General features: G+C 37.0%; 2 protein-coding genes and 2 long non-coding RNA genes across 4 annotated transcripts; all 4 read left to right on the forward strand.

The window, feature by feature from the left end:
• The first annotated feature begins 3,979 nt into the window (after positions 1 to 3,979).
• LOC103944818 (ABC transporter G family member 35-like) lies at positions 3,980 to 14,444 on the forward strand. The gene is made up of 22 exons (XM_048587216.1): positions 3,980 to 4,243; positions 4,343 to 4,744; positions 5,903 to 6,112; positions 6,264 to 6,348; positions 6,794 to 6,953; positions 7,204 to 7,280; positions 7,422 to 7,475; positions 7,892 to 7,982; positions 8,618 to 8,919; positions 9,378 to 9,976; positions 10,395 to 10,555; positions 10,664 to 10,773; positions 10,881 to 11,034; positions 11,130 to 11,285; positions 11,367 to 11,542; positions 11,643 to 11,975; positions 12,063 to 12,437; positions 12,538 to 12,671; positions 12,773 to 13,000; positions 13,130 to 13,301; positions 13,457 to 13,711; positions 13,994 to 14,444. The coding sequence occupies exons 2-22, from the start codon at positions 4,356 to 4,358 to the stop codon at positions 14,264 to 14,266; spliced, it is 4,494 nt and encodes a 1,497-aa protein (XP_048443173.1). The 5' UTR covers positions 3,980 to 4,243; positions 4,343 to 4,355; the 3' UTR covers positions 14,267 to 14,444.
• Positions 14,445 to 29,181: 14,737 nt separating this feature from the next.
• LOC125478736 lies at positions 29,182 to 29,884 on the forward strand. The gene is made up of 2 exons (XR_007259486.1): positions 29,182 to 29,461; positions 29,543 to 29,884. It is a non-coding gene; the product is annotated as an uncharacterized LOC125478736 (long non-coding RNA).
• An 8,027-nt stretch (positions 29,885 to 37,911) lies between these two features.
• On the forward strand, positions 37,912 to 39,273 carry LOC125478748. Its single transcript, XR_007259492.1, has 4 exons — positions 37,912 to 38,166; positions 38,265 to 38,481; positions 38,567 to 38,745; positions 38,870 to 39,273. It is a non-coding gene; the product is annotated as an uncharacterized LOC125478748 (long non-coding RNA).
• Positions 39,274 to 43,022: 3,749 nt separating this feature from the next.
• On the forward strand, positions 43,023 to 52,582 carry LOC103944819 (ABC transporter G family member 29-like). Its single transcript, XM_048587079.1, has 22 exons — positions 43,023 to 43,174; positions 43,478 to 43,863; positions 45,644 to 45,853; positions 46,021 to 46,105; positions 46,192 to 46,351; positions 46,718 to 46,794; positions 46,882 to 46,935; positions 47,037 to 47,127; positions 47,316 to 47,617; positions 47,781 to 48,379; positions 48,460 to 48,620; positions 48,885 to 48,994; positions 49,087 to 49,240; positions 49,351 to 49,506; positions 49,592 to 49,767; positions 49,863 to 50,195; positions 50,291 to 50,662; positions 50,759 to 50,892; positions 50,970 to 51,197; positions 51,293 to 51,464; positions 51,567 to 51,821; positions 52,115 to 52,582. Exons 2-22 carry the CDS (start codon positions 43,502 to 43,504, stop codon positions 52,385 to 52,387), a joined length of 4,464 nt encoding a protein of 1,487 aa, XP_048443036.1. The 5' UTR covers positions 43,023 to 43,174; positions 43,478 to 43,501; the 3' UTR covers positions 52,388 to 52,582.
• The last annotated feature ends 8,366 nt before the right edge of the window (positions 52,583 to 60,948 follow it).

Genomic DNA, 60,948 nt, shown 5'->3' on the forward strand with positions numbered 1-60,948 from the left:
GTTTATCATTATGAGCGTTTGTGTGTGTGTGTGTGTGTGTGTGTATTTTTTTACATTTTTCACACTCATACATCTATTATTATGATTTTTTTTTTTAATTTTGCACTCAAACAAAAACACTTTTCATGAGAGTTTGGAGGGGTTTAAGAATCTAAACAATGATATAACCATCATCCAAACGTAGAGGATATAATCATAAGCGTTTATATATTTTGTACACATTTTTCACACTTGCACATTAATTATTATGAATTTTTATTTATTTTGAACTCCATCTAAAAATATTAGAGGTTTTAAAAATTCAAACGACGATGTACTCATCGTCAAAGTGTAGATGATGCGGTCACAAGTGTTTGCATTTTTTTTTTTTTCACATTTTCATGCTTTTATATTTATTATGATTTTTTTTTAATCTGCTTTGATATTTTGTAGGAAATCAAATTATATTAAAAATTTCATCATGAGGGGTCAAAGTTGAGTACCAATGAGCGTTGACCATTGCAGACTAGCTTTGACCATTGTAGTAAGGATTTTTTTAGCACAGTTTAAAATGGCTTGTTATATTAACACCCCACATATACTTTTTTCAATTAAAATTTATCTTATTGCACCCCATGTACTTTCCCATAATACCCTAACATCCAACACTCCCAACATACACCTTACATCTTCTACATACACTCCACATTTTTTACATACACCCCACATTTTCTACATACACTCCACTCTCTTCATAATGGTTTCTTTCTTCTTATGCTGTTTGATACAAAATCATTCATGTCATGAAGGATTTGCTCAACTTTTTTCCCCTAAATTATTTTTTGGCAACAAGGATTTGTTGAACTTTTTTCTAACCAGTGAACATGATCAGTGAAGGTGTGTCCAAAAAATGACAATACATTTTAACCTTCATCCACTTGTGACGGTACATTTTGAACACGGTTTGAGCCATAACTTCAGGTAACCTCCAGGTGAATCCTAGAAATGACAATACATTTCAACCTTCATCCACCTATGACTGTACATTTTGAACACAGTCTGGGCCAGAAGTTCAAGCAGCCCCTCGGAATTGGGATTAACTTCTCAATATTTGAGGATACAGAGTTACTGAAAGTAGCTGACTTGGATATCTGTCTTATAGTTGTGAACGCCAAGGCATCCCATCCCGCCCATGACTGGGATATCTATCCTATATTCACAAAACAAATCTACTTGAATCAACCTGCGTGTAATTTATTGTGATTTTCGCTCGACTGATTTTTCATTTGACTTCTTTTCTTGTTGCAATGCATGTGTGTGACAAGCTTTAGAGATTCAAAACAAACCGCTGCCCTATTTGCCGACAACCAATTAAGAGACGTTTGACGATAAAGGTCAACAATGGCCCTGATGAATCAGGCATCAATGGATGTGCTCTACAAAGGAAGGTGAAAGCGTTTATGAGAAAAAGACTTGAAGACTTGAAGAGGATAAATAATTTTGAGATATACACGTTAAAACTAATTTGAGGTGTATTTAGAATATTTTTTTTTAATTTTTCCAAATCCTATAAGGTCGAACTTGTCATTACATATTAGATGTACAAGTCATTTAATAAAAAAAAGCCTTTAAATTTACCAAACTACTTTTTTTCTTCACCTTCTGTAGATAAACTTATTAAGAACTTGTTATTAATGGGTCCTTAATGTGTGATCTGATAACGACACGATTAGTTAATGTGTTCACCCAAAACCTACTTATTTCTGTATTGTATCCGGTTAACAGATCATGCAAAACATTGTCAGGTCTACTGAATATTTTAATATTTTTTTAGTATATTGGGACGCTTTCACTAATTATGTATTGTTTAAATTGATTAAACTAATATTATTTGTTTAAATATAATTTTTGGAATAATTTTTTTAAGAAGAAATACATTAAAAGTATCAACCTTTGGAGACGACATCACTAAAATATAATATTTGTTTCATTTACAAAACTAGCTTTTTATGATTTTTTACGAGAAATATTATTAATATTTCAAAAATCTCATTTTACATTCCTCACAAGTATATTTTTTTTTACAAATAAAAAAAGTTTGAAGTGTATAATGAGATTTTTGAAGTATCAATAATAATTCTCTTTTTTAATAATAAATTCTAACTACTAGTTGACCTAAGCTATCATTTGAATTGTCCTATGAACAAGTTAATCTTACGGGAGTCAAAAGCTGAAGTGTGTGATAATTGGTGGGCTGCGCCACACCTGATAACAACAACCATGCCGCTCCTTCATTCTTTTGCACAAGAGGTTTTTCAGTGTACCGGAAACGCGACCCATTACATATTGTGTCATAAAGCAAGTGATTGAATTTTTTTTTTTTCAAATATCCAACCATTTGTATTATGACATGTAGCGAATCGGGCATATTCTCAAAGCACTAAATAATTTCTCCCTTTGTACATGATAGGCACTTGAACACTATTAGCCCGACTTTTATAGAGGCTACAAAATGAAAAGCTCTTTAGCCCTTTGGCCTCTAAATCTCTTTTTGGAGATTCTTTTTGTCCCTCTATTGTACCCATGCCGCTCAATTGGATACTACATTGAAGATGGCCTAACATTTTATGCTTCTGTCATTTATAATTACGGTCTACTGATATTTCTTTTCAGTGAGATATCTTACGTTCGATCTCACAGATGACGCATAACTAATTTATTTATGAAATTCTATCGCCGGATTTCGCTATTTAAATTTCATATTTCATAGTTGTTACGACTCGTCTTAATTTTTGGCATAAATTTTTTTTTTCAAAATTTGCAAAAGAATGAAAATGCTCCAATTGGGCTAGCTCAGTTCTACGTGGAATTTTAAACTCCAAAATATCGAGTATTATGAATGTTTTAATTGTTAAATTTTTAAACTATTGAAATCTGTGGTTTAATCTGAAGTCACATCAATCATTTGAAACACTTACATAGATTAGTCTAGACAGAGCATATTTTCCTTTTTCCTAACACCGTATAGGTTCAGATGGCATTGAATCAGTCTTCAATTAACCGATGACAGACCCAGATTTTCTCGTTTAAAACGAAAAACACCAAAACTTCTTCTTACCTTCCAAAACTGCAAACATACAAGTAGAAGGAAATAAAAATAAAAAATAAAAAATAAAAAATAAAAAAAAAGGGGAACGTTCCGGATTTTTGCACATTCTTTGGTTATACAAGTCTCATCGTGACTTTGTAGATAGCTTCTTTGTTACCTTCCAAAACTGCAAATACATAAGAGATCACAAAATGCTGCCATCACCTTTGTGGAACATTCCTACAGATGATCTCAAAGTCACCTTGTAAATGAACAATGTTATGCATATGCTACGTTAGTAGTACGAATAAACTAGTATTCGAACTAGGTTCAATACTTGAATTGTCTCACCATATCAATAATGCTTTTATCTGTTTTAAAAGGTGAACTTGAGGTGTCATTCACCATTAATTTGTTCTGTTAATTTGCTCGCACTTTAAAAAAATTATTGTGCACTCAATTTAAACGGTATTTTATTTCAATTATTTATTTATTTCAATTACAAAAAATATTTTACACTAATTTACACTTATTGTACATATATGATTACTATTTTCAGAGCCTAATAACACTACTCATATTATTTTTTTAAGGAATTATATAATAATTTACAGTTGAAAATCACCATTTTACAGTGGTAATAACAATAGAAATAATATTGCGTCATTTTAATTTTTGTTTTTAATTTCTCAGGCATATAACGTTGATGGCAGGGTGTCATAAATTTGCAAACCTCATTTGACTATAGTTTGGATGAAGAGTACAGTGGAGCCCACATAATTCTTCAAAAGAAATTGGAGAAAGTGGGTATGGCCGCCTCTATTATATGAATAGACATAAAATATTCTGCCCTTGGCATCTAAAAATATATTATTCTGACTTTAATGGTTGTTTGAGAAATTGAGAATTTTCTTCCCTTTGTGCACGTATAAATACCCTCGAAACTTCTCAAGGAAATGAATCTCTCAGTTTTTGCAAAGGTTAGAGAGAGAGAGAGAGAAGATAGAGGAGATTTTGATTTGGAGTGGGAACTTTGGAAATTTAGAGAAAAGCAATCAAAAATTTCTCCACCCAACACATTTCCATATTTCCACAAAGTATAGATTTTTGTTTTGAAAGAAAAGGATATAGATTTAACATCCATTACCCTTGTCATTCAACAAACTCAACAAATAAGTAAGTCCTTTTAGTTCTCCATACCTCGTTTGGCTGCCAAGAAAATTTCACAAAACATCGAAGCGTTGATACAATATTCTAAATTCAGTTTATTTTCAGGAGGTAAACCGAAATGGAGGGAACAGAGAAACCGAAAGGTTCAGAACCACATCATCAAAAGCGCCATAGCCGCAGCAGAAGCATAAGCAGGAGCCTGAGCAGGGCAAGTTGGCGCATGGAAGAAGTATTTGGGACTGCCACGCACTCGAGAAGAAGCAGCCAAGCGGACGAAGACGAAGAAGCTCTGACATGGGCTGCCATTGAGAAACTGCCCACGTATGATAGGCTAAGAACAAGCATCATCAAGTCCCTTGGGGAAACTGAGCATCAAGGAGTACATAAGCAAGTAGACGTTCTACAGCTCGACATGGACGACCGTCAGAATTTCATTCAAAGGGTTTTCAAGGTTGCAGAGGAAGATAATGAGACGTTCCTGAAAAAGTTCAGAAGTAGACTTGATAAGTAAGTCCTTGTTTTTTATCTTTCATGGTTCGGTTAAATTTCTTTTAATTAAGGAAAACAATATTCACACCTTCTATATTTCTCAAGTTTATTTCTTACATTTAGATTGAATAAATCAAAGAACATTCACATATATAAATTATTTTAGAAAATTAAAAGTATGTGTAAGGTGAAAAATTAAAAGTATGTGTAAGGTGACAAAGTAAGGTGAAAAAGTATGTGTTTATTTTTTATTTTTTATTTTTTATTTTTATTTTTTTGCAATAATCAAGAATAGAACGTGACTTTGACATTAGTAGATGTGGGTACTAATAATGTTTTGGAGTCATTCATTGATTTCCTCCAATAGAATTAAGTTAAAAATGCAATAAATAATGCAAAGAGTAAATTAGTACATATAACATTATTAATGCTAGAGAAAAAATTTAAAATAAATTTTGTATATTTATGATGTAGTTGTTAATAATTAAATTATTATTTAAATTAACTAACGTGCTTATTTCTTTTTTATAACACATTATTTAATTTGAAAATATAGTATACCTAGAATTTACTCTTAGTTGAATCAAACTTGTTTTAATTAGTTACAAGGTTGCTTTCGTGCATAATTTACCATTGATCGCTGTCGTTGTCATTTTTTTCCATCCTGGCTAGTGGACAAATGAAACGTTAAGATGTAGCTTGAGTCGCTTTCTTGGTTAGCATAGGAGCAGGCCTGTGATGCAAGCAGGGTACTAGTTAATTGTGTTGTGAGGTCTATATCCCAATAGTATATGGTTTGGTAACTTTATTATTTGTTTTTTATTCGGTGATATATATTTCATTATGCACATGCGAAGAACCTTGTGGTTTAGTCTTTATTTTCGATGCAATTTATAAAATATGGTCTTTCTAACATATCCTTTGTTAAATCATTTTACCATACTTTCTTTTAATATGGTATTGAAATGTCATTTAAGATTGTGTATCTTTCCTTAATTTCTTAAGTGACGAACGAATTAGGTCAATAAAACAACTTCCCGGCAGCTCCTTTATTGTTAAGGGAATCTAATTGGTGAACATAGTAAAACATTGCATGAAAAGGAGCATGTTAATTAATAAATCCAATGAAGCTCTAACTAATTAATTAAAATTTTCATGTGTTGTCATTGATTGCAGGGTTGGGATCAAACTTCCCACAGTGGAAGTAAGGTACGAGCATTTGACAATTGAAGCTGATTGCCATGTTGGAACAAGAGCTCTTCCCACCCTCCCAAATGTTGCTCGGAACATCGCAGAATCAGCTCTTGGCTTAATTGGGATTAAGTTGACTAAGCAAACAAAACTAACAATTCTCAAAGATGTCTCTGGCATTATTAAACCTTCAAGGTAACTAAGCATTAGATTTATGATTTATTTAAGTTACCATTCTATGTGATCTGATACGTTAATTGATATTTTTATTCGATAGATTAAAAAATATTTTTGCTGTTGATTAATTCTAAGTTTTTGATGTAGCCTTTTTGTTGTTTTTCTGTAGGATGGCCCTTTTATTAGGTCCTCCATCCTCGGGGAAGACTTCCCTTTTGCTGGCTTTAGCTGGGAAGTTGGATTCAAGCTTGAAGGTCAGTGACATGTGGCTTTGACTTGATCAACAATTACTTGACCCAAGGGGTTTTAATTCCGATAAGATACGGGATGTCATAGATTACGTCCAGAAAAATTAGAAAAAGACAAAAAAAAAAAAACTAACTTCAGTCTCCTTTTTTGACAAAGCATTAATTTACTTTTTCTCATAGGTAGCCATTTGACTTGTCGTTCAAACATTGTTTTTGTAAAACTTATTTTGACTTTTCAACTAGAATAAAATCTTAAAAAAATATGAAGAATAAATTATATCGAACTCATGAGATTTAAATTAAAATTTTTAACTTACAAGCAAAGGGCAATAACATTGAAAATTTAAATATTTAAATGAAGAAAATGTTGCTTGTAGTATTTTAATCTCAATTTTCTTTTATAATTATAATTATTACTATAATGCTTTTCTGGTTAAATTATGTGGAACAGGTTAAAGGAGAGATAACTTACAATGGTCACCGGCTGAATGAGTTTGTGCCACGGAAGACATCTGCATACATTAGCCAAAATGATCTTCATGTTGGAAATATGACGGTCAAAGAAACACTAGATTTTTCGGCAAGGTGCCAAGGGGTTGGGACACGATATGGTATTTTATTAATCCATCTCATCAAAATTGAGACTCCCGTATTCATATTCAATCCTTATTTTAATTAAGGAAAACTAATAAAAATAGCTTGAAAACTTTGAGTTTTAACGATAAGAACAAAGTAAAAGGGAAAGTGAACAGTACTATGATTGACTTTTGAATGTAAAAATATGATTTTTCGTTAAAGTGAATAATACCGAGAGATTTTTTATTAAAGTTTCCTCTTAATTATTCGATGGTTCATATGTAGAACTTCTTACTGAGCTTGCTAGAAGAGAAAAGGCCGCTGGAATATATCCAGAGCCCGAAGTAGACCTTTTCATGAAGGTAATATTTTATATTTACATATGTAATATAATATAATATATATATATATATATATATATATATATATATATATATCACACACAAACCCCTCGTATATATTTAATTATATCTACATTTATGGGTTTTTTTTTTTATTTTCAGGCTACTGCAATGGGAGGACTTGAAAACAGTCTCATTACTGATTATACTCTCAAAGTATGTAAATTTTGTTTTAAAAAAAAAGCTTGACCCTAAACTAAAATGGTCCATCTTATCTTAATATGCAAATTTAAGTATCAATCAGTTATGGTTCATGTAGTTGCGTACATCTAAACTACTTATTAATAAAATTCTCTTTGTCAATTAAAAGAATGTGAAAAGATAATTTAATCTTCATCTATATATCATCACATCATATTCTCATTTTAAAATTAAAAATATAGAAATTTAAACTTCTCTCCAGCTTCACTTTCACATATTTTCGTAAAAACAATGAGTATACGTATAAGAGCTCGATCGAGAAGAAGGCAGGCATTCATCGACAATGAGTATAAAAACAATGAGTACACATATTTTTCTAAATTTTTTTAATGAAATAATGATGAAGCATGATTTTTTATTGAATGGTACAGATTTTGGGGCTTGATATATGTAAGGACACAATTGTTGGAGATGAGATGCAGAGAGGGATATCTGGTGGCCAGAAAAAACGAGTAACCACAGGTCAATTCCAACCTTTTCTTGTCTTTCTGATTTTGTTTAGAATTTGGAGCATATTTTATTCATCACTCTCAAGTTGTGGTATTACTCATCACTTTATTTATTATCATTTGATGAGTTTAAATTTTAAGATTTATCCACTACATATATTTCGAGATTTGAACTCATCTAATGGTGATAAATAAAGTGGAGCACATCACCACGTGAAGGTGGTGAGGAAATGTATTCTCAATAGGGTCGTGATCATATGGTCTCATGTTGTAGACCAAAGATACTTGTGGGTGGTGTCACACTTCGAATTTTCTTTGCAAAGTCATCAATGCCGTAAGAACTGGAATTTTAATGCACCTTGAAAAGAAATGTCTTTACAGTATTCAACGGGATTTTTCAATACTGTTTGATAAGCAACAACTAAATTTTAGATGAATAATATTATAACAAATACCTTTTAAATAATTTTATACGAGTCATTCTAAATCGTAAGCTAATTGCTATATTCTTGTATTTTTTTTATATAAAAAAAAAAGCAAAAAATGTTATACTGTATATGAGCGTCAAATGTGTAAATGTTAAATTGTATACATTGCCTTGTACATGTATAATGTGTTGAGAAAGTAAATTATTACGGTCAATTACAGGTGAGATGATTGTTGGACCTACTAAAACATTGTTCATGGATGAGATTTCAACGGGTCTCGATAGCTCCACGACGTTCCAAATCGTGAAGTGCCTACAACAAATTGTACACATCACTGAGGCTACGATCTTGATGTCTTTACTCCAACCTGCTCCTGAGACATTTGATCTTTTTGATGATATCATCCTTTTATCAGAAGGCCAGATCGTTTACCAGGGATCACGTGAGCACATATTAGAGTTCTTTGAGACATGTGGATTTCGATGCCCTGAGAGAAAGGGAACTGCCGATTTCTTGCAAGAGGTAAAATCACGATAAAGTCTCACATTAATTTAATAGGTGGTGACACATCTTATTAAAAATTAGGAGCAAGTGACATATTGCTTAAGACTCTCTTACGAGAAAATCTTCCCTACCACCAGTTGCACACATTTACCTCTTTGTCTCTATTTATCTTTTATCACGTGACCAGTCATGATATATAATTGTATATAACTAGTTTGACTGTACCTTAAGTTTTCTCCCAACTTCTAGCCCAAACCAAGGGGTTGTAGCGTTTAAAAGCATTTGTCACTGCACCTGAAGTCTGGAGTTCAGACTTCCAGCCACACCCTAGAATTGCTTATATAAAAACTTATAGTCCAAGAAATTGTAATAAGCCTTTTTTTTTTTTTGGTGAACAATTGTAATAAGCCTTTGCTAATCCAATTTCATATTGTTATAAGCCTTTACATCCCATAACTACCGTCTAACCTTTTCAGGTTACCTCAAGAAAAGACCAGGAGCAGTATTGGGCAGACAGAAGGACTCCATACAGATACGTATCGGTCACAGAATTTGCAAACCGGTTCAAGCGTTTCCATGTGGGCATGAGTATAGCGGATGAGCTCTCAATCCCATTCGACAAGGCTCAAAGCCACAAAGCAGCTCTTGTATTCAAAACATATTCAATGCCCAAAATGCAGCTTCTCAAAGCATGTTTTGACAAAGAATGGCTGCTCATGCAGAGGAACTCATTTATTTACATTTTCAAGACTGTCCAAATTATAATAGGGGCAATCATAACGGCGACAGTGTTTTTGAGGACCGAAATGGACACTAGAAATGAAAATGATGGAGCACTCTATGTTGGTGCACTTATATATTGCCTAATCATTAACATGTTTAATGGGTTTGCTGAGCTCTCATTGACCATTGCAAGACTTCCTGTGTTTTACAAGCATAGAGACCTTCTTTTCCACCCTGCTTGGACTTTCACTCTCCCATCTGTCCTGCTTGGGATTCCTATATCCATCATAGAATCTACTGTTTTCATAGGCATAACATACTACACCATTGGATTTGCACCTGAAGCTAGCAGGTACCACATTTGTCTCTGCTTAATTTCATTTCTATATATTTTGTTCGTAAATTAGTTTTCCATCATTGAATAACATAGTTTTTTCATCAACCAAATGTTTTATTGAATTTTATGTTGGTCCTTTCGTCGTTGGGTAAACTATTTAGTTTTCCATCATTGAATAACATAGTTTTTTAATCAACCAAATGTTTTATTGAGTTTTTATGTTGGTCCTTTCATCGTTAGTAAACTATTTAATGTAGTTTTGAATAGATACGTAGGCACAAAATCTTGTTACTTTGATTAGGTACAATATTATAAACACACGTGTAGGTAAGTTAATAAAATTGCAAATAACTCTTTGATTAGGTACAAAATCTTATTACTTTGAAAAGTTTCTTGTCCTTGAGATACTAAGCAGCTGTCAAAATATTTGCAGGTTTTTCAAGCAACTATTGTTGATATTTCTGATGCAACAAATGGCATCTGCGCTATTTAGGCTTATTGCTGGAGTTAGCAGGACCATGATCATATCCAACACTGGCGGGACTCTCACTCTTCTAATTCTTTTCTTGCTTGGAGGTTTCATAATTCCAAGAGGTTAGTTTGAGTTGCAAATTTAGTTTTAAAAAAATAGTCAAAAACTAGCAAAAAGGGACCAAATTAGTATTTCACGGAATATTCAAGGAGTTGCTTCATTTGTGACAGGTGAAATTCCAAACTGGTGGACGTGGGCATACTGGATTTCACCTTTGACATATGGCTTCAATGCTATCTCTGTAAATGAAATGTATGCTCCGAGGTGGATGAACAAACTGGTATAATAAACTTAAGCTCTTCCTTGCACACGTCATTCATGAGCTACATTTGTTTAATAACTTAACAAAAAGGCTAAGCTTCTGCACCGAACTTCCTTGTGCTGCAGGCTTTAGATAATGTTACCAGGGTGGGTGAGACAGTGCTTAATAACTTTGATGTTTACCACAACAAAAACTGGTTTTGGATTGGTTCTGGCGCTCTTCTGGGGTTTGTTGTTCTCTTCAACTCCCTTTATACGGTCTCCCTTATGTACCTAAGTCGTAAGAGTCAATATTCCTTTTTATGTCTACAAGGAACTTCTTTAATTTGTACTTTTAAAGTTACAGTCTTTCATGGTTTTGTTTTAATAAATTAGCTCCTGGAAAGCCACAAGCCATCATATCTGAAGAGGCGGCAAACGAAATGGAGCTAGACCAAGAAGAATCAAAGGACGAGCCAAGACTGAGAAGACCCCCATCCAAGAATGTTTCATTGCCTCGATCATTATCTTCTACTGATGGAAACAATACAAGTAAGAAACAGAAAAATATCGTCAAGTGTAATGTGAGCATATTGTTATCCGAGTTTCTTTCTGAATTAAACTTTTCTGTAGGAGAAATGGAAGTCCGACGAATGAGCAGTCGATCCAGCTCTAGTGGACTAGATAGAAATGCTGATTCATCTCTCGAAGTCTCCGGTGGTGTTGCCCCCAAGAGAGGAATGGTTCTACCTTTCACTCCTCTTGCAATGTCCTTCGACAGTGTTAATTATTTCGTGGACATGCCCACTGTAATATTTCTGTTTCTGTATTCCACTCTTTGTTTATCTGAAACATTATCTTGTAGTCCAACTTCACTACTTAATTAGCTAACTTAGTTCACTATAACAGGAAATGAAGGAGGAAGGAGTAGCAGAGGACAGGCTGCAACTACTTCGTGAAGTAACTGGTGCATTTAGGCCTGGGGTCTTGACTGCCCTAATGGGGGTAAGTGGGGCTGGGAAGACAACTTTGATGGATGTCTTAGCAGGAAGAAAGACCGGAGGTTACATTGAAGGTGACATTAGAATTTCCGGGTACCCTAAGAAGCAAGAAACCTTTGCAAGAATTTCTGGTTACTGTGAACAAACTGATATCCACTCACCCCAAGTCACTATCAAAGAATCGTTGGTTTACTCAGCTTTCCTTAGACTCCCTAAAGAAGTCAGCAACGAGGAAAAGATGGTAAAACCATGACTTGCACTGCTTCTCTGAACAAAGCATAGTACAATTATTTAAATGCTGAACTGCATATACTATATATGTTTGCAGATTTTTGTAGATCAAGTGATGGAACTGGTTGAGCTGGACAATCTTAAAGATGCCTTAGTAGGGCTTCCCGGAGTTTCAGGGCTGTCAACAGAACAAAGAAAGAGGTTAACGATTGCAGTTGAGCTTGTTGCCAATCCCTCAATCATTTTCATGGATGAACCAACATCAGGTCTTGATGCAAGGGCAGCTGCCATCGTTATGAGGACTGTTAGAAATACAGTGGACACTGGGAGAACAGTTGTTTGCACAATTCATCAGCCTAGCATAGATATCTTTGAGGCATTCGATGAGCTGCTACTGATGAAGAGAGGAGGACAAGTTATCTACTTAGGACCACTGGGCCGCAATTCTCACAAGATTGTTGAATATTTTGAGGTATTTTATCTGCGTGCAACTTTTTTCGTATTTTAATTTTGCACAGAGAAATAATCAAAGGCATTGTCATCCAAGTGTATACTTACCAACTTAATTCCAGGCGGTTCCTGGCGTGCCAAAAATCAAAGAGAAGTACAATCCAGCTACATGGATGCTTGAGGCGAGCTCAACGTCAATTGAGGTCCGGCTTGGAATGGACTTTGCTCAATACTACAAATCATCTGCCTTGTATCAGTAAGTAGAAAAAAATTGTAAATAATACTATTTTGTTGCAGTGTTCGGAATTGGCTGGTTTTTGGAAAATATAAAACTTATATTCCAATATTTATGACCAGGAGAAACAAAGCTTTAGTAAATGAGTTGAGCACACCACCAGGAGGAGCAAACGACCTCTATTTTCCCACTCAGTTTTCTCAGTCGTCATGGAAGCAATTCCAGTCTTGCCTCTGGAAGCAGTGGTGGACATATTGGAGAAGTCCTGATTATAACCTTGTCAGATTCTTTTTTACCTTGGCAGCAGCCCTTCTCGTTGGATCTATTTTCTGGGATGTTGGCTCAAAAATGTGTGTGCTTATCTCAAAGCTTAACTATTTCAAACTTCAACTAGTACTCATTATTTTGACTATAAAAGTTTTCGTTCAAGAGTTTCCATACACCAATTTCTTGCTAATTACATATTTCTCCTTATCCAGGGAAAGCAGTTCTAATTTGACCATGGTTATCGGGGCTATGTACGCTGCTGTATTTTTCGTCGGATTTGATAACTGCACAACGGTGCAACCCATTGTCGCCATTGAAAGAACAGTTTTTTATCGAGAAAGAGCTGCTGGGATGTACTCTGCATTACCTTATGCACTGGCACAGGTGAAGGGAGAATAAATACTTATGTTAACTCACATTTTGCCCATATATAGTATTGATCCTAGTTTCATATACAACACTATTATAAATCGATATTTGTTGCTATAGAAAAAATTGTCATCTGACTGACTCAAATAAACCTTTTGTATGACATGCAGGTCATTATTGAAATACCATATGTGTTTATTCAGACCACGTATTATACACTGATAGTGTATGCTATGGTGAGCTTCCAATGGGAAGTAGGAAAATTCTTCTGGTTCTTCTTTATCAACTTCTTCTCCTTCCTTTACTTCACATACTATGGCATGATGACCGTTTCCATCACACCGAACCACCAAGTAGCAGCCATATTCGCCGCAGCTTTCTATTCAGTCTTCAATCTCTTCTCTGGTTTCTTCATTCCAAGACCAGTAAGTACTAGTATTCTTCTTCCCACAAGCATATACTTCAATTTAAATTGGATTATAATGATACTGTGATTGATTGGTCTAAATTGATCAACAAAATCACCGCAATCATTTTCCAACTGATTAAAATCTAACGGTTGAGTGTTCTGAATAAAGTTTGCATCTCAACTATCGGATTTTGATTTAAAAGTTGGTGATTCGATTTTCGTCCCCAGTGCTGATGAAGTGACTAAAACTCGTTATAAAAGTATGTTAACACGAATTCTTTATCTTTTGAATTTTCAGAAAATACCCAAATGGTGGATTTGGTACTACTGGATATGTCCCGTGGCATGGACGGTGTATGGATTGATTGTGACACAGTATGGTGACATTGAGAAGACCATTAAAGCACCTGGGTATACATCTGACCCAACTGTGAAATGGTACCTAGAAGACCGTTACGGATTTAAATCAGATTTCAAGGGACCAGTGGCTGGAGTTCTAGTTGGATTCGGAGTCTTCTTCGCCTTCATGTTTGCCTTCTGCATTCGGAAACTCAACTTCCAAGTTCGATAGAGGTGTTCTTTGTATACCTTATATCTGTTATTATATGTATGTGTGTGTTTGTGTTATAGAAAGTGAGATACGTAAATATATGTAATATTGTAACAAGAAGAATAAAGGAAGCCTTTCCTTAAACATTAATTGCTCCCTTGAGAAAGTAATTGTGATCGTTAGGGTTATTTTTGTTGCAGATGATGAGTTTAGTTGACGTCTCTTACAGATTGCATCTGAAAGGAAAATCATGGATTTTCATATTTTTGTTGCAGATGATGAGTTGAGTTTAGTTGACGCTGCTAGAATATATATTTATACTGGTAACTTGGTAAGTCAGAATTGGGACTTAACCCTGGATTTTCATGTTCTCGCTCTCTCACACAGAGTAGCTTTCATGTTCTTCTTACTCTGTGGCTTGTTATGACCCAAATCTAACCCTTACTCAACCTGCAAGTATCACAGTAACAATGGAGGAAGAGGAAGGAAGGAGAGAAGAGAGCTGAGCTCCACTTGTTTTTGTAATACTACATTTAATTCAAAATGACCATTGGCAAAAATCACACCCAATGTGTATGCATATACAGTCTATACATCACTTGCCAGTTGGAAGCCAAAACTACTAAACTAATTAGTCCCCATTAACTAATTAGTCCCTGATTGTGATTGAGCTAATCATAGATCATAACATTACCCCTCGCTCAAGCAAAACCTTGTTCACTAGGTTTTAGAATTTGATATCAGGATATGGAGAAACAAAAACGTCATAATGTTCCCAAGTTGCTTCTTCTTTAGTATGGCCTTCCCACTGTAGTAGCACTTGGACTCCACTAGTATTCCCTCTCTCGTACATTCTTCTACTCAACACTGCAAAGGGGGCTTCCATCACCATGCCATCATCACTTACTTCTGGAAGAGTTGTTGCAGTAGTCACTTGTGTTCCCAAATGCTTTTTTAAACAGCTCACATGGAAGACATGATGTATTTTTGTATTGGCTGGCAACTTGAGTTTGTAGGCTACCTCACTAATCCTTTGTTTTTTACTTAGGAGTTATTGGTGATACTAATTCAATTTATATATATGGGTGTGTGAAAAATCATGGAATGTAAACCTTCTATTTACGCATATTGTGATACTAACTCAATTGATTTGGTACTCTACTTTTGTTTGCTTTTTGTTTTGTTTTCTTTATTTATTTATTTATTTTTCATGATAACTGAGTGTACAATGTAAACCTTCTGTGATCACTTACCTCTGTTGGATTCATGCTAATTGGTGTCGGTGTTCCTAAATAGGATACTAATTCAATTTATACATTTCTTTTGTAGGCCTCTTTTGGTGACAACGAGTTGATGAGACTTTGTGATTGAACATGCTAAATCATTTGTGTTCGAAAGTGTTTAGTTTCGGAATATTTTGGAGCTTTGAATCATCTAGTATTCAAGATAATGACTACATTTTGTTTTTAGAAGCTTTACTTTGTAATCATATGGATTATAATTAAAGACTTGCTTGGGTGTAGCAGAAAAATATCATTTGTAAACTATTATTTCAATTATTGGAATTGTATGAGGACTTAAATGAATAAAATAAGGAAATACATGCTAAAATGTACCTATAACGGTATTTAATTGTCAGAAAACGAAAAATTATGACAAATTTTTCTTTTGTAATTTTCAAGTTGTTATAAAAAAAACATGTAAACGGGTGAAAAAAGAGGTAAATGGGTAAAAAATAAAAAGATAAACGGGTTCAAAAACGGGTAAATGATTATGGTTAAATGGGTAAACGGTTAGGGTACAGTTAACCATTTATAAACGGTTATGGGTATGGGTATAACCGTTTATGCAATTACCCAATGAGTAAACGGTTATGCGGACATGAACCTAAATGGTTATGCATAACTAACCGCGGTTACCCGTCCACCATAACCGTTGCCCATCCCTACATGGAAGACATGATGTATTTTTGTATTGGTTGGCAACTTGAGTTTGTAGGCTAACTCACTAATCCTTTGCAAAACCTCATGGCCCACAAAATCTTGGATGTAACTTGTGATGGGAATGTGAGTTTAGTGATTGCAGCTAGTAAGGTACCAACTTCAAATGCACCAAATCCCCCATAGCAAACTACCTTCCAATTTTGTGCTTGTCTACCTCAACCTTCATTCTGTTTTGTGCCAGAAACAAGTTGGATATAAGAATGGACAACATTTTATCCTTATCCAGCAAGCTTTGCCCAACCACATCCATTTTAGCTGATCTCGATTCATAAGTAGCAATGTAGGGAGGTGGGTAACTATAAACTAGTTCAAAGAGAATGAACTTAGTTGTGGGGTGTTGTAGTTCCACTAAGCCCAGGCTAACCATTGGACCCATATTTTAGGTTGTGCTCTAACAAAACATCTAAGATAAGTCTTTAGACTCCTGTTCATCACCTCAGTTTTACCATCAGATTAAGGGTGATACCCATAAAAGTAGAACCTTGTAACTTGGAAAAATTCTCTCCAAAAGTTGTTGAGGAAAATAGGGTCATTGTCACTCACTGCACACCCTACCTGACATAACCTTTTACAAGCGCATCAAACTGTTAGCGCTCAATAAGGCAACTGTTGGGTTTTGTAAAAATCTTCTAGGGAGGGTGGAGGAGGTGGCGTACTATAATCGGGGAAACCACATTTCTTTAAGTTTGATACAAAAGGACAGAACGAAAGATTGTACTCTGTTGTGAGGGACAATGAGACTTAATTTAGTCATTTACTTCCACACTGCCGAGCCCCTTATCTCTACTCAAGTTGTAATTAGTCCAAGGAATGCCCAAAGACTTCCGTGCCTTTCTTCGTTGCACCATATTTCCAACAAGTCTTTTTGTTATAGTAAGAAGCGGTATTAAAAGTGAATCTCCCATGTAATTTGAACACATGCTCCAGAAAAAGCTGAGCTACAATGCAGTGGTGCATGGATGGGACAATGCAATGAAGTATGCATACTTTGTTAACCTATCCACCACTACTAAAATCATAGACTTCCCTTTGCAGCTTGACAAGCCATCAATAAAATCCACACTAACTTCTACCATATTCAGGGGAATGGGAAGAGGTTGCAGCAAGCCTGAGGTGTTATGGCTTCTTGTTTATGTAATTGGTAAACTTGACAGTCAGCCACAAATTGCTTGACTTCTATTTTCATCCCAGTCCAATAAAAACACTTTTGATTCTTTGGTATGCCTTCAAAATTCCTTGATGACCAATTCAGGGAGTTGAGTGGTGCTCTTCCTTGATTTTTGCTCACGAATGGGATGTAGGGCTTATCACAATCCTAGTTTTATATTTGAGAAATCCATAGTCAACTTCAAACTTGGATAAACTGGAGCTAGGTATTGGTATATTAGAAAAGGTTGCCCCTTGTACTTCCTTATTCTTGTGAATAACCACTCATCTTAATCCACTTCCCTTCTCAATTCATCTAGCCCACCCAAAGTATGGATAAGGGACTGCCATACATTTAGTCATCCCACTAATACTTTTGCCCCTTCGTGAAGGTTATGAAAACCATAGCCCTTTGAAAGGACATCAACAACTATGCTATCTTTCCCATGCTTATATTGTATTCATAATTGTTGGAACCAAATCTGTGCACCTCTGTAATCGATGATTGAGTAAAAATCCAAGCAAAACTGAGCAACCTGCAAAACAGTAAAACAAGTGTAAGCAAACCTTAAGCTAGAAGGGGGGAGGGTGTGTCAACCAAAGACTCTTCGACGGTCAAGCGAATAATTTGAGACTCAAGTAGTGAGCAAGAGTATTCAAGTGTATAGATTGCACTACCATAGATGAACCCTAGATGGGGGTATTTACACTTGGGAGATAGACCATGTTAGGAGATTTTAGGAGAAAATCCTCATTCTAGCCGGGAGAATCCTAGAGGATATCTAGTAAGTAGATATTGTATCCTCTTAGGAATTGTGATTACTTGCGGCGCATGCCTATCCCTAGGTTGTAGGGACTTGAAGACTTATAGGATTTGATTATGTCCATATCCAGATCAGACCGCGTGTCTTGCAGAGCAAGCATGGTCATCCAGTTGAGTCGCTAGAACTCTGTCTAATGTCTTAGAGTAGAATGATGGTGGCACCCTACTCCGTCTGATACAGCTCCGCCCGGAACTAATGAGTCCATGATCGAACTTCTTAAGTAATTGTAATCAAGTCAGCCTTACTCCGGCCATGAAAAATCATGGTTCCGTAATTACCCTTAACTATCTGTCTGAGAGGCAACTTGTTCCCATTGAGAATGGATTGTTACCAAAGACCATGCCTTTTAGAGTAAGCTGGAATACATACCGTTTAGTCTTCAAATTCTTTGCACATAGGTCTGGCTCATCATTAAAGCGGGGTAGTTGAGTCGCTTTGATTTTCATCGCATAAATCTTAGAATCATGAAAAAAGATCAACTGTCATGATGATGAATGCCTCTGCTTTATGCGGTTGCTTTTCCATGCGTTTTATTAATTAACTTCAATCGTCGTATGCATTGCTTTTCCCAAACTAGATTGCATGTTCGTTCCTAGTGAATCTGAAACGAAAGTCTTTAGGAGCATGATCGTCAGCATGGGGGTCAGAAACACTTTTTGAATCCTTTTGTTGGACCCTAGGTGCCATACCTGAGCGGTTCCAATAGGATTACCTTAGTTGGCTGGGCCAAATCATTTCCACTTGTCTAGATGCCCCCTTGAAACCTATTAACACTTGGTGTTGCAGAGCTTACTTGACTTAGTAAGTTTGTCTAGGATAGAAGTAGTTGTACTTGGGGTCAGATTTCAGAGCCACCGTCCAATGAGTTCCATACTGCCCTGTCAATTTCCTCGAATGGCATAGAGCCTGGCTTTGAATGTTATAACCCATAACCTTGCTGGTTGCAAAAACTTTCCGGAGACCAGATGGTGCATCTTCCGGGTTAAGACGCTATGTGCTCGTGCCCGTAGCCCATGAATCATTACCATGCTTATAACGGTTCGAGACTTCCAAGTTGCTAACCATTCTAGATGGATTAGGCTAAATGAGGCTCCACTGACAATATAACGTTGAACGTTTTTAGACTTGCATTGCTACGAAGTTTTCAAAGTTTAGGCCCTGTTTTGAATGACTAGGGTACTCCCAGCATCATAAAAAAATAAAGAAAGAACATATATTTAAGACAAATAGATGCTCTTTATTCATGATCCATGTAAAGTTGATTGATAAGAGGGTGTGATTGATAAGAGGGTGTGACGAATAGATGAGAAGGATTGCCTATATATCTCCGAGACGGAGAATCAAACCACTTATGTAGTTCTAAGGAAAAAAAAAACTGATGTGATGTAAAAAATTACATCAAGGGTCACTTTTGATGATAAGTCTATGGTGGGGCGTTAGGAGATGAGTTCTCCATGAACTTGTCTTCGCGCAGTTGGTGGTGTTACGATTGGGTCTAAAGAGGACTACCTACATATCCCGGGAAGGAAATCAAATTGCGTGTAGTTCGTGTGAGATTCACTTTTTTTTATGTCACCTAAAGCGGTTTACAAGGGTTTCGATTTTCTTCAACGAAAGCTCTATTCTGGCACAAGTCCTCCATTTTCTCTATTATTGAATCCTCCACTGCTTGGCGTCATTCTTGGGTAACGAGGCGATATTCCATCTTTAAAAGGGACATTTTCCATGACATATAACCATTTCTAGGCGAGGATAGCATTGTATGGAGATGGGCTATCAATGTAAATTTAAACTAACCTAAATGATAGATTAATTTAAACCAAATTAAACTCGCAAGCGCACAAATGAATTGTAGTAATATATGCAAATAAGAGGTCTATCCCACAGGGATTGTTTTAACACCAATTTAACCGATTAATCACACTAGACTTTATTAAACAAACAAAGGATAGATTGAATGGAATAATTGAGTAATTGATTAAGGCTAAAATTAACAAGAAAGAGAAAAGACAATTAATTAGAATAAACACACAACAGAAGAAGAAATTGAAAAACAATGGAAGTCTAAGGTTATGAATCCACCAACAACAATCCTATTTACTTTTCCTAGAGCCAACTACCATCCAATTACTATGCCAATGTTAAGGGTTGTTCTTTCTAATGTATGAATTAATCCATGGTCAGGCATCAACTCTTGTATCTCTACATGATAATTATATCTTATTGGTTAGGCATACAATTGAACGCATAAAAGCCCATTACGCATAGAAGAATCATGTCAACCAAGTAGGACTAGCTTGATATTGGTCATCCTTACTAGTTTGTCTACTCTTCTTAATCTTAGTTCCACTAAACTTAATTGATTGGCCATCCTCATAGATTTATCTAACTATCTAGGTGCAAAATTCGTAAAGGTGATCAATCATTAGAAATCCGAACCTAAAATAAAATACCCACAAAGATTAAGAATATAACATGGCATATAATTGGATAATAATTAACAAAATACTTCACAAATATTCATGTCATGGCTTCATCATAAACCTTAGAAATAACTTAGTTACACATAGAAATTAAAAATAAAAGAAAGATAGAACCCGTAGTCCATGGCAAAGCATGTCCCTAAGCTCTTCTTCACAAATTGCGGAGATGGTGAATGGTAGTATGGTGTGGGGTAATGTCGGGATTGCGGGGCTATGTAGGGATAGTTTGAGACACCTTATGTATACTAGAAAAACCATAAAATGTCTGAGAGAAACTCTCCTAAATAAAACAATTAATGACACAAACTAGGAAAGAATCCTTCTTGGCTTGGGAAACACGTCATATGTCTTGCATAGTAGATTTGGAGTCGATTTATCTTCTGGAAAATTCTGTAAAAATATGGAAAATGTAGCTATATCTTTTATCTTTCTAAGAATATATCGCATGCCAGTAGGAATAATCAGGAAAGCCTTCAAATCTTCATTATCCCACACCTACGTAATTTTGACGGGAAAACAACTTTTGTGGGATTAATTTGTAAAACTGGAATGAATGGTTTCATGGAAAATTATGAAATTCGGACACAATGATCTTTAGCCTCTTAGCTTCCTTCTCCAATTGGCCTTGCATCAAAACTCCTCCGAAAAGTCAAATTATCACAAAAAACATTCTAAGTGTGCGGATTGGCTAAAATTGAGAAAAGAAAAGTAACAAGGTTCTTTTATAATCAATTCCTTAACAAAACTTAGGGATAATTAACATGAATGTATGATAAATAATGCTCCTATCACTATCCATCACATGGAAAGTCATCATATGTCCAGATGATTTTGCTCGAACCATGAGACGTATTGTCTCATGGTGTTGAGCAGAGTCCTTTTAAGAGTTTGGGCAATGAACCTCTTTTAGTTAACTTCGTTCAGGATGCCCATCCTTATAGCTGCCCCTTTGAAGAAGATGTTGACTTATGACTTGTTATCGATTAAGACTCTGCTGACCATGGCACTATTGATTTGTAGGCTGACAAAGAGGATGCCATTGGAAGATGGGTAAGCACGCCTAATTGAAGGATCTTTCATCTGAGGTTTTCCCCGAGTCGTCTTCCTTCTCTTTTGAGCTTTCTTGGAATATTCTTACTTTATTTTTATGCGATTAATGCATGGGATGACTTCTTACCTGGGTGTTGGGTAGGTAACCAGGAAAGACTCTTGGATCAATCTTTCTAGACGTGGAGCAGAACTTTCAAATCGAGCGAGGACATCCTTTACAGTCTTAATTCTCTCGTTCAGCCTAGCGAGCTTCATCATTTCTCTAACTTGTAAGTTTTGCTTGAGGTCTTTCATAGACATGTGTATCTTCAGGTTATCGTCCCACGAGTAAAAGAAGCTTCTTCTTCATTTGGGGTTGTGGTTCATCCAAACAACGATTTTCTGGGCATGGGCTCCATAAACCAAAGTGGTATGGTCGAAAGGAATATATGATCCCTCTCAATGAAAGCACTAATTGTTGGAACCAAATTTAGTAAGTAGATATTGCATCCTTTTGGGAGTTGTGATTACTTGTGGCACAAGCATATCCCTCAAATGGAGGGACTCCAAAACTTATAGATCAGAAGGTGTCCATATCCAAAGTTGATTGCATGTCTTGCAGAATAAGCATGGTCATCTAACATAGTCACTAGGACTTTGTCTAGTGCCCCGGAGTAGAGTGATGGTGGCACCCTGCTCCGTCTGATACATAATGCTCATAATTTCCCTCTAGACCTAGCTGATGTTGAAGTCTTAGTTGTTTCTTGGAATTGACTTCGGAGTTGGTGAGTCTATGACTGAATTTCTGAGGTAACTGTATTTGAATCATCCTTACTCTTAACCCTAGAAAATCATGGTCTCAAAATAATCATACCCATCAATTTTGAGAACCATTTTTACTGGAATGATGTATCAGCCTTGTGATTGAGGATGTACTTTATATTGTCGTGATCAACTTTGATGACCAAGTGCCTTCCTTGTAGGCAGTTTTGCCACTTGCTTACTACATACACAAAAGCAATCAACTCTGTCTCATATGTAGATAAGGCTTGGTTTCTCAGTCCTAGAGATTGGGTAGTAAAAGTTATGGGTCTTCATTTTTGTTGCTAAACTGCCCCAATCCCACTACCAGATGTATCACATTCTAACTTAAATGATGTTAAAAAATCTTGTAAGGCTAACCTTATGAAGATGACATAATATGTTTCAACTTGTTAAAGGTCTCTGCAGTTATTTAACTCCAAGGTAGGTACAAACTTCCTATAATACCCAGTGAGTGGATGAAATATTTCCATACCTAGGTACAAACTTCCTATAATACTTAATGAGTCCCAATAACCTTCCTCAACTGCTTAACATTAGTATGGATAGGCCAATCAAGTATAGCTTGAACTTGGAAGGGTATGCTGCCACCTCATCCTTGGAAACAATGTGCCCAAGGTATTCCACATAACCTTAACCAAATGCACACTTAGATTTCTTGACAAATTGTTGGTTCTTCTTCAAATGGCACAAATGTTCTTCCGAGGTTTTGCTATATATAAGAATACCATAAAAACACCAAGATAAACTTCCTGAGATATGATTTGAAAAGGTCATTCATTAGACGTTGAAATGTGGCATGAGCTTTGGTGAGGGCAAAATGGCATAACCAAGGACTCATAGGGGCCTTCACATGTCCTGAATGCAGTTTTTGCAATGTCATCTGGGTGCATTCTAATTTGGTGGTACCCTAATATGAGATTTAACTTGGAGAAAAAAGTTAGCTCCAAAACGCTTATCCAACAAGCCTCTAATTTCTCATTGCAATAATACAAAAGCATGCCTATATTAGAGTTATAAAACTCTTTATCAAGATGTTGAAAAGACATCTCATGCACCAAGGGTACCCTAATGGTACTATGAGCAAGTTTATGTTCATGTCCCCTTTTTTAGAATTCCATGGTCATCAACTGAAATTCCCAAAGAATAGGACTAACAGTAAATAACCATTGCACTCTTGGAACTATGTCACATGCTCCTAATGGTAGAGGGAAAAAATCAATGGTACACTTATACCCTCCTATATTCAATGGTATTCCCTTGCAACTCCATTGCCCTTTAATCTTCCTTCCACTAGCAATCATAACTTCAAATACTTTAGTGTCTTGCACTGACCAACACCATTTCTTGACTAACCTAGAATATATGATATTATGAGTGCTCCCATAATCTAATTAAATCATCACGGGTTGCTTTTCAATAACCCCTTTAACCTTCATTGTTTGAATGGTATGTTTTGCATTTGTTCCATAATAGGCCCATTCACTTAACTCCATATGTTGTAACTCAAGAGGTAGGTCATCTTTTTCAACATTACCTTCTTCATTGTCTTTTGAACCATCCAAATGTAAAACATCTAGCATCAATAATTGCTTATGAGGGCACTTATAACCTCTGGCCTACTTCTTACAGAACCAACACTCTTCATTGTTCTTCTTACATTAGATTCCTTCAAGACTAAGTTTCCTTGTAAAGGAAGAGTACCAACTCCAGGTCTATGGGCAATAACATTGGACACTGGAGCATACACTTTTGCTATATGAGAAAAGGTTGTTCTAAGATCACTGAATTTGGTATTAGTTTGGACAGTTAAAGCAATTGCTTCATGAACAAAAGTAGGCCTAAGCAATTTAACATCATACTTAATTTCATGTTTCAGACCACCCAAGAAACAACTCTTCAATAATATGAGTCCAACATCAGTAGATCTAGTAACAAGCCTATGAATTTCCATGAGGTATTCTTTCAATGTACTTGTTTGACGTAGCTTCAATAAGGCCTTTATGCTATCTTCAAATTCTGATGGTCCAAACTCCTGGCAAAGGACCTTTGTAAAATGAAGCAGTGACAATTTTCTGGTGCTCAGGGACAGTGTAATAGGAGAAATATTGTTTCGCTTTATAGATTCATGCTAGCGGGTCACCCTTCTCATAGAATCTTGGAAAATTCAATCGATATTGCCATTGGGACTAGGTGTAAAGCCACTGCCATCGAAATTATCACGACGATGATGTCTGAGAGTGTTCAAGCTACGTAAGTTAGCTTCCTTAGCAATAATTGATGGATGAACCACTAAATCTGGGCCCTAAGCATTTAGATCAAAGGAAGAACTCCCCACCACCATAAGAAAGTTCCTGGAAAAATTGCTCAAAATTGACTGGCAACTTAGTATCCATGGCCATAGAGTGCCCAAATAAAGCGACAGCAATTGTCGATCCACAAGTAGTAAAATGAGCATCCATGGAAGATTCCAAGGTAGCTAGAAGCTCATTCATGGTAGCAGTTCGAGAGTTGTTCGGGGAGTGTGGTATACAAAGGGGAAACCAGAATCGAGATGAATGGTACTAATTGTTATGACTTAAACCTAATCTTTACTTAACCTGCAAGTATAACAGTAACAATAGAGGAAAATGAAGAAATGACAGAAGAAATGACAGAAGAGAGAGTTGAGCTCCACTTGTTTTTGTAATATTGTTTTTTATTTAAAATGACCGATGGCCAAAATCACACCTAAAGTGTGAACATATACAGCCCATACATAATTTGCTAGTTGGCAGCCAAAGCAACTTAACTAATTACTTCACTTAACAAAACCCCCAATTAACTAATTAGTCCTTGATTATGATTAAGCTAATCACAAATGATAAAATGGCTGAGTTTTGGTTTGAATGGAATGATCAACTATGCTAGCACTTGTGATGCCACCGCCGCAGGTTTAACACAATTAAACCCTATTAAAATGGAATTCTGTTGCTGGTCAGTTTACAGCTTCCTAGAGAGAAAACTCATCCTTCTCTCTAAAAAAACTCCCAATTTGTTCCCCCCCTCAGTCGTTTCCTCCTATTGTCTTTTTGAGAGTCGATTTTTTTTATGGTTTAATTCATTACTTTTTTCACACTTTTTTTCCACCTTTTTCAAACCCAAACTTCCATCGTCCCCTATCTCTTCCCTCTACCTTTCATCCTCATAATTCATTTCCACCCTAACCTTTAATCAGATATATGAGCAACGAACCAAAGATGGATATCAAATTCATTTCTTTCTTTCAATGCCCCTCCCTTGACTGAAATGCCAAATTTTCCTCGGGGCCAAATGTTCTAAGGTTTTTACGTAAGGGTTTTTCACATACCACTTAGCCTCACCCCTTTTCATATGTTATTGTGTTTGTATATCCTTTCAGGGGTTGGTGAAAGTGATTTGGATCCAGTGACTATCTCTTGGTGCAATGTTTCTAGTGACATAATATGGTTGTGTTGTACTTTTGGTTATGCATTTTTAAATTTCATGTTGCAAAGTCTTGGTCTCTATTTGACCACTCGATCATTTTCTTCAGTGTGGCTACCTTGGTGACTGCTGCCAAGTCGTTCGTGCTTGGTAGTGGCAGTTATTTACTGCGTTATGATAAAGATTAGGGTTTACTTAGTGTTTTGTCTTTTTTCTTATTAGATTGTGCTTTATGTGTATTGGGATTTCCCCAATGTGTTTTGGGTTGTTTTACCTTCCTTTGTGTTTGCCCTGCGTAATCTTTTTTTCCCCTTAATGAATGTTACTTTTCAAAAACAAAAAAAAATCTAAGTATATATAGTAATTGTTTGAAAGTAAGTTGTACAAAGTTCTTATGTATGCATGAAACCTTTTATATAAAATAAATTTGTTCTGGCTATAAGTTTTGATCTTTAGTGGTGTAAGGACTATATTTTAACTTTCTCAATATTAGACCTGGTGATTATGTCATGTTTGTCGCTTTCGTGTCGTTTCATGACATACCCGATATCCTAACGGATAGTGTCATGTCAAACACATTAAAATGAACGGGTAATATGACCTGACCCGAATTCGACCCGTTAAAATTAATGGGTAATATAACCTGACCCGTTAAAGAAAATATATATTAATTCAATAAATAATCAAATGAAAAATGCCATACTAAATTAGCATCTATATACCACATTGTCACTAAATTAGTGTCTACATATCCTAAACCCTAAAAATTTAAGCGACGATGTAACCATCGTCAAATCTTGAAGGATGCGATCATGAATTATCATGCATTCTCAACTTCATCTAAAAACAATGTTCACAAGGGTTTAGAGGGTTTTAAAAATCCAACCGATAATGTACTCATCATCAAAGCGTAGAGTATGAGATCACGAGTGTTTACATATTTGTTTACCATTTTTTACATTTGTAAAATAATTATTATGATTTTTTTTAAAGGTAATTTAGCCAAAGGTCAATAAAAACTTTACTATTAAGCCATATATCAATGATATATTTTTATTTTGAACTTAATCAATGATATATTTTTATTAACCAGGCATAAATCAATGATGAATGCCACATAAGTTTTAAGTCATTATAAAATCCATGGAAACACCAAAATACCCTCCAAAGAAAAAGAAAGGAAGTGTCTGATCGCACTTCGAAGAAAAAGGGAACCCAAAGTTCATAATCAGAGCTCGCAGACTCTCCCTTCTGAACTCTAATCGCACTCCATCGTCGCATCACCGTAGTTTAACTTCCGAAGCTTAGGATTCAGACCTTTCAGGGGAGAGAAACACCGGAATCGAATAATGAGGGCTTTCAGCTTCGAAACTTTCCGGGATTGCGATCACCGCCGAGGTTCGACGGAGGACTCGATCTCAGGTCAGTAGATTTGGTTATGAAGAACAGCCAAATTCCAAGTTGAAAACATTTTTAAAAGATTTATAAACATGAAATTACAAGTTAAAGAGAAAGAAATGGTAAGGATAAAGAGGAAGAGCATGCGTACGGATGAGAGTGGAGAAAGAGTGGAGTGAATCGAGGAATTAGAAGAGTTGGTGGCGGCCATTTGGGATTGGGACCAGATTAGATGAAGATTTTTTATTTTCTAAGGTTTGTTTGTGTTGTGTTTGTTTGAATTTTAGGAATTTCAGTTCAGTTGGAGGAACAGGAAGAGAGAGTTCAAATTTTGAATTTTAAGTGTCAGTTGGGTCGGCAGGCAAACACTTAGCTTCGGATCAGGTTGTGAGAATTTCATATCGGGATGTTCCGTCGTCAGACCCTCTCTCTCTCTCTCATAAGTTTTTTTTTTTTTCTCCTTCTTTCTTTCTTTCTGGAAAAATTGCAAAAATTGAATTGAGGGTCGAATTTCGAATTTCTTAGATTGAATTGTCGAGGAAGGACTCAATTTTGGGCACATGAAATAGACATTGCATCTGAATTCACAGAACAAGTAATAGACACTGCAAGCAGCGTCTAAATCCTCAAACCTATTTGAATCTTAATGCACAATCACAGAACAGGAAACAGACACTGCAACGAAGCATCTGCATCCACAGAATCGAAAACAGTTGCAATGTTTGAATCCATAAACCTAGTTGAATCCAAATGCACAATCACAGAATAGGAAATAAATACTACAACGAAGTGTCTGAATCCACAGAACCAGAAACATGAATCAACAAATCTATTTGAATTCGAATGCACAGTCACAAAACAAACTGCAACGAAATGTTTGAATCCACAAACCTATTTGATTATGAATGCACAATCACAGAACAATAAACAGACAATGTGTTGTAGTGTCCGAAAAATGGAGGTTGAAGGTGGTGGGAGGCGGGGAGGTTGAAGTCCGAAGGTGGTGGGAGACGCGATTTACAATGTAGGAGATGGAAAGGTTTGGTGTTTTAAATGGTAATGGCATCATTTGTAATTTTAATTTAATTGAGTTGTTTTAATGTATCTTAACATCTCATTGACCTATTTATAATTCCAATAAATTTGATTGACCTATTATTAATATCATAACTTTTAATTGATTTTATACAAAATCATTTTTTTTTAATTTATTTTGATTTTTTTTACAAAATACCAAAGCATATTAAAAAAATTTGTAATAATTAATTTAGAACTAGGAAAATTTTGAAAAAAATAGGTAAAAGTTCATGATCACATCCTTTATGCTTTGACGATGGTAATTGTCGTTTGCATTTTTAAAACCTCCAGACCCTCATGAGTAGTATTTTTAGGATGAGTTCAAAATAAATAAAAATTCATAATAACTAATGTACACGTGTGAAAAATTTGAAAAAAAAAATATACATTATAACCTATACCTTAAAATAATGTATCTTATGAGTTATGCTTAAGAAGTGTGAAATGACCAAAATGCCCCTAGTGTGGGTGTCTTGAATAATTATGGACCTTTGAGTTTAATTCTAATTTCACAAGTTTTCTAATTTTATTAGATTGGTTTTCGTACTCACAAGTGAGTGGGTGAAAGTAGAATCAAATTTGAAGTTACGGAGAATGAGTTATAATTTTTTAATCAAGAATGGCAATTTGGTAATTTTCATTTGGAAAAATTTAAGGGATCATAACCCCACCCTCGATCACTTTTCTTTCCTCTTTTTCATTTCCGTAATCTCTCTCTCTCTCTCTCTCTCTCTCTCTCACTCTCTCTCTCTCTCTCTCTCTAAACCACCGTGAACAACCACCCAATCCACCACTAATCCTGATCAAACTCCACCTCACAACCACCATATTTTCTATAGGTGACTTGAGGATCACGAGAATGGTCTTGCATGTGAGAATCAGAATTGGGGAAAAGAGAAACTCATTCACCGAGGCTCTACGACATGCTCGAGTTTGAACCCGACGAATTCGAGGTCAAACAAGCTTGAATTTGATTCTACTTAATGTCAGGTATCCTTTCCTTGCTCTTCTTGTCAAATTTGAGCTTAAATTTGAGGTTTTGACCTCTGTGTTGTTCTGTGCATCCACCAGCAAGTGACGGCACAAGGTCACTGAGGCAATGCGTGGCAATGTGTGATAGTATGTGCAGCGTGTGGCAACACGTGGGGACCCGAGACCCAATCAAAGGTTATTTGAATTTCCGAATCACGTGGTGGACTCTGTTTTTGCTAAATTGGAGTGGTTTACCACATTTGAATTAGAGATCTTTAGAATTTACTTAGTTAAGTGCTAAAACAATGTTTTTAAGGTGCAAGCTTGAGTAGCCTAGATAAAAACATGACACCTATTGAAGAGAAAAATTCAGAATTTCTTTGAGTGGATGAGACTAATATTGAAATGACTAGATGATCATATGATTGACTTGTTTATATTTATGATTTATTTTCACCACATGGTCTCTTACAGATCGAGTATAGCTATTTGTGGCCATAGGATACTTGCATGTGTTATTTATCTAGTTTAGGCTAGATGCACTATAGATGCTAGTAGATTTTTTTTGCTTGTGGATGCTATCAATAAATAGGTAGATGCCCGTACGTACACATGCATGCTTGTACTCGCACTACTAGATGTTAGTATATATTGCAGTCCCATAGGTACCTAGTGAGAATAAGTGAGAACAAGGCGACATTTGGCAACGAGTGGGCTTGGTAATAGTGCAGTCATCTTACAAAGTAGGGTGATTTATCTGTCTTCTATGTTCTTATCTAGTTGTAATAATGCATAGTCATACCTTCGATTATGCCTAGAGCACAACACATACTTTTGTGATAACTGATGTATGCACTACTGTTATGCTCTGAATTGATGAACCCTAATGTGTCACCCAGAGGTGAGGGTGTTGTAGTGACTTGCAGGATAATTTTAGTAGTTAATAATAATGAGTTGTTTAGTTCAAATTTATTCACAGCATTACTTCCTTACCTATGGCTCTGTCATCATATTGGTGATGTTTTGTTATCATTTTAAAGATGTTATGTTATTAATTTGGTGATAGCTTAACACATCACCACCCGTGGTTTGACGGCTATTTGGGTAGGGATGTCAATACAAATGTTTGTGATTGTATCCTCTACATTTGGACAATGGTTACATCGTCGTTTGGATTTTAAATCCCTCCAAACCCTCATGAATAGTACTTTTGTTTAAGTGAAAATTAATAAAAATTTCATCATAATCAATGTACAACTGTGAAAATATAAAATAAAGAAAAATATACAAACACTCGTAATGACAAACTCTACAACTTTCGTGAAATGTGTCACAACTCTAAAATTTGACACCATAATCCATAAACTCTAGATTTATATTTAACCGTGTGTTGTCATTTACATTTATGATCCATTCTTCTTACCAAATTTCACTTTCTTTTTTTTTTTCATATTTTCTTTTTTGAAAACATGATATGCGGATGCAAAAAGCTGAACGGTTTGGATCGTTGATATCACATTCACATTTTACGGTTAGTGAAAGTATTCCTCGGAGTTTATAAAGTCTCTAGAAACTATATAACATCAACTCATGCTTGAGTTAATCGTAAATATCGGAACGTGATATCAACAATCCGAACCATTTATCTTTCTGCATCCACCAAAAGATCATGTTTTCTAAAAAGAAAATCTAAAAAAAAAAAAAAACACGAAATCTAGTGAGTAGAATATAGTTTAAATGTAAATGACAATGGACATTTAAATATAAATCTAGGGTTTATGGTGTCAAATTTCAGAGTTGGCCTTTTTACAAAAGTTGTAGAGTTTATCATTATGAGCATTTGTATATTATTTATTTATTTTTTTTTTTTACATTTTTCACACTTGTACTTCTATTCTATGATTTTTTTTTTATTATTATTTTGCACTCAAACAAAAACAGTTTTCATGAGAGTTTGGAGGGTTTTAAGAATCTAAACAACGATATAACCATCATCCAAATGTAGAGGATATAATCATGAGCGTTTATATATTCTTTACATGTTTTTCACACTTGTACATTAATTATTATGAATTTTTATTTATTTTGAACTCCATCTAAAAATACTGTTCTCAAGGGTTTAGAGGTTTTAAAAATTCAAATGACGATGTACTCATCGTCAAAGTGTAGATAATGCGGTCACGAGTGTTTGCATAATTTTTTCACATTTTCACGCTTTTATATTTATTATGATTTTTTTTAATCTGCTTTGATATTTTGTAGGAAATCAAATTATATTAAAAATTTCATAATGAGGGGTCAAAGTTGAGTACCATGACCGTTGATCGTTGCTGACTGGCTTTGACCATTGTAGTAAGGTTTTTTTAGCATAGTTTAAGGGGAGTTTTAACGAAAAGTTACGGTACTGTTCATTTTAGCGAAAAACCACATTTTTACACTAAAAAATCAATCTTGGTACTATTTATTTTACCCTTTATTTTGTCCTTATCATTAAAACTCAAAGTTTTCAAACCCTTTTCATTAGTTTTCTTTAGTTTAAAATTACCAAACTCCTTTTTATCTTAACGAACCACCTTCTGTAGATAAACTTATTAAGAAATTATTAACGAGTCCTTAACGTGTGATCCGATAACCACACACCTAATTAACGTATTCACCCGAAACCTACTATTTCTATATCGTGTCCGGTTAATAGATCATGCACAACATTGTCAGGTCTACTGAATATTTTAATATTTTTTAGTATATTGGCACGCATTCACTAATTATGTATTGTTTAAATTGATTAAACTAATATTATGTATTTAAATATAATTATTGGAATAATTTTTTTCAGAAGAAATACATTAAAAGTATCAACCTTTGGAGACAACATCACTAAAATATAATATTTGTTTTATTTACAAAACTAGCTTTTTAAGGGAAGTATTATTAGCACTCAAAAAATCACATTCTACACTTCTCACAAGTGTATTTTTCTTTCCAAATATAGAAAGTTTTGAATGTAGAATAAGATTTTTGAAATGCCAATAACAATTCTCTTTTTAATAATAAATTCTAACGACACGTAGACCTAAGCTGCCATTTGACTTGTCCTATGAACAAGTTAATCTTGCGGGAGTCAAAAGCTGAAGTGTGTGATAATTGATGGGCTGCGCCACACCTGATCACAACGACCATGCCGCTCCTTCTTTCTTTTGCACAAAAGGTTTTTCAGTGTGCCGGAAATGCGGCCCGTTGCATACCATATCATAAAACAAGTGATTGAATTTTTTTTTTTAAATATCCAACCACTTGTATTATGACACATGGCGAACCGGGCATTTTCTCAATGCACTAAATAATTTCTCCTTTTGCACGTGATTGGCACTTGAACATTATTAGCACAACTTTTATAGAGGCTACAAAATGGCAAGCTCTTTAGCCCTTTGGCCTCTAAATCTCTTTTTGGAAATTCATTTTGTTCCTCTATTGTAAATGGGTATTTTATTTTATCAATGTGTGCTAACATTTGACACTCAATTGGACACTACATTGAAGATGGCCTAACATTTTATGCTTCTGTCATTTATAACTACGGTCTGCTGATATTTTTTTTCACTTGTGAGTGAAATGTTTTAGGTTCGAATCTCACATATGACGCATAACTAATTTATTTATGAAATTCCATCTCCGGATTTCAATATTTAAATTTCATATTTCACAGTTGTTACGACTCGTCTTAATTTTTGGCGTAAATTTTTTTTCGAAATTTGCAAAAGAACGAAAATGCTCCAGTTGGGCTAAGCGTAGTTCTACGTGGAAGTTTAACTTCTTTATTGTTTTGCCTTTTTTTTTGACATATTTGAGTAGTACGTGTTGATACGAACGCGTGGGCGCAAGCAAAGCAAAATTTGGAGCTAAAGCGAAGATTCTAGAAGACTCAGAAGTCAAGGATATTTTGGTAATTTTACTAATAATTGGTCCCATTTTGTTTCTCCCTTCTGGCCTTAGCGTTTGCACCACATGGGGACCATTCCCCATTTTTCTGGACTTTTCTTCTGTCTTTTCTATCGGTCTCACTTCTCCTTCTATCTCTTTCTACGTCCTTCTTCTTCCCGAGCTATACACGAAGGCAAGCCGTCTTTTTGCAGGCGAGTTGGAACCTGGAAACATCATCACCATGTTCACTCAGCACCCTGATCATCCCCACACTCGTTGTTTAGCTAGATTCATGGAGACGTTGTCTAACCCACGAGCCCAGTAACGTGCTAGTTTCTTCGATGAGGTTTCAACCCTTTCCCATTGGTTTTGAACAAGAGCGTGGTCAATAGTCGACTCATCATCATCCTAGAAGCAATATCCGAGCAGTGTAAGGGCGTGTGGCCGTGGCCTGTGGTGGTGCATGGCGGTGCTTAGCAATGGCCCCTAACCGGTGACCCAAAATGTCTTTCTATGCTAATTTCAATGCCCAAAATCCATTTTTGGCATCTATTTAGTGTAATTCCACTGTTTTAGCCTAGTTTCTTAGTTTGCCACCACTTATACTTACGACTTGCGGATCGTCATGAATTTTTAGTATGTTGTTGTGGAAGCATAATGAGGCTATTAAGAAGTTACGGATCACAAATCCAATGTTCCAATCTTCTGGATTGATTTACTAAGGTTATGGACCCAACCATTAACTGCATTGATCGAGGATTGACTTTTGGTCAACGTGTGGTGAATCTATCAAGAATGTTGTAGACAACATGTACAACCGAGAATTGAATGTTTTATCACTATAATTCTAAGACAAAACTTGTTCTTTGTTTAGGCACTAATTGTGTAAGAGCGCCTTGATCTTTGTGTTAGGGTGCTGTTGCGCGGACTCTAGGTGATTGACTTTAATATATGTGACATTGATTATTACCCTGAAATTCTCATGTGAATATACTTAGTGGATATGGCATGGATTTACAAAATGCATTTTCTACTAAATATTGCTTTTTAAATTCAGTCATCAATCTATTTTTATGAAATGTGGTTGCTATACACGTTTCAAATGTTTGTGATCATGAAGGCTAGTAAATGGTTTGTTATCTCATTGTTAGGGGGAGTTGTGACATCAAACTTGTATGATGTCTAGTTTTGTTAAGTGGTCTAGAACTGTCTTTCACTTGAATTTCGTTGAGTAGTCCGGAACCCTACTACGTCTGGATTCCGTTAAGTGATCTAGAATTCCTCTTCTTACACAGTTTTGTTAACTGGTCCGCAATCGTGTTTCATTCAATTTCTATTAAGTGGTCGTGAATCCTTTTCCCATTTCGATTTCATTAAGTGGCCCAGAATCCTATCTTCGTTGGATTTCGTTGAGTGATCCGGAATCCCTTTTCCGTTTCAGGGCCGTTGAGTGGTCTAGAATCCATCTTCCTCTTCAATTTCCTTTGAGTTGGTCTAGAATGTGAAAACTTATGAGTAAGTTTCAGCCGAACTATGTCACTCTAACCCTAGTTTTTAGCGTATTTATGAACTATAGGTTTGAAAACCTTTATGGTTTGATTTAAAAAATCGAATGGGTATCTACGGGCTCCTTCGAGTTGTCTACCAAATTGTTTCTAAACTGTGACCGATGAATTTGTTTTATTAGTATCACATACATTGGATTATTGTCACTCACATGAGTTTCGCATCTTATCTAGGTTATTGATTTTTCCAATGCACAATTCTCACGATGTAGGGGCGATTGTGCAAGTGACAGAGCTTAGTAGACACGGGGAGCTTTTGGGTAACAGTCAAGGGTTAGAGTGTTGTGAGTGACTAGGTTAACCTTGTACCTTTCCTTGTATTTCTTTTGGGTTACCACTTTTGGGAGTCTACAAGCATTGTATCTAGTGAGGGTTATGAACTTTTGTTATACACCTTTCGTAAATTTTTGTTATTCACCAGCTTACTTTATTGCGAATTTCATTATGTCTTCTTTTGCATATCTTGTTCGTATTTCCTTGCACCCCTACACCTGAGTGTCGCGCTTTGATCCTGGACGTATGTCGGGATCGAGGTGTGACATTATTTTCCTCATACATTACATAAAAAAATAATTTGTGATATTAAGGAGGAGTCACTTAAGAGAGATATGAAATGACACATTAGTTGGAAGAAAAATTCACTACTAGATATTTGCTCGATGAAACCAATTTTTGTTAGGTAAATGGACTTTACCCGATAGACTTTTCAGTTGGAAGGGCAAAGATGGTCAACATTTAGGGTTTACTTAAAACTTTTATGCGATGGAAGGTAATCGTAGGCAAATCATAATTCTTCGGGCAACATTTTGGCTCAACTAGGGGAAATATGGCATGCAATAACAGGGGGTTTGCCCGACGAACCCTGTCTTCATCGACTAGGTAGGATTTTCCCAACAACAGTGTTCATTGGCTAAGTCTATTGTTGGTGTCAAAAGCCTAGAATGACGTATAATAATTATCCACAGACACAATCTTTGCTCGACCTTTTCCTTGTACTTACCCGAGGAAGTGGTTCGTTGGCAAATTCCTATTCATCAATTATAAATATGTGCCTTCCTCTTTCTCCTCCGTGCTTTCCTCTTCCTCTTTCTCCTCTTCTTCTTTGCTTCAATACCCATTTTTCCATTATCCAAACCCTACCCTTTTACCACTTTGAACAAAGTCTCCACGTATCCAAGAGAAATAGCAGTAGCAAAGGCATGACTATGGTGGCCTGGGTCCACTACCAGAAAATGATGGTGCCTTGGCCCCAACGGCTAGTTAGGGATAGGAGGTGCACCTTCAATTATGGAGGTTTAGGGAGTAGTATTGGTGGTAAAAATCAGAGTAGTAAGTACGATTAGAGTAAGGAGGGGAAGCTAATTGTGGGGGTTTGCATCAACTATAATAATTCTAGTATAATATTAGAACTAGTAGTTTGAAATGATATAAGGATAGTCATGTGGAGTATTTATTAATTTCTCTGTGGCGAAGAAGATGATAACCAAAAGTTAGTCAGATGTTTTGCATGTGGAAGTACAGGGAGAAAATACCATCGTCATGGGTTTCAAAGCTCTAAACCATATGGCTGAGCCTTTTTTCACGAATGACTACATTGTACTTAATGAAAGTATAGAATAAACTCTAAGTGTTTTGGAATCCCCAACAAATGTATGAGGTAGTGCGAAATCGGGTTTGTCTTGTATCACATCATTAGCTGATATGATTTAAATTTCTCTTATTTTCTCAGTTTTTTGTAATGGGTTCTAAAGCTCTAAACTCTATGGCTGAGCATTTATTCATGAAAGACTACAATGTACTCAATGGAAGTATTAAATAAACTCTAAGTGTTTTGGAATTCATTCTTTACAAAGGGACAATCATTCTACGAAATAGTTTCCAAGAACCTTTCGTCGAGCAAAGTTTTAAAATGTTATAACCCCAAAACCTTCTTCTTTCTTCCTCTTCATGCAGTGCAAAGTCTCTACAAGTGCTTTCTCTCTCTCTCTCTCTCTCTCTCTCTCTCTCTCTCTCTCTCCCCCTCTCTGAAATCCTCTTGCTCAACCCTCTTTCTCTCTCCTAGTTTTTTTTTTCAATTCAAAGTTATTGGAATTGTTAAGAAATTGTGATTAAAGGATTGATTATGTTAGAATTTCAGTTGAAATTGTGATTGTTTATTGTGTGGTTTGATTTGAAATATTTTGTGATTTGTGGGCGGGGTGGGTATGGGGACATGTACAGTGGTGAAGGTGAAGGTACGATGGTGTTTGGCATGGGGTAGTGGTGGTGAACGGGCACAAAGGTAGTGGTGTGAGCATGGGGTAGTGATGGTGATGGTGGTGGTGTGGTGGGGGGTGGGTGAGGTGAGGTGGGGTGTGGTGAGGTGGTGAGCGGGAACGGGGTAGAGTGAGTGGGGCGGTGGTGGTGAAATTTTAAGAAATTTTTGAAATATGTGAAAATTTTGAAATGTTTTAGAAATTATCTGAAATTTTAGAAATTATTTGAAATTTTAGGCAACTCTAGAAATTATTTAAAATGCCAGGCAATTTTAGAAATTATTTGAAATGTTAGGCAATTTTAGAAATTATTTGAGATGTTAGGCACTTTTAGAAATTATTTAAAATATTAGGCAACTTAATAAATTTTTAAATTTTAGAAATATGTGAAACTTTTGAAATACATTAGAAATTATGAGGAATTTTAGGAAATTTGAGAAATTATTTGCAATGTTAGGCAATTTTTAAATTGTTTAAATTTCAGGAAATTTTAGAAATTATGTGGTTATTTCACAGATGTCTTCGCATCTGATCACAAGTGGCCGCCGTTCTTGCTTCCATCTCTACTCAGGGTGTGCGGTGGGCCCAGTGCCACTCTACGGCCAGCAGGACCCAGGCAGCCATTGCTGAGTCGGCTACCGGCGCAAGCACATCTGCGTCATTGATCCAGGTCGTATAATCTTCCAGGCAACTCCACAGCCGTAGTCGCCACCATCTTGTGCCAGCACCAGCCCTCGCCTCATCCCACCCCTCTCAAGGCAGCGCAGAGGCCGATTCGGCGGCCATAGAGGAGGTACGAGATGGAAACCTCCCCACCTACCTGAGGACTAAAACATCGCAGGGGATTTGTCGGGGGTTGGCAATTAACCGGATCACTCTGGTCACACAAAAGAGGATCCGAGTTGTATATCTTTCTAGGCACCGCTGAGCGAGTGTATCCTCACCCACGCCAAATGCCCATAGGTTTAACCAACAACTTTCTGTAAGTATACTATAACATTCTTACTTTGACATTTTTCCCCTTAACTTATTTTATGTGGTTTTAAACTAAACTATTTGGTTTTTTTATCGAAATTTCAGACCAACTTCGAGTGGAACGAGTAGGACAAAGCTTATGTCGACTGCATAGACCGGGTGTGGAGTGGCCGGTATAAGAAGTTGAAGTTCGAGCTGCACAAGTATTATGACAGTATTCCGACGCTTGAGGCAGCTTTTACAGAACCACCCCATGAGTTTGTGGAGAAGGTGGCCGAGTGGTAGTGGCTTTGCGAGCATTTTCAGAGTAAAAAATATTTAGGTAATCAAAATTTATTTATATTTTAATTTTAGTGTAGCTTTTATACTTTTTTGGTTAAGTTAAATTAATATATTTTAATGGCCAGAAAAAGCTAGCAGCAAATAAAGGTAAGCTGGATAAGAAGTCATACCTTCACCATTCCCGTTCTCAACCCCTATCTTACCGGGTCGAGGAACGACGCGCTGCTGAGGAGCATTCCCAGAAGGTGGTGATTTGGGGGAGACAAACACTAATTATGGCAACGAGGCCGTGAACAAAATTTATGTAGGTATTCATTTCTATGTTTTAATTGTAAATCTCATTTCAATAAATAAAGGTTTAAATTATGATTGATAATCTTACTTTGTTTCCCTTGTTTTTTTTTTTTTTGTGGGCTTTTATGATTCAGAAGAAGGATGAGTACCTCGCCAACATCTCCCAACAGCAACTGAACGTGCTTATGGAGGAGCTGACACGTGATCTAGAGGTGTCTCTCCAGCAGCCACCACAGTAGTTTACATTTTTTTTTGTTATAAATAATTATTTTTTCATTTTTTATTGTAATTATTGTTTTTTTTTCAATTTAGAATTAAATACATTATTTAATATAAGCAGTGTCGTTACTTTTTTTTAATTTAAAAAACAAAATGCCCGACGAACCTTTCGTCTCACAAAAAAATTAACAAAATTTTAAATTTGGTTCCGTAGAATTTTCCCAACGATTCAGCAATCGGGTTAAGCTCAATACCTTATTTAATTATGTGCTAGCCGACGACATATCATTCTTCAGGCAAGTGGACTCCATTGGGTCAATTTGATCAACGCACGTCGTTGGATTAACGTATATTTGTCCGACGGAATTGTGTATTCATCATATAAGATTTCGGGTGACGGTTTTTGCCCAACTATTCTTTCCCAAGGAACCTCGATCTCCTAAACTCTCTAGTGATGAATGAAGCTTTTAGCCAACAAAGTTATTTCGTTTGCCTATATTTTGTTTGCCTAAGTGTCTTTTTGGTGGTAGTGATTGTTTATATTGACCTTAATTGTAATGAAAAATTGTTTCCATTATTGATGCTAAATTATTCTGAAATATAAAATTATTTATTAACCTCTAAGGTTGTATTCAATTAGGATTAGGGAAATTTTATTTAAACCTATGTAACCTATTTCTACACCCAACTTACTCTTTGCACCCATTTGATTTTTAACTAAACTATTAATATCTCTTTAAACCCAAATTTATTACCTATTATAACCCCATAAACCCAATTCAATATGTAGATTTTTCTTTACACCCATTTGATTTTTAACTCTATCTTTACATCGTCTAGAAATGAACACTGAAAATTGGGATGTGAATTCAGCCATGGCTAGCAACAAGACTGACACTTCTATAAATGTTGACAAAAACCATGTATCACCATCTCTCCCTTCGCATTATCGATCAACGGGTGCATTGTTCTGGTTTTTTTTTTCTCTTCAAGTTCCCCCTTTTTTATTTTTTAATTCGATAAAAGGCCATATATGAAAGGAGATTGGAAGTTTGAATAAATTGATGAGCTTAAAATTTATTCATGATGATTTTTGGTTAATTAATAAATTAGGTAGGGTTTAGGTTGTGTCTTATTGAAGTTGTTTTTTTTTTTTTTTTTAGGATTGGGGGGTTTCACATCAGCTACAGAAAAAAAGAAAATCGGCACAAAAGATGGAAAGGACAAGAGAGAAGGTGGTGGTGGTGATAGTGGTAATGGTGGTAGTGACGGATCGCTGTACGTGAATCAGGAAGAAGCATTGAATTGGAGCAGGATGTAACATCCCACATCGCCCAGGGGACTGATCCTTAAATGTATATTCCCATCCTACCTAGCACGAGGCCTTTTGGGAGCTCACTGGCTTCGGGTTCCGTAGGAACTCCGAAGTTAAGCGAGAAGGGGGCTAGAGCACTCCCAGGATGGGTGACCCTCTGGGAAGTTGCTCGTGAGTTCCCAAAAAACAAAACCGTGAGGGAATGGTAAGCCCAAAGCGGACAATATCGTGCTACGGTAGTGGAGCGGGCCCGGGAAGTAGTGCCACCCGGGCCGGGATGTGACATTGGTATCAGAGCCTATCCCTGGCCGGAAATGTGCCGACGAGGACGTCGGGCCCTTAAGGGGGGTGGATTGTAACATCCCACATCGCCCAGGGGACTGATCCTTAAATGTATATTCCCATCCTACCTAGCACGATGCCTTTTGGGAGCTCACTGGCTTCGGGTTCCGTAGGAACTCCGAAGTTAAGCGAGAAGGGGGCTAGAGCACTCCCAGGATGGGTGACCCTCTGGGAAGTTGCTCGTGAGTTCCCAAAAAACAAAACCGTGAGGGAATGGTAAGCCCAAAGCGGACAATATCGTGCTACGGTAATGGAAGCGGGCCCGGGAAGTGATCCGCCTCGGGTCGGGATGTGACACAGGAGCTACGCAGGGACTCCTCCTTCAATCAATCGATTTCAACATGGCTTCTAATATTAATTGAAACACTTTCTTTCTTTTTTTTGGTTGAGTGACTACAACAATTTGCTGTTGCAGAAAGATAAACAAACTATGCGGGATTGATTGAAAAAAAAATTAAAACCAAAATACTCATCTTTAAAGTCTAAAAAATTGAAATCAAACAAACAAAATTCATAAATTGAGTCATACCTTGGTTGGAGGATTCGAAACTTCAAAATCACCATCAATTAATAAAAAAAAACTTATTTTTCTCTATGAGAGCTATTAGGGTTTTAGCCGGAATGAACATAGGATAAACAAAGAGTGATCGTAGAGTTTAATTATAGTGTTTGGGTTTATTGATAAATTTGAGTTTTAGTATTAATTTCATTTTGTACTTAATAGTAATTATGCAATAGGGTAAAATAGACAATTAACATTTAAAATTTAAGTTGGGTGTACAAAGAGGTTACATGTGTTTAAATAAAATTTCCCTTAGGATTATGTGAGATTTTAAAAGAGTTTGAAAATTTATGGGTATTCAATTAAGATTTTAATTGAATAAATGAAATGCAGGTTGTATTCAATTTAGATTTATAAAGAGTTAGTCAAAATCTGGTGGTATTTAATCTAGATTTTTAAAGTGATTTTCCAAATCAGAGAGTAATTAAAAAGTCAAGGAATTTGTAGGATTCAATAAATTTGTTGATTTTGAATCATTTTACAATGCGAGGTATAAATATCAAATGTCCTCACAAATCAGGCACCCACCTTCTATATTTCAATGTGATTCCTTATTTTCAAAGTCGACTACAAAATATGAACAGCTTCTTCAAAAATCTTTCTCCAGGTATTATATGCTACATGTTTGTGTCAATGATTTTCATTCTGAGTACGACAAATTTGATTACATAAGTCTTTCTCTTTTTATTCTGTGATTTTATAGTTTGCAAGACAAAGACATGTAGTAAGCGATTTTATCAACGTTGTAATTCTGAAAAAAATGAATCGCTTTAATTTGAAGATATGCATGTTGTTAACCTTTTAACATCATGTTCATGTATTTTTCTTAAATGGTTGTGTACGTAATATGTCTCAAAATATGAATGGGGTGACAGAACGATAAGGGGCGCACAATGTCATTGCGCGGAGATGCGATTCGCCAAGCTGGGGCAAACATAGCCGTCTTGCCCCTCCCCCACTCCACCACCACCACCCCCCCCCCCCAAACATTGAATTTAAAATGCAAAGGCCTCCCCTTTATTGAGGCTAGAGAATTAAATGCGCCCTCTCCCACCCCCCCAAAAAAAATTGAATTTAAAATGCGAAGGCTTCCCCTCTCCCACCACCCCCCCCCCCCAAAAAAAAATGAATTTAAAATGCGAAGGCTTCCCCTTTATTGAGGCTAGAGAAATAAATGCAGAAATAAGGGAAGGGTTACAAATCTTTTTTGGTTTAAGGGCAGCTCGCCCTACCGACGTACCAAAACTTCATAACAAAATTCAAATAAAATCCTTTTACAATTCACCGGATTCTATATGAATAAATTAAAATTCATGAAATCCGGGAAGTTTAATAATTATATTAAATTTCTAGTTGAATACACCCTCCTTAAACTAAAGTTCCTATTTTTTATTTATAGCAAGAAACCTTAACTTGAACGAATCCATATTTATGTACGACTAGGTTTTTTTTCCAATTCTGCTCAATACTCCTCCAATTATAACTTCTTACCTCTTTAACTCACATAAAATCCTCTTTAGAATCGTGCAAATCTGGTTCACTCGTGAAATAAAGAAACCATGACCTGGCTCATGCCTTATTTAGACCAAGTAAAGGTAAAATTGTAGATTTTTGGTACAAAGTTGCAAACAATAGTTAAAGAAACCACAATCTGTTGTCAAAATGTAACTTGATATTGCCTTTGGTGGCATGAGTGGTTTATTTCCTACTTTCGTTCAATCCTAGAAGGATGCACACACACTGATGTAGAATATATAGCCTCAAAACCAAAGTAGGTAGAATTAATTGGTACCACGTTCGTGGGTTAAAAATTGTAATGATGGTGACAGGTGTAATATGTGTTTTGACACATTGCGACCATGCAATACAACACATGAATAATGCCAGCACCAGTCCACTGTAGTCTGGATCACCGTTTCCAGAATCTCCGTTTCTTGCAAGAAAACAGATAGATTTTAATTTCCAAGAGTTGAAGTGGAGAAACTGCAAAGAAATAGACAGGTAACCACTTACAAATTCATCACCCTCGTCACTGATGAAACACAAGTATAACTATGCATTCCTTTGAGTTTGAGTTCTTCATAATCCCTTGTTTGGTTGACAAGAAAATTAAAAAACGAATGTCAAACATATTCTTATGATCTCCTATCTTTACTAGCTTTTTCCCGGCGGGGGGGGGGGGGGGGAAGGTTGTGAAATCCACAACTAGAATTTGGTGTATGTATAATCCAGTGAGGCATTGTTGTTTTTTAATTTATCACCTCGGTTTGTTCCATTTTTCCTAATAGACTTGTTAGATTTCAGGTGTGGTGAGGAACTGAAAAAATAATGGATGGAACGGAGAGAGTAAAGGACTCGTATGAAAGGCACCGTAGCTTCAGCAGAAGCGTGGAGGATGTGATTTTAAGTGCCACACACTCTCGTCGAAACAGTCGAATGGAAGAAGAAGAAGCTCTGACATGGGCTGCCATTGAGAGACTGCCCACATATAATCGGCTGAGAACAAGCATCATCAAATCCTTTGTGGAAACCGATGCTCAAGGAAATAACAACAACAAAGTAGTGCATAAGGAAGTAGATGTTCTGAAGCTCGACCGAATCGACCGTCAGAAATTCATCGACGGCACTTTTAAGATTGCCGAGGAAGACAATGAGAGGTTCTTGAAGAAGTTTAGAACTAGAATTGATAAGTAAGTTCTTATTTTATCTTTAGTAAAGATCAAATTATTTCATTTACAATGCTGCGCTATTCCCACCCCTATTCCTATTTCCCACACCAATTACCTATAAATACCCTCAAAAGATTCTCGCCAAATTCTCTTTGTATGCAATTTTTTTATTTAAAATTGAATATAAACCGTTCCTGACAAAAACTGGCCGCACAATGTACGATGAACAAATGTAAGTGGAGGATTCCCAGATTCTCACAAAGAGGATCCGACATGGATCCTCTCTCCAAAACCCTAATTAATAAAAGAAAACCCATCTGTTGGTGTCATCTATGTCTCGCAGAGGGTTCATACCTCCTAGAATTCTTCCAACGTAATCTAAATCTACCTTTGTTATGGAATGCCTCGCAAATGCTTCGATTTGTCATTTTATGTAATTTCAAAGAATAAATGTGGTCTGTTTAAGTTTAACTAGGACTGCAGTTATTATATATGGCATTGCTATGGATGGTTGCTCAAATGCGGCTAAGTCCAACATTTTGTTGAATCAGTTACTATCATAGTATTCCTTTTTTTAATTTCATTTATTTATATGGCTACTAGCCTACTACAAAATGTTGGGTGCTTTATTTGTTTCATTGTCCTTTCCCATTTTCTTTCTTCCCTCGTCTCTTTCTTAATTGTAATGACTCATGACCAATAGACTCGTCCCGGTGTTATGCACAGGTCGAGCAAGTTAGTGTTTGGTACGCATAAAGAAATTAATGGGAAATTAATTCTCAATGTCTTTATGAGGGAATGAGAAATAGAAGATTTATGTCCTTTGTTATGGGAAAGTATTTATTGTTTGGAAATGCTAGGAAAGAAAAAAAAAATCAGGAAATATCATTTTATTTCCATTGTGATTGGCTTATTCCCGAATCGGAAACAAACTTAGATATGCATCAAATACACTAAGTAGATTCGCACACAAACAAAAAAAATTTCCCTGTACTTAATTTAGTTTTATGTTTTTTTATATGGCGCTTGACCGCACTCACAGAAACCAAAAATAACCTATGTACCCTTGTGCAGGTTTGATCCCTACAAATCCTCCCGCCTAACATTTAAAAATTTAACACAGTAACACTATCATTTGTCAAAAGAAAAAAAAGTTTTATATTTTAAGTTTGGTATTCTTGCAGGACTTAGTAATACAGTTTAGCAACATTCATCTTTACTTATAAGGAAGAGGTGTTTGACAATAATACAACCAAATTATTATGGTTGGCCTATTGTGTGGCTTAGCCTAAGTTTCCCACCCTATAGTGTACACATATCATTGTATTAAAAAACAATTTTTTTTCTATTTTTTTCTCCTTCTAATTTGTAAAATGACATGGCCCTGCACACCTTTTGTCCTTTTATTTAGTCAATACAAGAGTCGGAAGAAACTAGGGTGAGTAGGGAGAGAAAAATGGTTTGTTCAAATCCTTATTCTATTTTTCTCAAGTTTTATAGATTGACTTGCTTTTTTTTATTAATTCCCCGTATCCAAGATTTTGGAGTTTTCGACTAGTTCCTATCACTTTCTCATTTTATTGTTCTTTTATTTGTAGTATTTAAAGGTAGTATAGTCTGTTCTAGTTTCTTAAGAGCCAAAAACATTAGGTAAAAAAGAACTTTCAGACAACTCTTTTATTCTAAGGGGAATTAGAATGAGTTTCTCATTCACCCTACTAATTATGTTACATCAAATAGGAACATCTAATTGATACATGTACCTAATGAACTTTTGTCCTCATGTTGTAATTAATTTCAGGGTGGGTATCAAACTTCCTACTGTAGAAGTTAGGTTTGAGCACTTGACAGTTGAAGCCGACAGCCATATTGGCAGCAGAGCTCTTCCCACTCTCCCAAATGTTACTCGAAACATTGCAGAATCGGCTCTTGGCTTAATTGGGATTAGATTAGCTAAAAAAACAAATCAAACAATTCTCAAAGATGCCTCTGGCATTGTTAAACCGTCGAGGTAAGCTTAGTTGAACACTTGCTAGAATTACCAAATCAAAGGTGGTGTCAAAACTTGTGTTCCCACAAGTTTAATTAATCTTTCTATTCAGCTGTTAAGATATATTAATTAAATTATTCATGAGAATAACACTTTATGTAATTGTAATCCTTATAATTCTGTTTTAGGATGACCCTTTTATTAGGTCCTCCATCCTCTGGAAAAACAACACTTTTGCTGGCACTAGCTGGGAAATTGGAGCCAAGCTTGAAGGTCAGGGGTCATCTCAATTGTATGTTTTTGATCAATTAGCTTAACTTTTGATCACAACTCAATGTACTTTTATGGATCCGGAATAGGTCAGAGGAGATATCACTTACAATGGGTACAGGCTACATGATTTTGTGCCACAGAAGACATCTGCGTATATTAGCCAAAATGATGTTCATATAGGAGAAATGACAGTCAAAGAAACTCTAGATTTTTCCGCTAGGTGCCAAGGAGTTGGGACTCGATATGGTAACCACAGCTGAACCAAACTGAAACCATATCTTCCATTATATTGTCAAAATTAGGTTACTCTTTTTGAGTTCGTTTGGTACACATGGTTGACATGGAATGTTTATTTCTCTAATTTCAAGGTATATTGAAGGTGGTAGTGAATGATTTTTTATTTCGAGAGGCATTGGAATGGATATGTTTTCATCATGAGTAATCCATCCTATCCTCTTGGCGGTCATAATTTTATAATTTCTCCCTTCAAGATACCTTTACTTTAATGGGTTATCCATTTCAATCCAATCATGTATACCTAACGAGCCCTTTATTTTCATGTAATTTTGGAAATGAATTAACATTATAATAAAAAAAAGCTTCGGGTCATAGAACTTCTTTGTGAGCTTGCTAGAAGAGAAAAGGACACTGGCATATTTCCTGAGGCAGATATTGACCTTTTCATGAAGGTAACGTATATTCATGCCACATCCCTAAACTCTGCTTAAAAGCATGATTTATTTAGCTTATATTTCTGGATTTCTGGTTTATTTCAGGCTACGTCAATGGGAGGAGTTGAGAGTAGTCTCATTACTGACTATACTCTCAGAGTAAGTAAATACCAAACTTCAAAATGAGATAATTGATCGTTTTAATTCTTTGTTTGGTATCCAACAATTCTTGATTATGTTTTCAATTTAATATTGTACAGATTTTGGGGCTCGATATATGCAAGGATACAATTGTTGGAGATGAGATGCAGAGAGGGATATCCGGTGGGCAGAAAAAACGAGTAACCACAGGTCAATTCCTACCCTTTCCTTGTTGTGTTATGGCCACTAAAGAAAATTCTAATTGTGATGAACTTGCTAATAAGTAGAGGTTCAATATATAATACGGATTAGATATGAACTAATAGTGTCGCTGATGGAAAACAATGTTATTTAATACAATAAAATCCCAAGGTAGATATATATATGAGTCAATACAGGTGAGATGATTGTTGGGCCTACAAAAACATTGTTCATGGATGAGATATCAACGGGTCTAGATAGCTCTACGACATATCAAATAGTGAAGTGCTTGCAGCAAATCGTACACATTACCGAGGCCACAATTTTGATGTCCCTACTCCAACCTGCTCCCGAGACATTTGATCTCTTTGACGATATCATCCTTTTGTCAAAGGGCCATATTGTCTACCAGGGGCCACGCGAGCATATATTGGAGTTCTTTGATAGTTGTGGATTTCGATGCCCCGAACGAAAGGGAATTGCTGAGTTCTTACAAGAGGTAATTTCTTGATAGGTCTCACTTTAAAATGGTACATAGGTTGTGATACATCTTATTAGAAGTAACGAGGAGAGAAGGCCTGACATTTTAGACAGTTAAATTTGGCTGAGTTCGAGTTGAGAAAATGTTAGACTGATTAAATTTTTTTGATCAACTTTTTCAGGTAACCTCAAGGAAAGACCAAGAGCAATATTGGGCTGACAGAAGCAAGCCATACCGATACATATCAGTCACTGAATTCGCAAACCAGTTCAAGCGGTTCCATGTGGGAATCAGTCTCCAGAATGAGCTCTCAATCCCTTACAATAAGTCACGAGGGCATAGAGCAGCCCTTGTTTTCACAAGATATTCAATACCCAAATTGGAACTTCTCAAGGCCTGTTTTGCCAAGGAATGGTTGCTGATAAAAAGAAACTCTTTCGTTTACATTTTCAAGATGGTCCAAATTAGTATAGTGGCAATTGTAGCAACTACCGTATTCTTAAGGAGCCAAATGCACACCCAAAATGAAAATGATGGTGCATTGTTTATCAGTGCAATTATATTTTCCCTGGTCACTAACTTGTTTAATGGTTTCTCTGAGCTCTCACTGACCATTGCAAGACTCCCTGTATTTTACAAGCACAGAGACCTTCTTTTCCACCCAGCATGGACTTTCACTCTCCCATGTGTCCTACTCCGGATTCCTATATCCCTTTTAGAATCCACTATTTGGGTTGGCATTACGTATTACACAATTGGGTTTGCACCTGAAGCTAGCAGGTACTACATTTTTTTCCCTTAATTTCGTCTCTGACTTGTTACTCTTCGAGATTCTGATTGCAGCTGTCACTTTTTTGCAGATTTTTCAACCAACTATTGCTGTTTTTTCTGATCCAACAAATGGCTGCTGGGATGTTTAGGCTTATTGCTGGAGTCTGCAGGACCATGATCATTTCCAACACTGGCGGGAGTATCAGTCTGATGATTGTTTTTATACTTGGAGGTTTCTTAATTCCTCGAGGTCAGTACCGAATTGAATACCATATTTATCAACCTTAGAAGACAATATGATATATACAGTTTTGTAACTGTGGTCACACATATGTGTGTGTGCGCACACGCTTATCTCTATTTTGTTTAATCAGAATTCTTGGTTTATTTCATATAAAAAAAACCTTTAAGTACGTATAGGTAGCAGATTCGATATGAGTTGTGGCAGCTAACAGGTGAAAAGAAAAATTTAGTACCTCGTAGAATAGTCAAAGAGTTGTTTTATGTGTGACAGGTGAAATTCCAAAGTGGTGGGTGTGGAGCTACTGGATTTCACCTATGGCATATGGCTTCAATGCTCTTACTGTAAACGAAATGTTTGCACCGAGGTGGATGAACAAACTGGTAACGCTTAATTGCTCCCTGCCATACATCTATAATAACCTGGATTGATTTTATAAAGGGTAGCTCCTGAAATGAACTTTAATATGCTGCAGGCTTCAGATAATGCCACCAGATTGGGTGTGGCAGTGCTTGAGAACTTTGGTGTTTTCCCTGACAGAAACTGGGTTTGGATTGGCTCTGCAGCTCTTGTCGGATTTGCAGTTTTCTTCAACATCCTTTTCACACTCGTACTTATGTACCTGAATCGTAAGAGTACACATTACTTTTTTTATGTAATGGTGTAACATTGACTATCTGCTTTAATTGTAGTTTTGAGGTGACATTTTTTTATGCCCTTAATTATTTCAATAAGTTAGCTCTTGGAAAGCCACAGCCTATGATATCTGAAGAAGTAGCAGCGGAAATAAGAGCAGATGAAGAAGACTCGAAGGATGACCAGAATTTCAGAAGACCCAAATTAAAGACAGATCCAATTTTTCGATCATTATCTTCTTCTGATGGAAACAATTCAGGTAAGAAACAAAACAATGCTCACAATTCTAGCTATGCAATGTGAACGTACTATTATCCATGACACCAGGCCTAATAATCTTTTAGGAGAAATGCAAATATGGAGATTGGGCAGTCGATCAAATGCGAATAGACTTGATAGAAATGCTAATTCGTCTCTTGAAGCAGGAAATGTTGTTACCGTAAAGAGAGGAATGGTTCTTCCCTATACTCCTCTTGCAATGTCCTTCGACAGTGTTAATTACTATGTGGACGTGCCCCTCGTAATATTTCTTTTCCCCAATGGCACTCTTTATTCATCTCAAATGATTAGTTGTGATTCTAAACATTATTGGTGTAATTATCGTTTGACTGACAGAAAATGAAGGAAGGAGGAGTAAAAGAGGACAGGCTTCAGCTACTATGTGAAGTAACTGGTGCCTTTAGGCCTGGGATCTTGACAGCTTTAATGGGAGTCAGCGGGGCGGGGAAGACAACTTTGATGGATGTCTTAGCAGGAAGAAAAACAGGTGGCTACATTGAAGGTGATATTAGAATTTCTGGGTACCCTAAGAAACAAGAAACCTTTGCCAGAATTTCTGGTTATTGTGAACAAAATGATATCCACTCACCCCAAGTCACTGTCAAGGATTCATTGATTTATTCAGCTTTCCTTCGGCTCCCTAAAGAAGTCACCAAAGAGGAAAAGATGGTAAAACTTATGACTTGGAAAACTTTTCTGAACAATGTATAGCACGATTATTTGATTGCCAAAACTGCATTCCCTTTGTTTTGTTATGTTTTCAGACCTTTGTAGATGAAGTGATGGGACTGGTTGAGCTTGACGGTCTCAAAGATGCTTTAGTGGGGCTTCCAGGAGTTACAGGGTTATCAACAGAACAGAGAAAGAGGTTGACAATTGCAGTTGAGCTCGTTGCTAATCCCTCGATCATTTTCATGGATGAGCCAACGTCAGGTCTTGATGCAAGGGCAGCTGCCATTGTTATGAGGGTGGTTAGAAATACGGTGGACACTGGTAGAACAGTTGTCTGCACAATTCATCAGCCTAGCATAGATATCTTTGAGGCCTTTGATGAACTGCTACTCATGAAGAGAGGACAGTTGATATACTCCGGACCATTGGGCCGCAATTCTCACAAGGTCGTGGAATATTTTGAGGTATTTACCTGCCCAAAATATATTTCTTCATCTTAATGTTGTACAAAAACAAAGAATGAATTACTACGTAAGGACACATTCATTGACCTATTGCAGGCAGTTCCTGGTGTTCCAAAAATTAAAGAAAAGTATAATCCAGCAACATGGATGCTTGAGGTGAGTTCGGCAGCAACTGAGCTCCGGGTTGAAATCGACTTTGCTCAACACTACAAGTCATCTTCCTTGTACCAGTAAGTCAAAAAGAAACCCTAGAGAAAAACAAAATGTGTAGATTATAGGATTTGGCTGACTTTGGGCATATGACCAGGAGAAACAAAGCTTTAGTGACAGAGTTAAGCATACCACCACCAGGAGCAAATGATCTGTATTTTCCATCTCAGTATTCTCAATCAATGTGGGAGCAGTTCAAATCTTGCCTTTGGAAGCACTGGTGGACTTACTGGAGAAGTCCTGATTATATCCTTGTTAGGTTCTTTTTTACCTTTGCCTCTGCCCTCCTGGTTGGATCTATTTTCTGGAAGGTTGGCGCCAAAAGGTTTGTGATCGACTTGCTTCTCGTGAGTCGTGACTTTACAAATTCAAGAGTCTATGTAGACCCTCAATCAACTAGAATTGTCTTTTAACTTTCAGAGAAAGCTCAGCTGACCTGACCATGATTATTGGAGCCATGTATAATGCTGTACTTTCCATTGGAATTAATAACTGCTCAACAGTGCAGCCGGTAGTCGCCACTGAAAGAGCAGTATTTTATCGAGAACGAGCTGCTGGGATGTACTCTGCCTTACCTTATGCACTAGCACAGGTACATTGAGGGGTTATAGCGTATATAAGTAGATATCCTTGCATTCGGTCACATTTAGATATCCGATGTCATTGATTTAAAAATCATCCCTATGGCATGCAGGTTGTTGTTGAAATACCATATGTGTTTGTTCAAACTGTATATTATGTGCTGATTGTGTATGCTATGGTGAGCTTTCAATGGACGGCGGAAAAATTCTTCTGGTTCTTCTTTGTCAACTTCATCTCATTCCTTTATTTCACATATTACGGAATGATGACTGTCGCCATCTCACCAAACCACCAAGTAGCAGCCATATTGGCATCGACGTTTTATTCATTCTTCAACCTCTTCTCGGGTTTCTTCATACCAAGACCGGTAAGGGTACTCTTCTTCCTGCAAGAAGCTATTTCAAATTTAGCTATAAATGATATGTTATGATCCCTTAGTCACCATTCACTGTGATATCCAGGATCAGCAACTGATTTGGATTTGGATCACATTAATTAATTCCAAAAGGCAACTAAAATACATTCTCGAGAACTAAATTTTGAATATAAAGAACTGAATCTTGATCCGACAGTTGATTACCATGGTTAGTTGTCGACCAAGTGATCATAACTCACTATAAACCTTTGTTAACACGACGGCTTGAACTTTTGAATTTGCAGAAAATACCCAAGTGGTGGATTTGGTATTACTGGATATGCCCGGTAGCGTGGACGGTGTATGGATTGATTGTGTCACAATATGGTGATGTTGAGGACACCATTAAAGCACCTGGGTTAACACCTGACCCAACTGTGAAATGGTATGTAGAAAACTATTTTGGATATAATCCAAATTTCATGGGACCAGTTGCTGGAGTTCTTGTTGGCTTCGCGCTCTTCTTTGCTTTCATGTTTGCCTATTGCATAAAGATACTCAATTTCCAAATTAGATAGAGGAATTCTTGGTATACCGCATGTGTTCTATATACATATGTGTTGTAGAAAATGAGAAATGTAATGTTTGTAAGAAATATTGTACCCAAGAATTGGAGGAGGCAATTTAAGAATGAATAATTCCTTTGAGAAAGTAAGTGGATTGTTGGTGTTAGGTCGATATAGTACATATATTTTACACCACTTTACCTATTGTGTTATATTGTCGAGTTTAATGTGTTTGTGCAAGTTTTATAAAAAATATAATTTGAGAACAGAACATGAATTTTAAGGAAAAATGTGAAACAATCTGAAGATATAATAATGGGCCATTGAGCCATGTGAATTGTGCTGAAATGGTGCAAGACCTTAACGACTTGTGAGTAATTTTTTTTTTTTTTTTTTTTTTTTTAGTGTGGTTTGCAGTACAACCAAATTTTGTCTTTGGACACCGAATTTACTCTCACATGTTTTTGCACTTGAAAAATAATTTACTAGACATTCGAGAATACCCTTCTTTTACTCACCCATCATGCTATTTGAGTTTTCACCACCAGCACCGCTTGCTTGGCATCGGCCTTCAACGGCTCGTCAAGAGCCTCGGGAATGAAGAAATCGATACCTACAAAGCCACAGTTTTAATAGGATAATGTTGGACTGACAAGATTTACAAACGTTGACTGACAAAATTTAACTGTGATGGTTGTCTGAAAGGCTATACATATATGTATCTATTATACAAACCTCTGTCCCATCTCGTCGAACTGACGAAAGCAACAGCTGCAGCGCAGAAGTCTAAAATAAAAGCGCGTCTCCCTTCCCGAACACGCCTAGTCTGCACACACATCTGCTTTTATACAGACGCACACACATACATACATATATATATATATGCACTGACACTGACACTTGCCTTAGCCTATATATATATATAGATATCGACACTGACACTTACTTTTCTATATATATATATATATATATATATCTATATGTCTAGGTACATAATCCTAGGTACATAATCCTATATAGGCACACCTACGAGCAACATATATGTGCATATCTTTGCATACCGACATGCTGATCTATGTACGTACTTTTCATGTATTTGTATATATCTCTATGCACACCAGGCTATATATATATATGTTTCATTACCTTTGGTTTCTCCATCCCTGCTTTTCTTCACTTCCTCCGCTCAATTTCTCCATCAAGCCTGTGATTTCTCATTTCAGAGTGGGCTCTTGGCTTACAGGTAACTTTTTATTTCAAATCCCTCTTGGGGGAATATTTTACAAGGGATTCCACTTACGTTTACGGATACAAATTCTTCTTTTTATCTTCTCGAATCAATTTCGGCCAACAAGTCCCCCACCCCGTTTCTCATGTCAAGGCATACACCTTGGTCTAAATATGGTGGTATTCCACCACACTTTGAAATCATCAAGGCTTGTGACCAAGGTCATGCTCTAGATGACGTACACCTCAGCCCACTCCCTGCTGGAGCAGACATGTATTCGGGCTCCAGTATCCCAGCTGGGTCTACCATGTTGTTTGCGGACCACTTAAGGGTCATTAGTTTCCCGCTCCACCCCATGATTCATCTCATCTTATTCTTCACAAATACTCACCCTATGCAACTGAACCCGAACTCTTACTTGATTATGTTGACCTTCCTGGCATTGGGTCTGAAGCTAGGTGTATCCTTAGGTTTTAGAGATTTCCTTTATCTCTTCTACTTGACTACCATTAAGGGTGAAACTAGTTTCTTTAATTTTAAACCTAGATATCGTAAGAAATTCTTGTCATTGGATCCCTCGAGAGCTAGAGATTGGAAGAACCGCCCTCTTCTGATTTCGGGGAATTGGAGGGCTCCCGAGCTGTCTCAACTATCTATCCCTTCTACTTTTGGTCCTAAACCTGGTATATAAATTTATCTTTGTTATTAATTTTTCCATAAATATGCAAACATAACTTACCATGAGCTTCTTTCGCAACTTTATCGAATGGTCCCGAACAAATAATCTCCAATGACCGAAAATGTTGGCTGAAGAGGTTTGTGACAAGGAAGATATGGAGCTCTAGAGAAGTTGCTGACACTTTTTCTCAAATCACCTCTCTTCGCAACTCCATCATTTACTTCCAGTATTATTTGGTCGACCGGTTGTTGCCCCCAGACCCTTACTTAAATCTATCTTCGCTTTTGACCTTGAGCTTCAGTTCAACGTAAAGTCTCCTGTACTTGTGACCGACTCCCAAACGGAGGGCTCATAAGAAGAAGATGAAATAGAAGAAAATGAGGAGACAGGGCAAACGGACACGGATTCCGACTCGAATTATTCTCTTACTATAGCTTCACTGCATTTTAAACTTCCTCTGCCTCGCTATGTTACATCACCTCCTCATGATCTTCCAGTGCCCAAAATTGCAAGCAGGTCAAACAAACGTCCTTTAACGGTTAGGCCCAAAAAGTCCAGGCGTGGTTCGCCGACAACCTCTAGACCTATGCAATGGCAATCAGCTTCTCCCACCTTTGGCTCGATTAGCGGCAATAGTTCGAATAATTTATCTAAGCTTGGAGACCTGAATTCACAAAAAGAGATGGGAGCTTCGTCACTCTTGGCGATAATCTATGGGATAATACAAGAGTTGCTATCGTTGTGGCGAGAGGCTTGACATATCCTAATGACGTCAGTCGCTTTGAGGTAATGCTCGATAATGATCTCAACTCCTATGAATCTCATTGCCTTATGAAGGTATTATCTCATTCTCTGCACATCTCATCATTTCTGTGAGCTTTATCCCTACCGTTGTTTTCAGATGGCTCTACTCCAAAAAGAAAAATCAATCGACTAGCTGCCAAGTTGGAATCCCTTAGCCTTAATCATCAGCAGGTCAGAGAGTGCCAAACTAGACTTCACGGATATGAGGAGGAGATCGCAGATTTAAAAGGAGTTCGTGATACTGCGACGTCTGAGGTACGCCGTACGAAGGAAGAGTTGGCCGAGGTCAGGCAAGTGAGGACCACCGAGCGTAAAATGAATATGCAATAGATACGCAAGGAGATGGCCTCCATCTTCAGATTTGGTTGGGTGCAAAGCCAGCAACGTTCGAAACACCGCTTTGTAGCTGATCCTGATGTGTATAATCATCGTATGGGGATTGAGCCTAGCGGATATGAGCGAAACTAAGGGTTGGATCCTAAGGACTGGAGACCCTCTGATGAATCTACTTCTTCTGATCCTATCCTAGGCAGCGGATTTGTTACTAATTCCGGACCCATTTCTGGTTTAAGCTTTGGAAGCTTTTAGTCCGACACTCGTTTTGGTGCTTAGTAGCTAATGCAATCGCGTGAACTGTCCTCATGGGCTAAACCCATTTGTGTTTGTATTTATGTCTCCCCACTTTTACTTATTCTATCTTAGCATATTTTTCATTCGCAAGTTGGGCCTTTGCTATTCCATCGCTCAGTCTGTTCCTGCCGATCTTCAGTTTTAATTAAATGAAAGCAATATCCTTTATCCTTATATTTGAGTTTTTGAACGAGTGATTAACTTATCTCGATAAGATACTATCATCTTATATTTTGAATTCTTGTTCGTAACAACTTCGACATGTCTCTATATAAAGAGATGTTTAAGAGTAAGTAAGCCAAAAACAAGTAAGCAGTACCTAGATCTTATGGCTAACAGTTGAAGAGTGAAATTCAACTTCCGGCTCTGTGTTGATGTGCCCAAAAAAGGAAGCTCCCGGAGGGGTTCCAAGGGCTCTAGGAACGTTATCGAGCTATGCTCTAGTTCCTCTTCTCGTTCGCCAATGAGGACTTCTCACTCTTCTGAAGTTCCTGACACTTTTCGTGAATCCAGATTCCATTGTCGGTGGAAGGATTTCTCCGATGATGAATTTCGCAACTCGGGTTCCTAACTCTATCGCTTATTCTCCCGACCCTTATGTAAGAGATGAAGCGGGTCCTTCTCGCGCACTTTCCCCTCGCCACCCACATTGCCCCCAGTGCTTTGACTACTCCCTGTTATTGGACGAGTGTGAAACTCTAAAGGGATATTTACAGCGTGCTGAACACCAAGTAGATCGTATCAGAGGGGAATTAATGGCTGCCGATCGTGCTGTGTTCGCTGCTCACTCAGATGGCATACATGAGGGTTTTAAACAAGGCATTCATTATTTTGCATCCAAGGCTAAGGTGACCTTTCCTTCCATAAACTGGGATAGTCTCCCCACCCCATTAGACTATATGTCATCTTACTCGTAATAAGTTAGGCCCTTAGGTCCAACCACTATTAGGATATCTAGTAGTGATGTTGTCCTTGTTTTCACCTTCTACTAGTAGGTTTCTTTCTTCGTTTTTATTTTTTTTTATTTTTTATCGCACTATGTATCCAAAGGCCAAGAGGTTTTCCTCTTTTAAATAAAAGATATTCCCTTTTACGGGTTGGAAAAACAATGTCCCACTGCTTGAGCTTTTATTTTTGCACACATAATGCTCCATTTTCATTGGCAAACACACAACGTGTTCAGGGAGGAAAATCATTTTTTGCAAAGATTCACCTTCTCGTTATTGTTCTTAAACCGTTCAACCTTGACTTCTTCTTTTAATCAGGTCTTTAACTACTCGATCTTGGATTTCCGATCTTGGTTGGTCTTTGCTCATTCGATCTTGGGCTTTCTCTTCCCACTCGATCTTAGATTTTCAATCTTGATTAGGACTTTGCCCATCCGATCTTGGGTTTTCTTTTCCCACTCGATCTTAGATTTTCGATCTTGATTGGGACTTTGCCCATCCGATCTTGGGTTTTCTTTTCCCACTCGATCTTATGTTTTCGATCTTGATTTGATCCTCAATCCATGGCTCATGCTCTTTAGCTTTAGACTTTAATGAAGTGTAACTTTATTTATCATAGAATGAGGAGATGTCAGCAGACATCTAGGGATACACCCTTTGACATAGAAGGAAGACAAAAAGGTATTCACCCTTCAACATTGTTGGAAACAGAAATTTAAATACGAAAAACATAAACATGACAAGCTAAATGTGGTACTTTCTTAAATGAATTATGTTCCAAGGGCGTGGCATATACTGACCTGTTTCAATGTGCCTAAGCTTATAAGCTCCCTTTCCAAAGACTTTGGTCACCTCATATGGTCCTTCCCATATGCGTTCAAGCTTTCTAGCATTCAAATCTTTTGTGTTTTCCATGACCTTTCTTAATACCCATTCGCGTACCTTGAACCTTTTTGACTTAACCCGTTTGTTGAAGTAAGTTCCAACTTGGTTCTGGTAGTTCGCAAGTCGTAGTGTGGCGATTTCTCTTTGTTCCTCGACTAAGTCGAGGTTATAGGCTAGCTACTGATCATTCTTTCCATTTTCCACTACAAATGTTAAGATCATAGGTAGACTGACTTCCGTGGGGATAGCCGCTTCAGTGTCATAAGCAAGAGAGAATGGGCATTCACCTGTTAGTTTCCACTTTGTGGTACGATAAACCTACAATACATTGGGGAGTTCCTCATGCCACTTTCCTTTGTGCTGTTCCAACTTTTTCTTTAAGCAATCGAAAATCGTTCGATTTGTCTTTTCTACTTGGCCATTGCCCTGGGGATAACTTCTGGAAGAGAACTGTAATGTGATCCCTTTCTCAGTGTAATAACTTCTAAATCTTCGATTATCGAACTGTGTCCCATTATCCGTCACAATTGCTTTTGGTATGCCAAACCAACATATAATGTTCCACCATACGAATCTTACAACGTCATCTTGTGTAATTGAAATGTATGCAATCGCTTCTACCCACTTAGTGAAGTAGTCTATGGCGAGAAGGACGAACCTATTATTCCTGGGAGCCCTCGGCAATGGGCTTACGATGTTCATGCCCCATTTTGCAAATGGCCAGGGTCCTACGATCGAATTAAGCTCTCCGACAAGTTGTCTAACAACTGGGGCATATTTCTGGCATTTGTCACACCTCCTTGCATACTGCTCTACGTCCCAAGCCATGTACGGCCAAAAGTAGCCTTGAGTTAGTGTTCGATGCGCTAAGCATCTTCCTCCAGAGTGATTCCCACACATTCCTTCATGTAATTCTCTTAGGACCCATTCAGATTGCCTTGGGTTTAAGCACCTGAGGTAAGGTCCTGAGAATGACCTTCTATAAAGTGTGTTATTGAAGATTGCATATCTCACCGCTTTCATTCAGAGTTTTCTCGCTTCTACATGATCTTCTGGCTGGATTCCTTTAGTCAAACAGTTTACGATTGGCGTCACCCAACAATTATCATCTTCAGCTTGGGCCTGCTCTAGCAATGGGTTGTCAAGTTTTGCCCCTTGCCCGTCTATCTGCATCACATCTGATTTCACTGCTTCGATGCTCGGACAGTACAAATATTCTACTTTGGTTACCCGTAAGTTTTCTTGTGCAGCTGATGCTGCACATGCTAGATGGTTTGCTCTTTCGTTCATCTTTCTAGGTATTTGCTTCAGCTCGAATTACTTGAATCCATTCGTCAACCCTATAACCAGTTTCTGATACGCCTCTATCCTCGCATCTTTAGCTGTGTACTATTTAGTTGCTTGGTCGACGATGAGTTGTGAATCACTATGCACGGTAAGACGGCTTATCTTTAATTGCTTCGTAAGTTCGAGGCCTAGTATCAGGGCTTCGTATTTCGCCACATTATTTGATGCAGGAAAATCCAACCATACTGAACACTCTAAGTCTACTCCTTCGGGGGAAATTAAAATGATCCCTACCCTTGCTCCTGCTTGATTGGATGACCTATCCACATATAGCTCCCACTTGGCTTCATTAAGGTCGACTTCCACAATTTCCTCGTATTCATCCTGCAAACTATGACGAGGATAACATTCTGCAAGAAAATCCACAATTACCTGACCTTTGGCTGCGCTCTGAGGCTGATACTTTATGTGAAAGGAACTGAGTTCGATGGCCCACTACGTAATTCTTCCCGATTAGTCTGGTTTAGATAAGATAGCCCTGATCAGTCGATTAGTTAACACCACAATGGTGTGTACCTCGAAGTACTGACGAAGCTTCTTTTTTGTGGTTACTAGGCCAACATTAACTTCTTAGTGGGCGAATACCTTTTCTTTGCATCAATTAAACTTTTGCTCATGTAAAATATGGGTTGCTGAACCGTGCCTTCCTCTCTGAATAACGCAGTAGTTACTGCCCTCTCGCTTACGGCTAGGTACATGTATAACAACTTTCATTGCTTGGGAATGGTCAACAACAATAGACTTATGAGATACTTCTTTAGTTGTTCGAATGCTTCCCTTTGCTCATGCCTCCACATATCTCTTTTCCTGTTTTGTATAACTTGAAAAAAAGTTTGTATCGATTGGACGATCGTGAAATGAAACGACTAAGGGCAGCAATTCGCCCAATTAACATTTGAATGTCTTTAGGTGTTACTGGATTCGGCATGTTACACAAGGCTTCAACTTTCGCTGGATTTGGCTCAATGCCTCGTTTGTTCACTATATACCCTAAGAACTGCCCAAATGATACACCGAATGCACATTTTGTCGGATTTAGCCACATGCGATATCTTCTCAATACGTCGAAAGTGTTGCGTAGATAATCGATGTGCTGACACCTTTCTTGGCTTTCGATGACCATATCGTCAATGTAAACCTTCATTGTATTTCCAATTTGATTTTTAAACATCCTGTTCACTAACCTTTGATAAGTCGAGCTGGCATTCTTGAGTCCGAAAGGCATTACGATGTAACAATACAACCCATGCTCAGTGATAAAAGCAGTTTTTTCTTGATCTTCAATAGCCATAGGAATTTAGTTATAACCGGAATAAGCATCTAAGAATGACAACAGTGCATACCCGGTCGTGGCATCCACCATCTGGTCAATTTTGGAATTGGAAAACAGTCTTTTTGGCATGCCTTGTTCAGGTTAGTGTAATCCACACACATGCGTCATTTTCCTTTTTCTTTCTTGCTTACCACCACGACATTCAAAACCCAAGTTGGGCACCAGACATCACGAATGAATCTAACTTCGAGGAGTCTATCAACTTCTGCACTAATAATCTGATTTCGCTCTGGCGCAAATCTCCTCTGTTTTTGTCAGTGTAAAGGACAACTCAGATCCACGTTCAGCTAGTGACATGCCACTTCCAGGTCAATTCCTGGCATGCCCGTATGAGACCATGCAAAAACATCAGTATTGCTCCTTGGAAATTTTAGTAACTTTTCGACTTCTGCATCAAATAGGAGGGAGCCCACCCATATTCTTTTCTCAAGATCAGTTGGATCCAAAACCTCTTCCCTCAATGGTTCTATAGTCGGGGATTCTTGATCGTCACTTTTCTAATCCTGTTGCGTTGGGTCCTTCGCTAATTGCTATAATGGTTTATTCTGATGCAAGTCCAAGCTCTGTTGCACTTCCTTGGTTGTCTTGATGTTTGTTGCCATGTTGTAGCACTTTCTGGCCTCCAGCTGATCCTCTTTAATGTCAATTTTCGTTTGACCATTCGTTGACAAACACCTCATCACTTGACATTTGGTTGACGCTTCCCCATCTATTCGGTGG

The sequence above is a fragment of a genome, unplaced genomic scaffold (assembly GCF_019419815.1).
Source record: "Pyrus x bretschneideri cultivar Hongxiangsu unplaced genomic scaffold, Pyrus_bretschneideri_v1 Contig26, whole genome shotgun sequence".
NCBI lineage: Eukaryota > Viridiplantae > Streptophyta > Magnoliopsida > Rosales > Rosaceae > Pyrus > Pyrus x bretschneideri.

Coding starts and splice junctions, on each gene's coding strand:
- LOC103944818 (XM_048587216.1), top strand. CDS start 4,356: ATGGAGGGAACAGAGAAACCGAAAGGTTCAGAACCACATCATCAAAAG. Junction 4,745..5,902: donor TTCAGAAGTAGACTTGATAA/GTAAGTCCTTGT, acceptor CATTGATTGCAG/GGTTGGGATCAAACTTCCCA. Junction 6,954..7,203: donor AGGGGTTGGGACACGATATG/GTATTTTATTAA, acceptor GTTCATATGTAG/AACTTCTTACTGAGCTTGCT.
- LOC103944819 (XM_048587079.1), top strand. CDS start 43,502: ATGGATGGAACGGAGAGAGTAAAGGACTCGTATGAAAGGCACCGTAGC. Junction 48,995..49,086: donor CGAGGTGGATGAACAAACTG/GTAACGCTTAAT, acceptor AATATGCTGCAG/GCTTCAGATAATGCCACCAG. Junction 51,465..51,566: donor TACCTTATGCACTAGCACAG/GTACATTGAGGG, acceptor TATGGCATGCAG/GTTGTTGTTGAAATACCATA.